This window comes from Mustela nivalis (genome assembly GCF_964662115.1).
Source record: "Mustela nivalis genome assembly, chromosome: 1".
Classification (NCBI taxonomy): Eukaryota; Metazoa; Chordata; class Mammalia; order Carnivora; family Mustelidae; genus Mustela; species Mustela nivalis.
The window spans coordinates 44,127,149-44,198,344 of NC_139020.1; the positions used below are offsets into that span (position 1 = coordinate 44,127,149).

Below are 71,196 nucleotides of genomic sequence, written 5' to 3' on the forward strand. Positions count from 1 at the left end.
CTTGTTACTTCTATAACAAATCTCTGGGTAAGGTTATTAGTTTTGGAACCTCCTCTACTGTTATTGAGTCTCTCAATTCACTGTAATTTTGTGAAACCCTGGCCATGTAATGGTCACAGTAGGCATAGCATAGCAGGGTTGATGGCAGCTTTTGAGCGATTTTTAAAATTGTAGCATCCAAGATTAGGCACACTGGGCAAGTAATCCTATTCAGAATTGAAATAATTTTAAATAATATGGATTTCTATCAGGTGACGGTTTTTAATGTCTGACCAACTCAATGTAATATAAAAAAAAAGCACATCATGTCAGGCTAGCTTTAAAGACCATGTAAACACACATACTAGCAGAGTTATTGTTCAAGGTGTGTTATATTTTTGCTCATGATAAACATGACTGTGTGTGACAGAATTGCTGTAGGAAGAATAGCTGTTCTTGTAAAAAGTGTACTGTGTGCAATGTTTACCTGGTTTTCAAATCCCTTTCTTAATTTCCCCAATCATAAACATGGAAGTTTTGAAAACAAAACCCTCTCTATAGAGAGAGAGAATAAAAGTATATCTATATTCATATATATAAAATATGTGTTATCCAATGCAGTAGCCATTGCCACACATGAATATTTAATTATATATTTATTAAAGTTAAGAAAAACTAAAAATTCATTTCCTCAGTCATAGTAGACTACATTCAAACACTGAATAATATATATATATATATATATATATATATATATATATGTAATAATCTCTAACATTGCACTAAGTTCTATTAGGCAGCCCTAATATATCATTTGTTTTGGAATAATCACATATGATCTTAATATCTTATTTGGGAATTGTACAGATGCTTAATGAGTAAGAAACTTAATTTTTATTGGATAAAAATACTCAAAAAAAAGCATGAATATGCTTCCAATTTCTTATATATCTTAAACCATAATGCAAAATAAATCAGGAAGATATAAATCAAGAATAGTCTTTGACTATATATTAGTAATAATCAAAGTCAAACTAATGTTTATATTTGCTTTTCTTCATTAATGTATAAAATTTTATTTTTACCTCTAAAAGTAGCAAAGATATTACAGTCGAATTCCAAATACTATGAACATCAGTGTACTTCTAATACTATGAACCATAAATAGAATTTAACAGTGGGATGCTAGAGAAGTCTCATCTGGGCTCTATACCTGGATTTAGTCCCTGAGTAGCACAAGTCCATTTTCAAAGCAACTCAGAATGGGCACATCAGACTTGTAGTATATATTATTCACACATAATAAGTTATAAAGTTATAACAACTTAAGTATTTAATGACCTTTAACAGAAAAATGGCAAGTAGGAACTTTTTTAAGTTGAAATATGTAAGAGTTCAATTATCTTTTATTAAAGGATTACTAAAGATGGTAAATTTAACTAAAATATAATTAGCATTTAAACAGCTATTTATTTATTTATTTATTTTTATTTTTGTAGAGATGTAAAAGAAACTTTCTCTGCTCTAAAAATTTCTCGAGGTTCTTGGGAAAGTTGCATATGTGATCAAAATTAGGCAAAACTAGGAAGAACCATACATTGTCAAATGGTATAAATGAGTTACATATAATTTTTAACCACATAATAATTAAAAGATGATACTGAAAAATTTTGTATTCCATGTAAACATTTTAACAGCCATAGTAAGAAACATGCTATGATTAAAATTACGTGGAACTCCTTACAAAATGTAAATATTAGGCATGTTAATTTTTCATTGGGTTGTTATAGGTCACTTGGAAATATAATGAGATGTCATTCAAGAATTGTTATTATATTTCTAAGTTTAATATACATCAAAAAATATAGAATTTCAAAAATGCAAACATGGTATCTACCTTCAAACTAAACTATTATAAGAAACATTTTTATAAAAAGAACTTTAGCTATAAAATCCAGTTTGAGATGTGTTAATCACTTCATCTGACACTTTTAATCTACCTCTAATTTGTAGTAATAAAACATTTTAAATTATTTGTATCAAGATAATTAAAATGATAATTATTAACATGAATAATATTAGTAAATTTAACATTTAACTATTTGACATACCCAAGAATTTTATTGCAAAACTTAGCTTTGTCATTTCCTGAAGCAGAGCATGAAGTGTCTTAATGCATGTATAATACACGACTTGATAGACTAAGTCTATTTTGATAGACTAATTCGAATACCTGCATAGAAATTAATATCAGTATTCCTGTGGTATTATCTTATTTTTAATGATGGAAAAAGGTGTATTTCCGTATATAAGAGTTTTTTAAAGGTAGTTTTACTTCTATCATTTGTTCTCCTTTTGATATTTAGAATATGCTCTTTAATGATATTTTTTATTATTCAATAGAAATGAAGTTTTTCATTCAACTGGGCATGAAAAAGATATTGAATTAAAGTGTTACTAATAAAACGGAAATAAATTAATTATATAATTTTAAAAATTATGTACATAATTTAGATAAAATTAATTTTTGTGGATACTCGATGCCACACAGTCTCTTGAGTAAACCTTATTAAAAAAGCAAGTAAGTTTAATCTGGTTGACTCATTTGACCATTCTGCATAAACGTTAGTACTGTACTTGACACTAATAAAAGTTCTTGAGTTAGCTTTCAGAGGATGAACCAATCCTTACCAAAAGTTTAAGCAAAAGTAGTAATGGTGAAGATCTATGTCTTAAAGGATGAGGGCATGATTCCTTTCCTCTTGCTTAACTATAATAATTTGAAACTCCACTATTGGATAATATAATGCATTTTTATTGGAAAAATTCGTATGTCTGTGACTTCAATATAATACAAACTTCTGATGGTTAGGAACTAAATCCAAGTAATCTTTGTACCTTCCCCATAATGCTTAGCACAGATACACATGGAAATCTCATATGGTGTATGTTACTGAATTACAAAAGTACTAGAAACAGGTTTTCATTGAATTACAAACACACTCACACACACATACATACACACAAACATATAACATATATGATGTGTACATGATGTGTATGATATATAGGATACAACATAATGTGTATGTATGTGTACATATTGTATATGATGTATATGTATAGGTGTACATATTTATACATATATTTCCTTTTATTATAAATTGTCATATAACACAAAGATAAAATGCAATATCACAGCAGAATAAACCATCATGTTTATCTAGACTCAAGTTGGTTCTTTTTTCTGTGAAAATTATAAGACTTGATACACTAACAATAAAGTAAAATACCCAACACTGTTTTGCATGTCTTCTTGCAGAAAAATATTAACTACCTCCTAATATCAAAGAAAAATTTCTGAAGCGTGTTTTCCTTCTGATTACATATTTTTGTAAAGCAAAGAGCCTCAAATTAACTATATTTGACTTTGTGGATTTTTTTTATTTTAGTGGTCTACATGGTAAAACATAAAACTTAAGCTTTTAATGAATTTATAGTTTAAAGTTGATGACATGCCAGCAATAATAGCTTGCAGCATGTCTCTAAATTTTATATTAACAAAAAAGACAGACAATTATAGCTATTCAAAGTACTAAACTAATATTTTAAGACCTGATGTTTTGACATACCTGAGAATCAACACTTTTTATTTATGTTGCTTCTACTCTGACCTTAGAAAATGCAAATTACAGATATAAATGGATTAATTTACTCTTCTACTAGAATAAAATACTTAGGACTTTCTCAAGCCTTGAAACATGCTGAGTATTAAACATTATAATCCTTTTTTTCCTCAAAGGGATTAATTGCAGGTTGAGTCTTTTCTTTCATCATTTTAAAAAGCAAATAGTATTTGTGAACACTATTATTTCTACTATAAATGGAAGCTTAAACTAGTTTCAGCGTTTTATATATATATTTAAATGAACAGTGGCTGATATACAATATCATATTAGTTTTAAGTGCACAACAAAGTGAGTCAACATTTTACATTATGAAATGCTCACCATGATGAGTGTAGTTACCATCCATCACTATACAAAGTTATTACAATATTATTGATTATATTCCCTATACTGTAGTTTTCATCCCTGTGATTTATTTATTTTAAAAGTGGAAGTTTGTACCTCTTAATCCCTTTTACCTCATATATTCCTTATTTAATGAAAATTTAATCATCTTACCCAAATCCAGACCCGGTGTATGTACCATATATCATGAAGAACAGCAGTCTGAAAGAATACAAAAGAATTCTGAATATAGTACTGAAGAATGAGACATGAATGCTTTTCTGAATATGGGTATGATTCAAACAGACAAGTGCAGATAAATCTACATGAATATTGCATCTGGTTCACTGAGTGGCTTATAATTTTGAAACTGTCACATGTCAGCAAATATATCAACACTGCTAGAAAATCAAAAAGCAAGTACATTTCTGTTAAGTGAAATTGCTTCTACCTCACATAAGATAACCATGACTATATTTTAAATAAAAAGTTAGCTTTTAAAAAATTACTTTTACTTATATTTTCAATTTGTCTCTAAGTGAAGAGAACTGAGCACATAAAAGAGCTCAACAAATATTTGAGAATGAATACCTATACACGTGTGTATGTGTATATATAAATATGTATATTTATATGTACATACAATGTATAACAGTGGTCGAATAGTTACAGTTATTCTTTTGGAATCTCAATATAGTCAAAGGTCATGATAATTATATTTTCATTCATGTTCTTTAAGATGAGTTTTTTTTTTTTTAAGATTTTATTTATTTATTTGACAGAGAGAAATCACAAGTAGTCGGAGAGGCAGGCAAGATGAGTTTTTACTTAAAAGGTCATTCTCTTCTGGAAACACAATTGACAACATCTGAATATAGAAAGCGTATTTTTATTTTAATATTGATGAAAATCTTGTAATTTTTTTTCTTAAAAACCAAAAACAGAATATGACTATCAATTACTTGACCAGGTAAGTAATATATTATGTCATGCTTCACTATGACTTATTTAAACAAACAAAAGTTGTATAAGTGACTGTAGGTCGGGGTAAATATAGAAATCCAGTTTAAAAAATTGGATTAATCCAATCCAAATCCAGTTTAAAAAATTTAAAAATCCAGTTTAAAAAATCCAGTTTAAAACTGAAATCTAACTTTAGAAAGGTCATGGAAATACATTCTTTGACAGTAAGTAAAAAATTGTTGGAAAAAATATTGATTGGTCATCAATATAATAAATCCTTAACACTTCTAAGAACATTTATTTAGATTTAACAAATTACAGTATAAAGCAGTCTTTTAATTTTACAGTTTGCAAATTATAAGCTGAGTTTGCAAATACCCATATGGTCAGTCAACATCAGAAAGGGTGGTAAAATCAGTAGTAAAATCAAATTTTACTCCTTTCAGTATGAATAGATAAACTCCATACTTGGTTGTCTTTTCATAAGCGATTTGCATATATTTAAATTGGCGTGGACACCTTTAAAGAGAGGCAGTGTTTGAATTTCTAAGGAGAGTGAAAGTACAGTCACCAATCAGAAACCTTCCTTACATTCCCCAAACCGCTTGCATTTCACATTTCTTTCCACGCCGCTGAATTAGACGAACGACCTCTTTCTCGGGGCCCTCGTCTCTCCGCTTCCAGTTGAATTGAAGCCAATAACGGAACTTCATCTACCATATACGACACAAACACGACAGCAAACACATCCAAGGGGAGGCTCCTTTCTCTTCCAGAATTCTGTAAGCGTGGAACGCTGACCGTTTGCTCCTTGATCTACCATTTCCCCGACACTTGCCACGGCCATAGCCCTCTGCCCACTTTAATGTATCATTCTACCCTTTATAATACCGCTCTTTTCTCTTCTCGGTTCAGCTTTCTCCATTGCCATAAATAGGTCTTCAAAATATCCTGAGTTTTGAGGGGGGCTTTTCAACCTCACCAGACTGTGACTGAAAGAAAATGATGACGCTAATAACTATGACAGCGAATAAACTACTACGGAACTATTACAGAACCCCTCACTACGATATGGGTTGCTCGGCGCCGCCCTAAAAAGAAACCAAAACAAACCAATACAAAACAAACCAAACCGCATTAAGTTTAGTCTGAGAGCATTCCTCCTTCCTTTTTCCTTCCTTGCGTGAGGAATCGCCTCTACCTGCGAACCGTGGAGGCATTTTTGTTGTCGACTAACCCCCTCTAGCGCCGAACTGGCAGCATCTGAGCCCCGGCTGCCAGGAGGGCCGAGCGCAAGGTTTGGCGGAGCTCGAGAGCTGGCGGTTTCGGCCCTGCCCTCTGCGTCCGCCTCGGCCGCGGGGCGAGGGCGTGAGGGCTACGGCCGCGGGACCTCTCTCTGCTAGCACTGCGTGCTGCCCCGGCCCTGCGCTGAGAGCCGCGTGATCCCAGCAAGTAGCCAGTGAGTCGGCTGCTTCCCACCAACCCGAGCGCTGGGAGGGAGTAGGTGCCGCGAGGGGGCGGCTTGCGTGGAGAGAGCCGTCCGCTCGCCGCGCACTCGGCCACGCCGCGGATGTTGCCGCGCGCCTCTCAGCCTTCGGGCTGTACGGAGCGCACGGTCCTACCCCGCCACGCCGGGGGCACCCCAGGGGCGCTCCGGGCCCCGGGAATCACGGCACCCATGACTGCGACAGTGCTCGTGACCTCCACCGCGAAGTCACCTCCACACGCGACGCGAAGACCTCAGTGAGCCGCGGCGCCTGGCACCCGCCGGTATCCAGCCTGATGTGACTCTCCTCAGCGGCTGGCTCTCTCTTTTTGGTTTACTAGGACTCGAAGCCGCGGAGGCGGCCACAAAGTTGAGGCGCTCGCCATAGTGGGCAAGTTCGGGCGATCCGAGCGGAGCAGGGGTTAGGCTGGCGGCCGCCACCAGGCTCGCTCCAGAGCAGGAGCACTGGTCCACAGCACTGACCCCCTCCAGCGGCGGAAATATGAAGTCAGGGGGAAGCGGTGTCAGGGGCTGACTAGTCCTAAAGCTGCTGCCGGGAAATGGGAAGCAAAGTGCTTGGGGGACTAAGTCCGGCCTCAGAGATGCTTAGAAAGCGGCTGCCAAGGCCGAGGCTCTTCGCGCACGCGGCGGAGTTGGAGGTGTCCGCTGTTCAAGCGCTGCCGTCGCCACCTAGGCGAGGTGCTGGGGGCGCAGCCCGTACGTAGCTCGCTTGGACTACTCGCGGCCCCGCGGAGCCACCTGGGTTGCTGGGCTCTGGCCACACCGGCCCGAGGAGTGCCCGCGATCCCCGTGCCGCTTCACAGCTGCTCTGTCTCTCCGTCTTTGGGGTCCGCAAGTGCCCACGTCAGTCCGGAGAGGCGCTCGGGCCGCCTGAACTGCTCGCCGCACCTGGCCGTCCCTCCCCTGATTTCCCCCCGTGAGGCGCCCTCCCCCGCCACCTCCCTCCCCTCCCCCAAACCACAGCCCGAGCTCGCTCCTGCGCGCGCGCTCTCCCGGGCCCAAGTGAATAGTCCTCGCGCGAGCGGGACACGGTGGTGGATGCAATTCCGCTCGCTTACAGCCGCCAGGAGCTCCCTGGCGCCGCAGGCAGCGTCCTCCTCCGAAGCAGCTGCGCCTGCACCTGGGCAGCCTGGACCTTCGTGCCCTGCCCCCGGGGCCTCGCGCGGGGGGCGCCCCGGGACACCTCCTGCGGGCCGGGTGGAGGAGGAAGAGGAAGAGGAAGAAGACGTGGACCCGGACCCCTACCCTACGCAAAACACCTGGCCTCGCTGCTGTCACTTCTCTTTAAGTGGGAGAAGAAGAGAGCTGGGGAGAGTCATGGGGGGCTGTGAAGTCCGGGAATTTCTTTTGCAATTTGGGTTCTTCTTGCCGCTGCTGACAGCTTGGCCAGGCGACTGCAGTCACGTCTCCAACAACCAAGGTAAGGGATTGGGAGAAGAAGGGGGAGGGGGCAGGAGGAGGCGGGTGCTTTGTGGACCGGTGCATTGGTAGCCTCCTGCAGGTAACTTCGTCCCCGGGTAGGCTTCTCTGGGCTCGCCACAGGAGAGGTCAAAGGTTGTCCGCTCACCAGAGCGCCGGGACCGGCGACCTCAGGAGTTGCTGTCCCTTTTGCTCCCTAATGTCTTTAAACGGATGTGTGGGCACCAGCAGCAGTTGGGTCCCACCGCGGGCGGCCGCGGGACCTCTCCCGGCAGTGCTGTCTCCCCAGGAGGTCAGGCTCTGTGGCACAGGTTTAACGGACTTACGGCCCTTCGCGGTTGCTCGCAGCACGGTAACATGTAGCTTCTCACTTGCCTTCATGAAAGCAGATAGCTCCCGCTGTACTCTAGGACCGGAGACCAGCCTTCTGCGTGTGGTAGCTATCCTGCCCTCGCCCTGCCGCAGCCCCCTTACCCCATCCAGACCGAATGTAGACTTGTTCGAAATCATTCCTGGACCAGATGCCCAGATTTCTTTTTGTGGTTTCTTCCTTGAGATGGCAGGGGTGGGGGTAGGGGTGGGGCGCGGGGAGACAAACATTAAGTGTGAATTTCCAAGTTGTGACTCTCCTATTCATAAAGTCGAGTCACGGGCAGATCTTTTAGCAAGAAGACTTTGTTTCAGTAGGTAAAGTTTAAAGTGAAACTGAATAGTCTGTGAAAAGTGGAAGTCAGGTTTGCCAAGTAGAAAACACTGGGAATTTTGAAGATTTTCTTTTCTTCTGTTCAACAGTCTTTATGAGAAATATCTCAGTGGATTTCTGCAATGAATATTTAAGGATCTATAAAAATATCACCTGCATAATCTAAATCCCTTGAAGCAAGCTGCGAACCACCATAAAAGTTTTCCAGCATGTACCTGGCTGGATGCTTTCGTTGGCATTGTGTTGACCATCAATATGTCACCTGTTATGTCACACTTTTCTAAAGATCTCAAATATAAAACTTAAGTTCTAGTTACCAATTAACATGTAAGGCCTCGAAATAACTTACAGATATAAAAATGGAGGTCAGATGACATGAAAGTGTGCACTTGCTTTGTGAGGATGGGAAGGTTGAATGAGAAGGCAAGTAAAACAACACAGCCTTTTTTGTTGTCAACATAAGACTATTTTATTTTACTTGGAAAGATAATCATGCAGGATAAGTTTCATTCTTATTTATATGGCTGGTACCTTTGACATATTTTCCTAATTCTTTCTTTCTTTCTTTCTTTCTTTCTTTCTTTCTTTCTTTCTTTCTTTCTTTCTTTTACCTGCTAGATTGCAATCACAAATGCATATGTAAATTTGGAAATCATACATAACTGTCATGCCTTTGAAGATAAAGAAAATAAGTGCCACCTATAGTGCCATACTTGTCTGTGGTGGTGTATATCTCCACACACACATTCCTCATTTGTTTCCATTGGCTTTACATATTGAAGGGGTAGTTACTTAATATATCTCTGTGAAAATAGAACATTGTAAAAAATAACATAAAATTATTTACTTGAAGTTTTTTTGTAGGGAGAGAAAAACAATTTTTAATAATCAGAAATTCAGACATTTATATTGTACTATATGCTAGTATTTAGTATGTTAATATACATCTCTTTAGTAGCCTCACTAAAAAAAGAGTCATTTACCAGAAATCTTTAACAGTTATTTCAATGCAATAATTTCCCTAAATCAGCATTTAGTTTCTCATTAAGTGTCTGTGATGTACTAGTTACCATTGTAGGCCCTGAGGAAACTAACATAAATAAAACACATATAAGAATCTCCGAACAACTAAAGTGCCATTCTACCAAAATGCATCAAGTGTTAAAGTATAACCTTTCACATTCATATTAAATTTAAGGGCATGGAGGAGTTATTTGTTATCCTTTTGCAATAATTTTTATTTGTTTATTGTCATGACTTTTCCATAGTTTTTAAAGACATCTTACCTAAAATATTTACCATGTATATAATTTATGTGTTTTCATCAATTTGCTTAAACAGTGTCTGTAAATGAATAATACTCAGTTTACCCATCCATTAAGTAGGATCATTAAAGGTAAACTACTAAAGCTCTGAATTTTCACTGTTACAATAGAAACACAGGCTATGCATAAGATTATAGTTGACTAATATTTTACCTAAAGTCTAAGCTGGGTAAAATTTAGGAATTCTTCAATACAAAATTATAGAGAAACTATGCTCAGGCATTTTTATCATACACAAATGATAGCTTATAAAATGCTTTATACAGTCTAAACTCAGTGATTAGAAATTACGCCTTATGTTATTTTGAAATAACTTTTGAATACTGAAATCATCATATAAATGTTTAAAAATGTCAAACTTTAGAACATTATTATTAACATTCTGGAAATTTTTTTAACTTGCAGTTTCATAAATAACATGAATTAAAAATATCAGTTTTTAAACATTGAAAATAGGCCATTACAGTGTGTATACAATAAAAAATAATATAAAATGTAAATTAGATTTGTTATACACATGTTAGTAAATGTTAGTAATATGATTATTTCTTAATTTTAAGGAGATAGCATTTGTTTTCCTAGTAACTTTTTCTAAGAGTTAATGGAATTTGTTTTATTTTTTAAATTTGTTAGAGGTCAAAATTTCATTTTTATATAACTTGTTTTCTTATTAAGGATATTCACAAAGTAAGTTTTTTAATGTTACTTATCTGTTTTTACCAAATTATATGAAAATCTATCATGGTTGAAATGAATAGATTCACCTTCTTCCCCTCTCCTATTTTTCCATACTTAGGCAAGGTAAAATGAAAATGACAAAAAAGTGAACTACCTAATTTTTAACATGGTGCTTAACAAGGTACTGAGAGTAAGTTAACTATAGGAGGCATCTCTTGCCCTTTAACTGGCTCTGAAGCTCTGCACTATAAAGACAAAATAAATCAATTTGACTCTCTCTTCCTATTACCTAAACCTCCTTGAATCGATCAGAAAGTAGAGTTGCTTCCTAGATCACTTCATCTGATCAAGTTAGTGAAAACATGATTTGTGTTCAAATTTCTCTTATTCCATTACTTTTCCCTCTATTTAAAACCACAGTATTTATTAGGTGTTGCCAATTTTTATTTAAAAATAACAGATTCTACTTCCTCTCTACATAAGCTTTTATTTCTGTTCTGGAAATTTAGGTAAATATAAAGCATTATCTTGTTTCATGTGTAAGTAACCAAGTTTATCAATTACAGTGGTTAATAGCCACCAGGGATCCATTTATTCAAAGATTACTCTGCTTTAGCAAATAGTACTGTATAGCCAAAAAGAGTTCAGTTATTTCTTCAGGTCATGTTTCCAAAAATAATCAGATATTGAAATAATTTGTTCAAGCAAAATATGGTTTGCATGCAAGGGTCTAGTGAACTCATTTTACTACCAGCATTGTGTGAGTTGATCTTTTGTTTTTTTTTTCCCAGGGAACTCAGGACAAATTAAGTAAACAAGCAAAACAATAGTCTGATTTGTTAGTTTCATTGAATTCATTAAATTGAATGTAAAATCTACTGATTTGTTTTTAAATACAGGTGAGCATACTTGAGCAGAAAAATATCTGCTTAATGAAATTTATAGCCTTAAATTAGTTGAACTTCCGTAAGTACAGTTCATGAACTGTAAAGCTAAATACTGTTCTTATATTTATAGAAAGGGATGAATCAAAATTTTTCAGAAAGTTTGAGTCAACTTTACTGAAAATATTGAAAATTTTGTTAAATGGGAGAAACTGGATGATTTAAAAAGTATTTTTCTAAAAGAACTTTCACCTAGATTAAATTTTTATGGATAAACTATTCATAGTTGTAAAGGTGTAGGAGATTGTAATCACATGCCTTCCTAATTAACTATACAAAAACTATAACTATACAAAAACAACCTATAATGTACATTTATCGTATATTTACAAATAGAATAAATCATTGTATCATTATTCACTATGATTAGTATTCAAAGTAGAAAGATAAAATCCTTTATATGTATTGATCATATAAGTATTGTTTGCTCTGGGTTTGGTATGAGACCATATCTAAAAACTTTTTCATGTGTAAATATTATAGTGTTCTTTAAGAATCTCTTCTTCAAACCAGAAGTACCATGAATAAAGTGGTTTTATATGGATCTTCTTAAGAGGAAAAATATATATCTAAGGTATAAGACCAAATTAGTGTTTATTTTTTAACTTTTTTATCCTTTCAAACTTTTCTATATAGATTTGCATTACTTTTCTGTTACAAAATTAAATGTTAAGAAAAATATTAGAGGGGCGCATGGGTGGCTCAGTGGGTTAAAGCCTCTGCCTTCAGCTTGGGCCATGATCCCAGGATCCCTGGATAGAGCCCTGCATTAGGCTCTCTGCTTGGCAGGGACCCTGCTTCCTCCTCTCTCTCTGCCTGCCTCTCTGCCTACTTGTGATCTCTGCCTGTCAAATAAATAAATAAAATATTTAAAAAAAATAAATATTTAAGAAAAATATTAGAGTAGAAATCCTTTTCTTTCTTCTCTCATCATTGCCAGTATAAACTAGCTCAAAAGGCATTATAGATTTCTTGTATTTCCTTCTCCCAATTTTTTTTCCCCATTGCAGGCACCGTGTTTCAGTCTTTTTCTTCACACACCTGAGTACTTTTCACTACATACTGCCTTTGTCCAAAATGGTGAGAGGATAGATAGTATTTTATACTGTACATCAGTCAGACTCCAGCAGTAATAGAAGTTTCTTCCTTGTCTTTGACTCAGCACTTTTTGGGGAGTGTAAATACCATGGAAATCAATACACATATAGTTAAGTAATCAAAATGGGTTGACTTTCCCCAAAGTACAATTATAATCAAACTAAACCTATACGGAGTAAATTTTTTCTACACCTATCATGTTCTTTTTCAAAAAATAATTTAAATTTTTTTAATAATGCATATTTAATGTGTGCAACATATTTGAGATACTGGGTCTATAGAATTTTGATCAATTTGTAATTTCATTAGAGTGGGACATGACATTTGAGCCACATTCTAGGGAGGAGAAAGCTGATTATAGAGTAGAGAGAATTGCATTCTAGGTATAGGGAACTGCCTGGGCAGTGATCTTGAAGGGAAATGAGCTTGACACATTTGAAGAAATGTGTGTTCAGTGTGACTGGAGCTTACTGAACACGGAACAGAGTAGCACAGTGTAAGGTTTGAAAGATGGTTAGGAACTAGATCCTATAGAGAAGAAAAGGAGTCATGGTAAGAAGTAGTGTTTTAATATGATTCGAGGTAAAATGGGAAACTGTTGAGAAAGTTCAACAAATTTTCACTTTAAGAGCATTATGGCTAGTGAGCAAAGAGATAATTGGCAGATGGCAAGAGTAGAATTAGGAGTTTGCCGCAGTTTGTTGAAGAGAGTGGCTATAGTGGCCTGACCTAGTGTGGTGGTAACAGAGATGGAGAAAAAAAGATGGATTTGAGGTGCATTTGGGAAGTAGAATTTATGGGACAATCTTATCTTTACAGAGAAATAAATGTAGATATTCAACATTTATATCATTTTTCCCCCATGGGATCCAAACAAATTTTTAATTACTTCCCATAAAAATTACCTTGCTATATATAAGTACTGATAATTGACATGAGATATGAGGGATGGGGTGAAATTCCCATTTTCTATTTTATTCAGCTCAAACTGTGCTTTGAAATGTAATTTAATAGTACAGTTTTGCTATTTCAAGTGGTTATACATAACGTGCATTCATATTGGATCATATGAGTGCCATTATTAAATATAAGGAAACTAAATAGTCCTAACTTAATAGGCATACATACTTAGGGTATATTTGGAAAATTCATACTCTAAAGAGACTTTATTTAAACATTTTCAAATATTCTTAAATATACATTCAAAATGATAAATCTCACATTTTACTTGAGTGCTTAGAATGTTCTGAAAAATGCTATTTTTATATTTATTTTCATTCAATAAACATTTAACTTCTTATGGGATATACAACTTCACTTGTCAATAGTAGATATTTTATTTTATTTTAATTTTTTTAATTTTTAATTTTTTATAAACATATATTTTTATCCCCAGGGGTACAGGTCTGTGAATCACCAGGTTTACACACTTCACAGCACTCACCAAAGCACACAGATATTTTAAAACCAAATGGAAACATCCACTCTTTAGACAGGTATTTATTGAAGGTCTACTATTTGCTAGGTAGTGTACTTACCATATGTAAGGGTTCAAGGAGAAATTTCCCTCCCAGAAGGTATAATTCAATGACAAGTTTCCAGTCTCTTTTCAGATCTGGCAAGAAAAATTTGTTTCCTTAAAACCAGATACAAAGTCAATTAAAAATGCTTTAAAAACACATTTTTATGTGATAATATATAGCAGTCCTGATGATAAGAACATTTAGAACATTTTTGTACCGCTTACTTCAAAGTAATATCTAATATTACATTTTATTTCAAAGTTAAGTCACTCAACAATCACATATTAAGCATCTCAGGAATTATGTTGGGTTCTGAGGCTAAAATGATGATTATCATATAGTCTCTGTTCTTTAGGAACTCAGTCTGCTCTGTTGATGTTGAATCATCTTTAGTTACTTGATAATTTTTATAAGATGAATAATTTTACAATAAGTGAGATTATTAGGAAGAAATGAAAGGGAGAAAAGAAATACTACCAAACTTTTATGCATTTTACTTATGAAAGTGATTCACAAGAATCTTCCAATGTTTTATGATGGGTATATATTTAATTATTTGAAGATAAAACAAATGTGCATCTTAAAAATATATTCTTGGTACAAAATATATTTCACATATGTAATGGCTTTCCATGGACTGACATGTGGAGTGAGCTTTTATTCAAAGGATATTAGACCGGCATATTTTGATGTGTTTATTTAAGGTGGTTTAATTATTAAAAACTGTAACTTATGTTGAAAACGAAAATGCAAGTTTCCAGTATGAAATAGCAGCAAGCATACCTTTTAATTGACCTTTGTAGTAAGAATTGAGGTTAAAGTGTGTACTTTCAGTCCATGTTATGAAAAATACATTCAGCTGCTTTTCTGGGATACTGATGAGTCCTCTAGCTTTTGGCCTGCTTGATGACCTGTACTTGGATATAAATGAGAATTCATTGCTCTTCCTTCTATTTCATTTCATAACTTCAGGTGCAAAAGTCATTCTTACTTTCTGATCAGAGGATGTATACTCCTTGACTTGATGTTCAGGAGGTGGAAATAATTAATGTTATTTTTGTTTTATAATGTTAGGTTTGTGAATATCTGGAGCTGATAAAAAGTAGGTATATATGTAATATATACATTATTCATTTATTATGCTAAATTTAAAATAACAGTAGGATAATTATGTATTCTTTCAGGTTGGTTATACTGTATTATGATACTTATATTTTGTAGTACATGAATTTACAATGAGAAACACATTATTAGATAGTACATAAAGGACAATATCTAGAATAAGGAAAACATTTGCCCACAATTTTAAAAAATCAACAAATCAAAATTTTCCTACCTATGATGTTTATTAATAGGTATGTTTAAGCAAGTTAATAAGGATAACTCTTTTGTATATTAAGAAATACCTTTATGTATTCCAGATAAGAATTATCAAAAACTAATAAATGATTGTCCTAAATTTGAGTTGAATTATATCTTAATATATTTTAATTTTTACTTTAAAAGGCAGAAATGTTTTCCTTGTGTTGCTGACAGATGATACTTTAATATAACTGAAGATAATAGAAATGAAGTGTATAGAGAATTAAAATGTGCAGAGACCAACTGATAGTTTAGATAACTGAAAATTGATAAAAAATTGATAGTTTAGGTAACTGAAATTTACTTTTAAATATGAAGCAGTAGCTAAGTGATTATACAGATACCAAAATGAAAGAAAAATAGAGATAGAAGAGAGAGCTGGATTATGGTATTACTTAAAAATTGAACCCATTTGGCAAAGGGGTCTCTCATTAGGTATCTTGGATAAAATTCTGATTTAGATTCCTTAATTTCTGCAAGTATGGAAGTGTCTGTTGATGAGAATCCTAGCTAAAACTTAAACCCCAAACTGCAATTTTTCTTCCACACTCCCTCTGGATTTAAAGAATACTTAGATAATGTTTATTTTGTGACTGCAAGTGAATATAATATGAATATAATTAATTATATTAAATGTAATAGGAAATAGCTGAGCAAACTAGTAGATAACATTTTAAAAAATTGTAAGAGTTTTGTCAGTTTCCAAAATTAAATAAAATCTATACATTGGTGTCCTTGTTTACAATTAGTATATCTCAACAAAAAACTAAGTGTAATAGGACAATTTTAGGATACTAGAACATTCACTCTTAGCTTGGCTGTTTTATATGCATAATTGAGGGAGGGAGCAGTCAGAAAGAGGTCTCAATTTTATCTGGGAAAGAAACCCCAAATTTCAGAAGTACATACTGTTTTTATAATATATTGCTTATACAAATTAAGTAAAAATTAACATGCTTCAACTTTACTGTTATATTTATGACACTATATTAGAGCAAAAGTATACTTATGGTAGGTACAATAACTTTTACTGTCTTACATTGTATAGTATAGTAACTTCACTTTATAGTTTAGAAAAATTAAATATGTAAGAATCTTTATAATATTCTCTAGTTTATGACCAGAAATCTGTGTATGCATTGTTTTTTTCAAGAGCCCTATTACCTAGTAAAGCAGAATTAAAATTTAAGAATTTATTTTAAAGGTTAGATTTTGGAAGATTTAGTATGCTATTAAAACTAAATGAAGTTATAAAAAATAAAAAGTTAAAAAAAAAAAAAACTAAATGAAGTTTTTTTTTCCTAAAAATGTAACCAAGCCTTATATTCAGTTAAAATTGTAAGCTTGTTTCTATAATAAAGTGTTCAAATACTTTTTCATTGCAGTATAGCTATAGTTACCTTTGGTCTTTTTATTCATTTTTGTTTTTATTACATAAGTATAAACACTTCATTTCTTAAACTGCATGGCTTGTTTATAAATTTTTTTTCTAACATTCTCAAACTACCCCATAGTAAGGGTACCTTCATCTAATTTTTAAATGAAATATATTGGTACTTGCTACTTTTTTTCCACTGTGCTGGGCACAGGAAATACAAAGGCAAGCCATTTTTAGGAAGCTCTGAGAGCCTAAGGACTAACTAATTAGGCTATTTCTGTGTCAGTGAATAATTAAAATGTTAATTTATATATCAAATTAATATGGATTAGTTGTGATAACTTCACATCTATGAACCGTTTTTTACAGAGATGAAAAGATAAAAGTACTGTTCTATGAATTAATATATAGATACACTGAGAATAAATATTCATTTAATATATTGGCCATTAATTTGTGTGACTGCTAGAAATGAGATAAGTAAGATCTACTCCTGACCTTTAGGGCAGTGTTGTGGAATGGAAGAGATATACCTGACAGTTAAATATCAACAATATATTATTGCAAAGATGAAATGAAGAGAAATAACATAAAACTTTACAAACAAATAAGCTTGAGTTACCCATGGGAAATGAAAATGATTCTCTCGTTTATCAGGATTCATCATCATGAATATATGGAACTAATAAGAGAATTAAAATGAATAACTCCTTCAGAGACCTCAATTTTAAAGTTACATTGAATTTTAAATTTTATTTTTATTTTATTTTTTTTTTAAAGATTTTATTTATTTATTTGAGAGAGAATGAGTGAGAGAGAGCATGAGAGAGGAGAAGGTGAGAGGGAGAAGCAGACTCCCCAGGGAGCTGGGAGCCTGATGCGGGACTCGATCCTGGAAGTCCGGGATCATGACCTGAGCCGAAGGCAGTCGTCCAACCAACTGAGCCACCCAGGCGCCCCGAATTTTAAATTTTAAAGTTACATTCCTCTGCACTTAAAGATTAAAATTTATTCTGCATGTAAATGCAAAGTAAATATCCAAGTAAGTAATGTCTTACATTGAACAAAAAACTTTCAAGTAAGTGGTACAACTTGGCTTTTTCTTTCAAAGTTTTATCAGGTTCTTTAAGAAATATATTTAATGATTGTAGCTGCTTTTACCAAAAAACCCCACAAAATCTTTTAGAGGATTATATGTGTTTTTTTCTACTGAATATTTTACCTTTAGATGAAGGTACAATTGGCAATACCCATATTGTTTATATTATATTTAATTTAAAGATTAAAATCCTTCTATAGGTTCTTGCTATCTCCTACTATGTTAATTTCTTGTTTTATTTTAATTCTCTTTCCTAAGTCCTTTAAATATTTTTAGCAGTGTTTCAAAACTTGGAAATTGCTGGTATTCCCTAATATCTATCTTGCGAAATTAAGAAAACTGCGGTCTGATCAATCCTGCATTTTATATTTGAAAAATGTACCTATAAGACATAGAGATAGAAATTGCTGCCAGAACTTGGTGTTTTTAAACAAGGAAAAATCAATAGCGGATTATCTGTGATTAGCTGTTGACATTTAGATTTGTACATTTAGAATGTCAAAAGCTCTTAAAACTATCAATTTGGTTCCTAAATTACAATAATATTCATATTTTCAAATCTAACATTTTATGGTTCTTCTCCTCCCTCCAATATAAAGGTGTACTCTCAAGAAAAAAGAAATTAATTAAAATAATTAAGGATCTCTTTACAAATTGGATTTTAGATGACTAGTTAAAAAATTAGAAATCTGAGAGGAGAAAGGAGTTGAGGGAAATTGGAGGGGGGATGAACCATGAGAGACTATGGACTCTGAAAAACAAACTGAGGGTTTTGAAAGGGAGGGGGGTGAGAGGTTGGGGGAGCTTGGTGGTGGGTATTATGAAGGGCATGTATTGTATGGAGCACTGGCTGTGGTGCATAAACAATGAAATCTGTTACAAAAAATAGAAAAAAAATTAGGAATCTGCCCATAAACATAGTGGATTACTTATATCTTTGTATGCGTCTATCTTTATTGTTGTTATATTATGATATGCTGGTGCAGGCATTATTTCTATCCTGTAAAAGTAAATATCATTATAAGGGATATTATAGTTGGTTTAATATATTTCTTCTCTTTTAATCATTATGTGAACCTGGAATATGGTTACTGCTATGTCATAAAAATTATTTTAATTTTATGCCAGAAATATTTTCTCCCACAGGAGATGATTAACCTAGACTGTTGGAATCTGACTTTTTGCCAGACTCTTGTTAGATTGATAATATTTTTTGAGGCTTAATATCTTAATAGTAAAAGATTATAACTTTATATATACCACACTGTACACACATAATGCTTGTAACATGAATCCCATTCTCCAAATGCACCACTAGCTTAGTGGAAAGTTCTATTCCTGACGTGACACCAGAATTTACAAAGCTTATATGGTGCCCATAAAACTAAGGGAAAAACCCACAAATTTCCTCTTTATTGTATTTGTCACTGATATATTAATTCCCTAAGTCCAAGATTATTCTGTTCAATGCAGTTGCTCTCAACTTCCAATTTAAAACTTTTACTTAATTCTATTTCAGTGTAAAAGGAGGGACTGTTCCATGTGAATTGGCTATTTTTAATTTATCTCTAAAATAGCCAAAGCTATTAAATTGGAACGATTATGATTTTTTATTACGTCTAAGTTCTTTACATGCTGTTTACATATGTCATGTTAATTCCCAAGTATTTCTCTCAAGTTGTCTTTAAATAAGTTTATTACTGGGGCACCTGGATGACTCAGTGGGTTAAGCCGCTGCCTTCGGCTCAGGTCATGATCCCAGGGTCCTGGGATAGAGTCCCGAAACAGGCTCTCTGCTCAGCAGGGAGCCTGCTTCCCTCTTTCTCTCTCTCTGCCTGCCTCTCTGTCTACTGTGATGTCTCTCTGTCAAATAAATAAATAAAATCTTTTAAAAAAATAAAAAAAAATAAGTTTATTACTGTTTGGATACCAAGATTGAGTTCAGCCTCCCAAATTTCCCCACTCACCATTCCTTTCCCTCCAAGATTTGCCTCTGAGGATTCATGCACACATTGATCAATGTTACATGCATGCACGAGAATGGCTGATACTACTTATAGATGGAAAAGAGGGCAAGAAAAAGGCTCAAGTGAAGGAATATTTATTGCACAGAGCAAGGCTGACAAAAAGCAGGTTCATGTGGCTTTATTGCAAGTGTCACTTTATCTCGAATCCACACATTCATGTACAATCTTCTAATATTGTCTAGCTCTGAAAAACTTCTCAGGTGGAAAAGGCTAGAAAACAGTTAAAACGGGTCTAAGAATCTGAACAAGATCTGAGGCTAAATGTTTAACTAAAAGCAAAGAAGTTTCCTTCCCCAGCTCTCATTTCTCAACGGTTAATATTTTTTTTAAAGATTTTATTTATTTATTTGACAGAGAGAGATCACAAGCAGGCAGAGAGGCAGGCAGAGAGAGAGAGAAGGAAGCAGGCTCCCTGCCGAGCAGAGAGCCCGATGTGGGACTTGATCCCAGGACCCCGAGATCATGACCTGAGCCGAAGGCAGCAGCTTAACCCACTGAGCCACCCAGACACCCCTCAACGGTTAATATTTTTGAAGAACTTTATAGTTTTATGGTACTATGTCTATCGATCTTTTTCTCAGTTAATTTTTTTTTAATGTGTGGAGAATCTTTGCACATCCTATTTAACTGTATTTTCTAGATATGTTATAGCTTTAGGTTGGTATATCATGCCTCCCAGGATGCTATGATATCAAACATTTCTTTTGAAGATATAAACTGTTCTAGAAAGCAATTAAGTAGAATATTGAAACCTATTCATACACTTGGATCCATTAATTCTATTTTCATGAATTTAAATTCTTGGAAAATGCATAAAGACAGGCTAACATTTATATATGAGGATTTTTTTCTCAGTCTTATTTATAAAACTGAAAAATTGGAATGAGTAAATGTCCCCAAATAGGACAATCTTCATAGAGTCATAACTTCTTTTATTTGGAAAAACTTCTTGAATGAGTGCATGTGAATCAATAGGAGTAATAAATTCCTGTTTGGGGAAGAGTGGAAAAGCTATTAAAGAGAACATGGGAGAGATGGTAGAACCAGAAAAGAAACCTTGTAAGAGAAACAGCCTGACGGAAATTCTAGAGTCAGTTTAGAGTAATCAAGAGGACAGTTTAAAATTGATAGTAACAGCTCTTCTATCTGAAGCTGTTTGCATGACTGAGATGTTAATGGATCCCTCCATCTTCACCTGCACAAATTTATAAAAAATCTGTTACGTTCCAGAAAATGAGAATAGAAAATAGAAGTAAAACTTCTCCGAGGAGAGAAGAACAGTTAGGTCACTACCACCCCCCAAAATAAATTCCTGAAGATAGAAGGTTTAGCTATTCAGCTAAATGAGGTTCCTCAGGAACTTGGCCCTATCCTAGTATGTGGTTAAGAACAGCGGCTGGGTCAGGAATTTTTTTCTCACCTAGTCCTAAAATGAGTCTCTAATCCCTTCAGAGGAGGCAGCATGGATCCATCTAACATGATAGCATTCCCACAGAAAATCTATAGAGGACAGAGAATTTTAAAAAGAAAAGAAACAACACTTCCTGTGTTTGCTATGTGTGCCATTTCTCTTCTCAGGAAATACAGATCAAATATATAAGAAGTGGATTTTAGAGAAATAAAAGGGAAAGTGGTGCTTTAACAATATGGAATCTTGTTTCGTGTGCTTTGACCACACTAGCTTCACTTTCACTTTTATGAATGCATACAATAGATTGGGCACCTGTTCTTTGCTCATGAAAATTATCCCTGAAGTCAGGGATTTGGCTATAGTTTCCAGCCAAAGTGAAAATGGGGGAATAGCTTAGCAAAAATGAAGAAACAGGGCTCTGTTTGCCTTCATCCCCTTTTTCCTGGATGATAAACGCTATATCATTTCCTAACACCCCTATAGCTCCATCATGCTTAGTTTTCAAACACATTTTGCAGTGGCAGCTACCAATCCTGTTCTCTCCTTGCTGCCTGATATCCAGCCAGGAGCTGACTTTACATCCTCTCGATTTTTAGCAACCCGAGGATTAATTTGATCACATGCTACACTGACAAATGCCTCTCTAGCAAGGGTATATTTTGAATGACAACATTTCCAGATTTGGAGAAAATGTTAAAATAATAGTGATTCATACAAACTGGTTGGGATAACCAGGGTCATCTCATAGACGAAGCTTCAGATTAAGATTTTATTTTTGGCTATGTTTTGGAGGTTGCAAGCTATCATAGCCCAGTTTTATAATGGTTGTAAAAGGGAGCACACTGTGGCATGCAGACCACTTTCTCTTAGGATAGTAAGTGTCCTGTGTTTATCAAGAATAGTATTGGTTATAAATATCCCATCAGATATCTGATGACGGGGGCATCATTGCTTTCAGTTTGGGCAGAGAGAGTCCACATGGTACAAAAAGAATGGAATACAATTAATTACAGTTATTCCTTTTTACACCAAGCTGTTTAATTTCTGTCAGTAATCTGCGTTCTTAAACTCTGTGATGCTTCTTTTCCAATAAAAACAATGAATCATGGAACACTACATCAAAAACTAATGATGTAGTCTATGGTGACTAACATAACAATTAAAAAAAAAAAACCTACTAGAAATAACTGCATTGGGGTCTGTGTTCTTCAGAAATACTCAAAAGAAGAGAGGTGTGGCCGTTTGCTTTTTCTCTTGTTCTTGGAAAACTACAGATAATTTTTAAGGATTTTTGCAATTAATGTGTATTTCTTCTTAAAACTAAGTATATGACAATCCATAACAGGGTGACAGCTATCCTTCTAATCTTGTGGGGAAATAGAGACCAAGTCTGCTTCCTATCACCTTATTCTTTTTGACATGGTGATTTGATGTTTGAAATCCTGTATTAAGGGGTGCCTGGGTGGCTCAGTGGGTTAAGCCTCTGCCTTCAGCTCAGCTCATGATCTCAGGGTCCTGGGATCAAGCCCCACATCGGGCTCTCTGCTCAGCGGAGAGCCTGCTTCCCCCATTCTCTCTCTGCCTGCGTCTCTGCCTACTTGTGATTTCTCTCTGTCAAATAAATAAATAAAATCTTAAAAAAAAAAAAAAGAAAGAAAGATATCCTGTATTAAGCGGTGCCTGAGTGGCTCAGCTGGTTGAGCATCCAACTCTTGGTTTCAACTTCTCATGGGTCATGAGATCAAGCCTCACCTGGAGCTCTTCACTCAGCAGGGAGTCTGTGTGAAGATTCTCTCCCTCTGCTCCTACCCACACTTTCTCTCTCAAAAATAAATAAATCTTAAAAAAAAAAAGAAAGAAATCTGTATTAAGTGCTTATGAGTATCATACATAGGAAATGGAATATATTTGAAATAAATACATGTTAAGCTTGAGTTAGTATGTTTTATGTAAAAGCTTAAAGATCGCTTACTTAGCTATTACTGTAGCTCTTAAAACCTGTCAGCAGTTATTTCCACTCTGTCTACACACACACACACACACACACACACACACACACACAGCCTGAAACCCTATGCTACTTGCTCTATAAACTTTTTTTCACTTGCGTGCAATGGTTCACATAATTCCAAGTATCTCATTTTAGTGCTATAATGAAAAGAACTATAAATTTAAAGTGCATGTACATTTTTATCTTTTTTACTATATTTCAGGTCATATTAAGTTAGGTATTCCAAATATAACCTGTTTGAGCCTGTAGTTATTAGGAAAATCTGTTCTAATTTAAGTTTAAAATAAATGGATAACATCTTTGCACTTAAAGAGGATATTTCTCTGAAAAACTTAAACATGTTTTATATTCTGCAGTCTCTCCCATTAATGCACGTATAAAAATGTATTTCCTGTTGATGGAGGATTTGTCATACTAGGAAAAATAAAGAAAAAGACCAAATGCTTTTCAATATTAACTTAATTCTACCACTTTATCTTTTTTATTCCACCTTTCTAAGGTGAATAAGCAGCATAAATTACTGCACTTATTTTACTAATGGAATTTATGTGGACGTTAAGCTACTTGGCAAAGCTGATAGACCAAATTAGTAACCACAAAGGAGAAAGAAAGCAGATCTTAAACCTGTTAGATCACTGTACTTTCTAAATGGGAAGGAGAATTTCAAGCAATATCTAGAGTATTAAAAATGCAAAGATACTAAATTTAAATATTGTTTCTTAATACTAATGTCTTGAAAATGTTTATAATCACCGAACTTGTATCACTTATAAGATAATGATACTCTGTTTTAAAAGAATAGAAGAATTATTTGGAAAAAAAATCTTTATAAAGAATCCCTGGATGGGTTGCCTGGCTGGCTCATGTGACTCTTAATTTCAGGATCCTGAATTTAAGCCCTATGTTGGACATGAAGCCTACTTAAAAAAAAAAAAAAAAAAACTCCCGGATTATACAGTCTTTTCTTTGTTTATTACAATAGTATGACTTTAAAAATAAGTAAAAGACATCCAAATTGACAAAGAAGTCAGACTCTCACGCTTCATTAATGACATGATACTTTATTTAGAAAAACCCAAAGATTCCACCCCCAAATTTTTAGAACTTATACAGGAATTCAGCAAAGTGGCGTAATATAAAATCAATGCACAGAAATCATTTGCATTTCTATACACTAACATTTAGAAGAGAGAGAAATTCTCCCCATTCCATTTTCCTTCCCTTTCCCAGTGGTCTGCTCTATTCCTTATATTCCACATATGAGTGGAACATCAAACTATATGATAATTGTGTTTCTCTGCTTGACTTATTTCACTTAGCATAATCCCCTTATTCCATCCACATCGATGCAAATGGTATGTATTCATCCTTTCTGAAGGTTGAGTAATACTCCATTGTATATGTGTACCACATCTTCTTTATCCATTCATCTGTTGAAGGGCATCTTGGCTCCTTCCACAGTTTGGCTATTGTGGACATTGTTTCTATGAAGATTGTGGTGCATGTGCCCCCTCCCCATTTTCTTTTCACTCTATCTGTATCTTTAGAGCAAATATCTAGTAGTGCAATTGCTGGGTCATAGGGTAGCTCTATTTTTAATATCTTGAGGAAACTCTATACTGTTTTCCATAGTGGCTGTACCAGCTTGCATTCCCATCAAGAGTGTAAGAGGGTTCCCTTTTCTCTATATCCCCGCCAACACTTGCTATTTCCTGTCTTGTTAGTTTGGGCCATTCTAACTGGTGTAAGGTGGTATCTCATTGTGCTTATATTTCCCTAATGACTAGTGATGTTGAAAAAAATTTTTATGGGTCTATTAGCTGTTTGTATGTCTTCTTTAGAAAAGTGTCTGTTCATGTCTTCTGTCCATTTTTTGACCGGATTATTTGTTTGGGGGATGTTGAGTTTGGTAAATTGTTTATAGATCTTGGATACCAGCCCTTTATCCCAAATGTCATTTGCAAATATATTCTTCCATTCCATGGATTGCCTCTTTCGTTGACTGTTTCCTTTGCTGTGCAGAAGCTTTTTATCTTGATGGAGTCCCAAAAGTTCATTTTTGCTTTTGTTTTCCTTGCCTTTGGAATCATGTCTTGAAAGAAGTTGCTGTGGCTGATGCCAAGGAGGTTACTGCCTACATTCTTTAGGATTTTGATGGATTCCTATCTCACATTGAGGTCTTTCATCCATTTTGTTTATCTTTGTGTATGGTACAAGAGAATGGTGTAGTTTCATTCTTTTGCATGTGGTTGTTTAGTTTTCCCATCACCATTTATTGAAGAGACTGTCTTTTCCATTGGACTTTTGAAGTCCAAAAGAAGCTTTTTTGAAGATTACTTGACTGTAGGGAGGGTGGTGGGGGCATGGGGTAACTTGGTGAGGGGTATTAAGGGGGGTACCTGTTGTGATGAGCACTGGGTGTTATATGCAACTAATGAAACATTGAACATTACCCAAAAACTTAAAATGTAGTATATGCTGGCTAACTGACATAATAAAAATAATTAAAAAATAAGCCTTTTTACTAAAACTTAATTCTGAAGTAAATAGTAAGTACAAGTTTGTATAATTAGAGCCTTTAGAGTTTCCAGGTTTGGACCAGGAGAATTAGGCATCATTTTTTTTTACTACCCTCAATAGAGTAATATTAATTAAGGGGATATATTTTAATAGACTTAGCAAGCTAGTCTTTCAAAGGATAGTATATATTTGCTTTTATCTAAGTACAATATGAAATATCCCATGATATGAAAGCTTTCATTCTGCAGTATAGAAAACAAGGAAATGTATAGGTGGCCTGAACCAACCCTTACTTTGGGATAAATATGATTTTTGGTGAATGGCTTAGTGCTATGTCCAAACGTTCCTTGTATTAAAATATTATACAATATTTTGGTCATTGCAATTTGCCTGATTAACATGAGAATATTTGTAACACAAAGTATTGTGCCCGATATGGATCCAACCTCCATATATGACTATTGTACTTTAAAAAGTAAACTGATTTCTAAACTATAGAACAAAATTGATATGTTTCTATGATTTGTATTTTTAAAATATCCCATAACAGGCCTTTAAGGAACTTGGATTTTAAAATTTTCAGTGTTTGGTTTTAAAATAATCACTTTTCTATGGACCATTTTCTCAGAAATAGCTGCTCAGTGGTATACACTGAGTTTTTGAGTGCTCACTCCTTGCTGGGAACCATACTAAGTACTTTGATATATTCAATTATGTAATCCTTACAACAATCCATAAAATAAACATTATCATTATCATCCCCATTTTATAGGTGAGAAAATCAGGACAAAGAATAGGTTAAGTAACTTGCCACAGTGTTAGTGGGTACTAGTTACAGAGTGCTAAGGCTTCATTTGTGTTCCCCCCAAATTCATATGTTTAAGTCTTAACCACTAGTGCCTTGGAATATGACCTTTTTTTTTTTTTTTAAATAAGATTCTTTCAGACATAATCATTTAAGATGAGGTTAGACTGGTGTAGGGTGGGCCCCTAATCCACTGTAACTGTGTTCTAATAAAAAGAGGAAATTTGGACGTAGACATGTACATAGGGAGAAGATATGTAAAAATGAAGGCAGATATTAGAATTATGCATCTACAAGGCAAAGAACAGCACAGATTACCAGCAAATTACCAGAAGCTAGGAAAGGGCCATGAAACATACTCTCTGTCAGCTTGCCCAAGGAACCAACCTTGCTGTCATCTCCATCTCAGAATTCTAGCCCCTGAAGTAACACAATACATTTATGTTATTCTAAGTTTGTGGTACTTTTTTATGGCAGCCCCAGGAAACTAACAGAGTAAAGAATTTAAATTTGGACATCATGGCTCCAAAGTTTATCTTCTTCACCAACAAACTATATTGTCTTCTTAAGGGTATGAGAATTGAATAAATACATCATCTCTTAGCATGCCAAACAGATCTAGACTAGGAAAGCTAATCTAGACTAAGAGACCTGGTAGTATTTCTTCAGAGTTTAAAATGCCTCTTTGCAAGGGCATTGGATGAGAAAAGAGCCTAAAATGATATTTTCCTTCAAAATTGATAACAAAAAAGAAACACAGTAACTAACTAGATAAGGTTGGGAAAAAACATGATCTGTTAATATAATTATAAATTATAAATTTATGTAAATAAAATTTACTTAAATATATAAAAATCCTTAATGTCTAGGAAAAGATGGAAAATCTTCAGGAAGATCTCCGTTGTTGCAGTTTGACTGATAATTATTTAATATCTGAGGTTTCATAGAGTATGACTTTTGCATAAACCCAGGCCTTGATTACTAGTGAATTAAACAGAGAAAAATGTAGAAGAAAAATATGATTTTTATTCTACAAACCATAATGGAGAATATACATGGCCTTCTACTCATAACTTTTTTTAATTAAAACTGACAGCTGTGGAATAAAGGAAAAGTCATGCATAACCTATGTTTCTTCTGTTCAGAAATAAATGCAATGAAAGACAAAATGAGAGAAGTAGGAAGTACTTAGAAGGTGTAATGATACCTTAACTCTGAAATAGTAGAAGCAGTAATGAAAAGCTTGAGATGTCAGAATGCTCTGATCTGCCAAAAAAAGAAAGGTAAAGGTCTAGAAAACCTGATTTTTTTTTCCCTTCCAACTCTAACAGATTAAAGACGAGTTAGGGGAATTTTCTGTTGTATCCAATGGAGGAAATGTTAATTTATAGAGTAGAGTAGCTTATTATTAAAATTTGGTCAGTAAGGTGCTTGATTTGTATCTCCTTATATTTCTTTATTTTTTACTTTGTTTAGAGCTATATAATTAAGTAAGCCTGAGACTGAATCCCCATCCTCTGTTTAATTAAGAATAATTTCTTGGGGGGTACCTGGGTGGCTGTCAGATAAGTGTCTTATTTGTGATTCAGCTCAGGTCATGATCTCAGGGTTGTGAGACTGAGCCCTGCATTGGGTATGGAACCTGCTTAAGATTCTCTCCCTCTCCTTTTGCACGCCATCCCCCCAAAAAAACCTCTTCAAAAAATAAGTTTTTTGGAAACTGGCTCAAACATTTGGCCTTGCTTTAACCATTTATCAAATAGCAAAAAGAACACCTACCTAATCAGGATTTATAGATGTGCCTAACTACACAATGACAATTATATAATAGCTAATATTAATCAAATTATTGGTAGGTTTTAAGAACTTCAGTGCATTATTTTGTACCATCATCTCATCTGAATTAGAAAGTAGGCCATTTTCACATTCAGCATCTGAAGAAACTAAGTCAGAGTTTGCGGAATTTGCTCAAGGTCACAAGCAAGTAAATTATCCAAAGATTTTGGAATCAAACCTAGATCATTACCTTTGAACTAACACACACAGTGTTTATTAAATCTATTACTAGTGCCTCTGTATCAAGAATATTATGAGTAAACTTCATTCTTTGTATATTTACTCATAGGAAGAGACAGTCGAATGGATGGAGATAACTTGCCATAGATATTGTGGTGTAAATACGTGTAGGTTACAGTCGCTTCAAAGGAATAGATGGTCACATCTACCTTCAGATATTTTTTTTTTATCTTATTATTTTTTTTTAATTTTTTATTTTTTATAAACATATATTTTTATCCCCAGGGGTACAGGTCTGTGAATCACCAGGTTTACACACTTCACAGCACTCACCAAAGCACATACCCTCCCCAGTGTCCATAATCCCACCCCCTTCTCCCAAACCCCCTCCCCCCAGCAACCCTCAGTTTGTTTTGTGAGATTAAGAGTCACTTATGGTTTGTCTCCCTCCCAATCCCATCTTGTTTCATTTATTCTTCTCCTACCCGCTTAAGCCTCCATGTTGCATAACCACTTCCTCATATCAGGGAGATCATATGATAGTTGTCTTTCTCTGCTTGACTTATTTCGCTAAGCATGATACGCTCTAGTTCCATCCATGTTGTCACAAATGGCAAGATTTCATTTCTTTTGATGGCTGCATAGTATTCCATTGTGTATATATACCACATCTTCTTGATCCATTCATCTGTTGATGGACATCTAGGTTCTTTCCATAGTTTGGCTATTGTGGACATTGCCTTCAGACATTTTGAAGGACTTTATACAAGCAGTGAAGCTGGAGCGAGTGTTGAAATACCAGTTTCTATTCATCAAGTGATTAGTGACTACAAATCATTCCAGGCAGAGGAATTTACAAGTACAAGGGCATGGAGAACACATATAATAGTATTTTGTGGGGAACCAGTAAACAGTTAGGAATAGATAGAGACAAGAAGAGTGAGGAAGGAAACTGAGGAAGAAAAAGAGATAGGAGACTAGACATGAAGGGCCTTGAATGCTGTGCTAAGTGTTTGTACTTTATCATGAGAACCCAGAAGTTCTTAACTTTGGCTGTGCATTAAAATTACACTGGAGACTTTTGGAAAAAAAAAATATCTCAAATGTAATGAATTTTTAACGTATTTCTTCCTACTGTTTTTAAGACTCATTAAGCCTGTAGTGGGCTCTTAATAAATATTGGTTGATTGATCTTAGTAGTTAGCTTTTATTAGCTATTATAACCACTTAAATATTTTTAGTTATTTCAGTGAGTGATGTGGAGAGAATTTTTCATTATTAAAAAATTGCCTTTTTATAGGTATGTTCAAGGAAAAATATAAGATATTAAGCTAATTATGACCCAGTATTATCATGTGATATGTTGATATATTTATTGATGATTTGCTGATAAATAGCCAAAGGGAACATTATTTTGTGAGCAGCACCTTCACGTATTCTTACATTACTTATACTGTGTTAGCATGATATAAGGCACACTGACTGCTTTTTTCCCTATGATCTTAAACCTGACAATCTAGTTATTTCCCTGTTTTAACTTCTGATGTAGAATGAGTGTATTAGCTATGGGTTGTTGTGGTGGTGGTGGTTGTTTTAATAATGCTATGTGAAGATTTATTTCATCATTAGTGCTCCAAACAGAAAAAAAAAAAAAAATGAAACTAATCTACTAAAAGTTATCTGGGATTAAAAAGAAAAACCATCCAGTTTCACATAAAGGAGTTTATAATAAGGCACTAAGTCCTAACAATAAATATAAAAAGCTGAACAGACTAAAAAATAAATTCCTCTTGCTTCTGTAAGAAAAGAGTGAGATACAGAGCAAGTTGTTGCCCCTAAGACTGGAGGAATAGGATTCTCAGAGCACAGACTCAAAAACAGAAACAACCACAGGAACCAATGTTAGGTACATCATGTTTGGCTGTTGAGGAAAAAAAAAAAAATTATAAGGTATACTAAAAGGCAAAAAACACAATCTGAAGAGACATAGCAAACATCAGAAGCAGACATGGTTGGAATGATCAAATCAGGACTTTTTTTCTTTCGTGTTTTTATTTAAAATCTAGTTATTTAGCATATAGCATAATATTAGTTTCAGGAGTAGAATTTAGTGATTCATCACTGACATACATATAACACCCATTGCTCATCACAAGTGCCCTCCTTAATAACCATTACCCATTTAACCCATTCCCCTACTCTCCTCCCCAACCAGCAACCCTCAGTTTGTTGTCTGTAGTTAAGACTCTGTTTTATGGTTTGCTCTTCTCTTTTTCTTCCCTATGTTCATCGTTTTTTTTTTTAATTCAAATGAAGAATTTAAAAAAACAATTATTAATATGCTAAAGGTTCTAATGGATTAATTATACAGCATGCAAGAACAGATGGGCAATGTAAGCGGAGATGGAAATCCAAGAATGAGGGAAAAAAAAAAGAATAACAATAAAAAAAATAAAAAACACAGAAATAAAGAATCTCTTTAAAGAGCTTATTGTTAGACTGGACACAGAAGAAATCTCTGAATGAGAGGATCTATCAATAGGATTCTGTAAAAAAAAAAAAAAAAAAAAAAACAAAAACAGAATATTTAAGTACTATGGAAAAACTATAAAAGGTACAACATATACATAATGGGAATGCCAAAAAAGAAAAGAGAGAAAGGAACAGATGGAATATTTGAAAGAATAATGTTTAAGAATTTCTTCCAAATTAATGTCAGATACCAAACCAAAGATCCAGGAAGCTCAAAGAATATCACGTAGGATAAATGTCAAAACGATGATGATAATGATGATAATAATAATAACAACAACAACACTAAGATATATTATTTTCAAACTGCAGAAATTCAAAGAGAACGAAAATATCTGAAAGAAGGCAAAGGCAAAAAATAACTCATCCATAATGGAACAAAGATTAGAATTAGATCTGTCTTCTTCTTCTTAGAACAAGTAAGAGAACAGGATGAAGTATTTAAAGTATTAAAGGAAAATACCACCAACCGATAATCTTGTACTTTCTGAAATTATCCTTTCTTTTTTATTAAATTATTCTTTAAAAGGGAAAGAGACATTCTCAGACAAAAATTGAGAGAATTTGTTGCCAGTAAACCTGCCTTGCAATAAATTTTAAAATTCCTTAAAGAGAAGGAAAATGCTATACATCAGAAACTTGGATTTACATAAAATAAGGTATAGCACTAAAGAAGGAATAAATGAAGGTAAAATAAAAGCTTTTATTTTTCTTATACTTGATCTAACAGAAAACAGTTGTTCAAAACAATTATGAAAATAATGTGTTCTATTATATTTATGCACACATATAATGCATATATTTATGCATTATATACTACTATTATGTAATTGTATATTCATGTTTGCATATATAAGTGAAATAAATAACAGCAGTACATGGAACAGGGAGGAAGTAGGATTACTTTGTTATTATAAGGTACTCTACCTACAAAGAGGTATAGTTTAATTTGAAAGTGAGCTTGTATTAGTTTTAAGTGTATATTTCACATGAAGGGTAACCATTAAAAAATGTAAGAAAAAGTTAGCTGATATGCTAATAAAGGAGAGAAAATGGAATGATAAAAAAGCTTAAATAGAATCACAAAAGACAGAAAAATAGTAAAATCAAAAATAGAAACAAAGAATAAGAGCAACAAATAGAAGACAGTAATGAGCATTTGATATTAATCTGATTATATCAATTATCACATTGAACATCACATTGAATATTGATCTGAATGGAGCTGCTAAGAGATTGCTGCAGTGGATCAAAAAGTAAGACACAAATATTTTCCTTTTTAAGAAAACCACTTTAAATATAAAGAAACAATGGATTAAAAGTAAACGGATGAAGAAAAATATATCATTCTAACTTTAATAGATATATGAAGGGGGTGCCTGGGTGGCTCAGTCAGTTAAGCGTCTGTCTTCGGCTCAGGTCAGGATCCCAGGGTCCTAGGATTGAATACTGCATGGGGCTCCCTGCTCAGCAGGGAGCCTGCTTCTCCCTCTCCCTCTGCCTGCTGCTCTCCCTGCTTCTGGTCTCTCTCTCTGTCAAATAAGTAAATAAAATCGTTTAAAAAATATGAATAGCTCTACAAATTTCAAACAGAACAGACTTCACAGCAAGGGAAGTTAGGAATAAAGAAGAACATTACATAATGGTAAAGGAATCAGTTCTCCAAAAAACTCTCTCCAACAAATCCTGAATATGTATGTGCCTAACAGAGCATCAAACTTTGTAAGACAAAAATCAATGGAACTGCTGGGAGAAATAGATGAGTATGCTACCATAGCTGAGAATAGATGAGTACACTGCCATAGCTGGAGTCTTCAGTATCCCTCTATCAGAAACAAACAGGTCGAGCAGTCATAAAATCAGTAAGGACATAGTTGAACTCAAAAAAACTATCAATTAACTAGGTATAAGTGACATCATCAGACTACTTCACCCAATAATAATGGAGTACGTATTCTTCTCAGGCTCACACTGAGCATTCAGCAAGATAGATCCAATTCTGGGCCATAGCACATTTTAACAAATTTAAAAGAATAGAAGTCATACAATCTCTGTTTAGACAATGGAATCAAACTAGAGATTAATAAAAGAAATATAACTGGAAAATCCCAAAATTCATGCTATAAACACACTAACAAAGAGTGAATCATAAATAGAAAATCTGAACAGAGCAGTTGATATTAAAGAAATTGAATCAGTAATCAATCTCCCAACAACAACAACAAAAAATGTCCAGGACCAGATGGCCTCATTGATGGATTCTACCAAATATTTAAAGAATAATAATACCAATCCTCAAATTCCTCTGAAAAATAGGGGGGGACACTTCCAAACTCAATTTATGAGGCCAGTATTACTCTGATGCCAAAATGAGACAAAGACATTACAAGGAAGGAAAATTACAAACCAGTATTTCAGGTGAACATAGATGCAAAAATTCTTAACAGAATTTTCAGCAGTACATTAAAAGGGTCATACACTATGATCAAGTGGGATTTATTTCAGGGATATAGAGATGGTTCAACATTTAGAAATCAATGAATACAATACACTGCATTAACAAAATGAAGGATAAAATCATATTGATCATCTCAATAGATGCAAAAAAAGTACCTGACAAAAAGTCAACATCCATCCATGATAAAAACTCTCAACAAATTGGGTATAGAGGGAGATACCTCAACATAGTAAATACTGTATATGATAAGCCCACAACTAATTATACTCAGTGGTGAAAAGCTGAAAGCTATTCTTTAAGATCAGAAGCAAGAGAAGGATGCCAACTCACCATTGTATTCAACATAGTAGTGAAAATCCTAGTCAGAGCAATTAGTTGAGAAAAAAAATAGACACCGAAATTTTAAAGGAAGACATAAAGTTATCTTTATTTGCAGATGACATATTACTATATATAGAAAACTCTAAAGACCCCACCAAAAACTATTAGGACTGCTAAACAAATACAGTAAAATTGCAAAATAAAAAAACAAATATACAAAAATCAGGTGCATTTTTATACATTGACAACAAATTGTCAGAGAAACTAAGAAAATAATCCCATTTACAATTGTATCAGAAGAGTAAAATACCTAGGAACAAATTTAACCAAGGAGGTAAAAGATCTATATACTGAACACTGTAAGTATTGGAGAAGGAATTTAAGAAGACACAAATAAATGGAAGGACATTCTGTGGTCAAGGATTGGAAGAATTAATATTCTTAAAATATCCATATCACCCAGGTTTAGTGTAATCCCTATCAAAATATCAATATCATTTTCATTGAAATAGAGAAACAGTCCCATAAAACAAAAGACTGAATAGCGAAAGTAATCTTGAGAAAGAAGATCTAATATGGAGGCTTCACCTTTCCCGATTTCAGACTATATTACAAAGCCTTAGTAATCCAAACAGAATAGTTTTGGCATAAAAACAGACACACAGATCAATGATACAGAATCAAGAGCCCAGAAATTAATCTATGCATATGTGGTCAATTTATGACATAGGAGCCAAGAATATACAGTGAGGAAAGAATAGTTTTTTTTTTTTTTTTCTTTTCCAAACTGGGAATGCTGGGAAAAATTGACAATCACATGCAAGAGAATTTAAGTGGACCCTGTCTTATACACAAAAATCAACTCAAGATGGATTTAAGACTTAAATATAAAACCTGGAAGGTAAAGCTCCTAGAAGAAAACGTATGGGAAAACCTCCTTGACATCAATCTCAGCAATGAATTTTTGGATTTGACCCTGAAAGCGAAGACAATAAAAGCAAAACAACAAGTGGGACTATATTAAACTAAAAGGCTTATGCACAGCAAAGGAGACCATCAAACTGAAAAGGCAACATATGAAATGGGAGAAAATATTTGCAAATAATACATTTGATAAAGGGCTCATATCCAAAATACATAAGGAGCTCATATAATGAACAAAACCACAAACAATCCTATTAAAAATGGGTAGAAGAACTGAATAGACTTTAGCCCAAAGAGGAAGTATAAATGGCCAACAAGTATATGAAAAGATGGTCTAAATCACTAATCATCATGGTAATGCAAATCAAAACCACAGTGAGCTATCACCTCACACTGGTTATGACTGTCATCAAAAAGAAAAGAAATAACAAGTGTTCACAAGGATAAGGAGAAAGGGAAACCTTGTTCACTGTTTGTGGAAATATGCATTGGTGTAGCCACATGAAAAAAGTATATAACTTCCTCAGAAAATTGAAAATAGAATTACCACATGGTCCAGCAATCCCACTTCTGGGAATTTGTCCAGAGGAAATGATAACAGAATATAAAAGAGGCATTTGCACTCCTTGTCCATTACAGCATTATTCACAATAGTCAAGACATAAAAAAAACAACCTAAGTGTCTGTCAACAGATGAATAGATAACAAAGGTAAGGTATATACAATGTAGTATTATTCAACCCTGAGAAATAATAGGAGAATGAGAAAGAAGAAAATCTAGCCATTTGAGACAGCATGGATGAAACTAGAGGTCATTATGCTAAGTGAAATAAGCCAGATAGAGAAAGAAAAATACTGCATGGTATGGCTTATATGTGGCATCTTAATTAAAAACAACAAACAAACAAAAAACTTAAAGAAACAGAATGAAGAAAAGTGGTTGCCAAAGGTGGAAAGGTGGCAGAGTTGGGGAGAGGTTGGTAAAAGTGTACAAACTGTTAGCTATAAGATGAATTAGGCTTGAGGATCTAATGTATAACATGGTGGCTATAGTGGATAACAGTGAATTTTATAATTGAACTTTCTAAGAGAGTAGAACTTTGATATTCTCATAAAAATATATGAGGAGATGGATGTATTAACTAGTTAGGAGTAATCCTTTCACAATGCATATAAGATCAGATTATCACAATGTATCACATTATATGTTTTAAAATATCTTACAATTTTGTCAATTGAACCTCAAGCTGAGGGAAAAAAGAAAACAAAACAAGAAAGATAAACAAAGTAGTAACTGACTTATAGAAAAATTATGTGTTGACCTTAAACATAGATCTAATGACAAACTGTTTTCTTTCAAGTATTATGTTTTCCTCTCTATTCTCAAATATATCGTATATCTATATATTATTTATGAAATGTGTTATTCTCTATAATGTAAAAATATTAACTAGCAAAAATGTGTATTTTTATTACAAAAATTTTCTCTCTGAGTCAAAGTATTTTTATTTGAAAAATTCTTAATATAAAATAATTCTTAATATAATAAAATTTCAACTTATTTCCAAATGATGCTTTTAAAAATGGGCTTTTGATACTTTAATTATAGAAATATAACTATAACTCATATTTTGATTTCTTAATGTAATGCTGTGCTTTTTTGTATTATTTATATTTGTGTTGATTTATTTGGACAATTGAGTATATAAAACTGGAATTTTATTTTAGGTAGATGGAAAGCCAGAAATCACTAGCAAAACTCTGTAATTCTGATTTGAGTGAAATGAGACTGAAAAATATTAACTGTCTTGTCCATGGTCATTTAGCAGTTATTGGCAAAATGAATACAAGAACCTCTACAACACTGAAACTTCCATATAAGATATAAAATGGATTTACATTGATTTGCCTCTCAAGTGTGATGGGATAGACCCTGTCATTTCTAATTGGAGACATACAACTTTGGAGATGAAAATTATACAAAAAAATGTTGTCAAGAATTTCACAGTATTATGGGGAAATAAGTGTTGCTGATTATTTCTTGCATGGCTTGTATAAAATTTATCTCATTCTATGTTATGGAGGTGAATTCTATAGGAAGAAAATCTAGAGACTGTGTAATTAAAAATACTGTGTGAGCTGTGCAGCCATTGACAAACAGCTTTGAAATAGCTTTGAAAAAGATTTCCATAAACAGAGTAGTCATATATTCCCTCTCTTATTCCCTAAAGTTACACAATCACTTTTCTTAGTTATGGTGGTGCATGAACAACGATCAGGAAAAACCAGTTAGGCAATTAATATTTAACCCAGATTTTGCTAATTTATTGAAATCATGGGAAAACCTGTGGAAGTAAAAACCCTTTTCTCAGGCACCACACAGACTAATTAGGTTGGGCAGCTGATGTTGGCCTTTTTGTGGCCATAGGCAACTATTTCCATCTCTTTGAGCCACAGTTTTCTCCTTGGTAAAGTGCTGATAATCCTTGAAGTTTCATTTTACCATGTTGTTGTAATAGAATACTGTTTTTCAAAGTGTTTTTAAAATTATGAAGTGCTACACAATTGTATTATTACTGTTTATCAGCAGTGTTGAACACCTTTAAGCAGTGTTGATCAAGTCATTTAATCATTCATTCCACATTTACTGAACAAACACTTATTGAATTCCAGAAACCCGTGATTCATGTTAGCATTAGATAGATGAGCCATCTTGCCTCCGTTTCAAGTCAAGAAGAGGAATGATGGGTGAGGGAAGGGCAGGTGAGCCAGCTGAGTACAGATATTATCACTGAGTACAGGTGACTTCAGCCTAGCTGCAGCACATGACAGTGTGCATTGGTCTGTGTTGCCAAGATAATTGGCTGGTCCTAGATTATCAAATTGATATATTGCAAAAAGGGGAAAGGAAGTCTAAGCTTCTGCATAGATTATACACACTTAATGTCCTTTCAATCCTGGAAGATAGGTACTATTACTGTGTCCTTTTTTATAAATGAGGAAACTGAGGTACAGAGAGGATAAAAACCATCATTCTGCTATCTTTCTTTTTATTAATTTCCCCTTTTGCCCTATGCCCCAGTCTTTGGCAACCACTGTTTTACTTTACTGTTATTGTGTGTTCAGCTCCCCTCCCCCGCATATAAATGGGATTACACATTTATTTGCCTTTCTCTGACTGACTTATTTCACTTAGCATAATCTCCTCCAAATTCATACATGTCATTGAACTGGCGGATCTCCTATTTTAAAGCTGAATAATATTCCGCATTTTTTTTTTAGAGGATCATAGGGGAAGGGAGGAAAAAATGAGACTATATATAACCAACATCTTCTTTATCCACTCACCCATTGATGGCCCATTTAAGCTCTTTCCATATCTTGACCATTGTAAATGATGTTGTAATGAACAAGGGACTGCCAATATCACTTCAAGATAGTGATTTTATTTTCTTGGGATATACACCCAGGAGAGTAATTGCTGGATCATATAGTAATTCTGTTTTTAATTTTTTAAGGAAACTTTATGCCACTTTCCATAATGGCTGTACCAGTTTATAATCCCACCAACAATGTACAGAGGTTCCCTCTTCTCCACATCTTTTCCAACACATCTTTTTACTTTTTGATTATAGCCATCTTAATAGATACAAGGTGATCTTATTGCAGTTTTGATTTGCATTTCGTAGTGACTAGTGATGTTGAGCATCTTTTCAAATACCTGCTGCCGTTTGTATGTCTTCTTTAGAAAAATTCTTTCCAACTCCTTTGCCTGTTTTTTCATTGCATAATTTGGTTTTTCTTCGTTATTGAGTTCTAGGACTTCCTTATATATTTTGGATATTAAATTCTCATATGCGGTTTGCAGATTTTTTCTCCCATTCCATAGGTTGCCTTTCATTTTGTTGGTGGTTTCCTTTGCTGTACAGAAACTTTTGTTTGATGTAGTTCCCACTTGTTTATTTTTGTTTTTGTTGCTTCTGCTCTAGGTGTTTTATTCAAAAAAGCATTGCCATGATTTTTTTCAAGGAGCTTTTCTTCTGTTTTGTTTTAGTTTTCAGTTTCAGGTATTGTGTTTAAGACTTCAATCTTTGAGTTGATTTTTATGTATGGTTAAGATAGGGGTCCAAGTTTAGTCTTTTGCATGTGGATATCCAGTTTTCCCACACCATTTACTGAAGAGACCATCCTTTCTCTTGTGTATTCTTGGCACCTTTTTTGAAAATCAGTTGACTATATATGTGTAGGTTTTTTGTATACTCTTCTACTCTTCCATTTATTTATGTGTCTGTTTTTATGTGCAGTCTTGAATTACATTGTTTATGATGAGTGAGAGCAGAAAAGGGCTTTTCCAAAAGGTTGAAGAGACCATTCCAAGACAGAGAGAGCTAAAGAGCTTGGCATTTCTGTGATAAAGCAACTAATTTGCTGTAGTTGACTTTGGGAGGGGGGCAAAAGGATTAGAAATAGGGGACAAATTGAAAAATGAGATGAGCCTGAAGTTTTTTTTAGGACAGTATGCTTCAATAATATTCTAGTTTTGTACCTTTTTCATTATGTTATGGTATATTTAATACCTTTAAATAATAGTCCATTTAACAATGTTTTATATAATATGACAACTTCAGATAAAGACTTTTTTTTAAAGATTTTATTTATTTATTTGACAGACAGAGATCACAGTAGGCAGAGAGGCAGACAGAGAGAGAGGAAGGGAAGCAGGCTTCCTGCTGAGCAGAGAGCCCAATGTGGGGCTCTATCCCAGGACCCTGGGATCATGACCTGAGCCAAAGGCAGAGGCTTTAACCCACTGAGTCACCCAGGTGCCTCAAGACATTTAATTTTTATTTTAAAATTATGGGAAAATTAACTTATAATTAAATAAAATACAAAGAAGAATTTCACTTTAAAAAAAAAAAGTTGTGTATTTGACATATAATCTGTTAGTTCCAAGTTTATGACAATGATTTGACAGTTCTCTACTTTATGCTGTGCTCATCACAATAAGTATAGTTACCATCTGTCACATATAACATTATTACAATATTGTTAACTATATTTCATCTTTTTGCTTGATAGTTAATATATACTTTAAAATTGATTAAGGAATAATTATATAATTCAAAAGTGTATTTTAATATGTCAGTTAAAAATGAATTTACTTGATATGGTATAAAAATCTCAATATTTTGATATTTAAAATTAATCAAATTTTTGCTAAAATTCTCAGTGGTTCATTTTTATGGTGTTCACATTCTAGTTCTATATGATGAAATGAATAAGTGGTGAAATTGTATTTGTACGTACTTATCTACAAATAGCACATTTTGTGTGTTAAAAGCCTCCCTCAAATAAATAGTTAGTCATATACAGTCTTTACCACATTTTATCATTTTTTAAAAGATTTTATTTATTTGAGAGAGTGTGTGAGATAGAGAACAGGAGCATGGTGGCATATTGCGAGGGGCAGAGGGAGAGTCAGAAGCAGACTCCCCTCTGAGCAGGCAGCCTGATGCGGAGCTTGATCCCAAGATCCTGGGTTCATGACCTGAGCCAAAGATAGATGCCTAACCGACTGAGCCACCCAAGCCCTCCCACATTTTATCTTTTTAATGTCATTATATCAGTACTCTTCATAGTTCCTACTTTAGCTGGTCATCCCCTATGGGGTATTTAATATTTGATATGTGTGATATTTAATAGGTGTTACTGAAAATTACCAATTTCATATAGCTAGTGAAGTCTAAGGGAAGGTTGATTGAGCGTTTGCTTTATCTCTACAAACTGCCACTATCTCTATAAACTGCTACAATCCCTGTGGCTTTAATTTTAAAGGGAAAATTTTGAATAATTTTATGTATTAACTTTTTTTTAAATTAATTTTTTATTTTTTATAAACATATATTTTTATCCCCAAGGGTACAGGTCTGTGAATCACCAGATTTATACACTTCACAGCACTCACCAAAGCACATACCCTCCCCAATGTCCATAATCCCACCCTCTTCTCCCAAAACCCCTCCCCCCAGCAACCCTCATGGAACTAGAGCATATCATGCTTAGCGAAATAAGTCAAGCAGAGAAAGACAACTATCATATGATCTCCCTGATATGAGGAAGTGGTGATGCAACATGGGGGCTTAAGTGGGTAGGAAAAGAATAAATGAAACAAGATGGGATTGGGAGGGAGACAAACCATAAGTGTATTAACTTTTTTTAAAAAAGCAACTGAAAAGGCAAAATTAAAAGTTTCGTTTATACATTTAATACTTAGTATCAGAGACCCAGGGGTTTTAGTTAGAAAACATTGTAATTGATTAGAAACCATTACTAGATTTCAAGACATAAGGAGTCTGTAAAGTAATTAATATTTTAGAATGCTCTTTCTGGAAGTGATTTAAATGTTGTGAAGACTAGAGCCAGTGATGTCAGTTAAAAAATAGTTGTGATAGAATAGGTTTCTAAGAACCTTGTAATCTTAAGATTTGATATCTTGGTCCTAATGGTTGGATTGGATTGGGTTGTTGATCTTGTAGGCATTTGCTAAGCAGTGTTTGGCCCAGCAGTGAAATGTATGGCAGATGTTAGGGAAGATAAGGGTGAAATAATCCAGCTTCTTTAAAAAAATAATAATAATTATTCTGGTCCCTGGATGAAAAGTGTTTGGAGGGGCCAAGTATTGATAATGGGGACACTAGTTAGGACACTACTGTTGTTATTCAGGGAAAAATGATGATGATTTGAAATGGTGAGTGTTGAGAGTGGATATGGATGTGAGATGATCTTACACCAGCCAGTGAATCATCCAGTTTGGAAGTAATATGTGACTTAGCTCACAAACGATTGGGCAGAGCTAATCACATTGTCGGGGCCCAACCATAAAGGGGTAAGAAACACAAACTGTACCATGTGTCTGGAAGTAGAGATCAATATCTATTTTGTGAGCAGCGATGATTTCCTTCATTTGTTCTTCTGGTCACTGAATACCTGATTCATTCTGCCTCTTGTCAACAAAATATACACTCACCTTGTAGTGTTCGGGAAATCTATTATTTTTCCACTTCTAATCTGTTCACAATTATTCCTTTCTCTTGACCTATACTGTCAAGGAGGAGTCCCCAAAGGTACTATTATTTTCATCTTTATTAATGTGTGTCAGTGGTCCAAACTACTCTTGCAGAAATTTTAAGGTGCCTTTGTTATTCTAGACATTGGATCCATTGTTGTGAGCAATAGTGATAGCAACATTGTTTTACAGATCTGAGTGAAAAGTGAAGATCATAGAATTGGAGGTAGAGGGGTGAGTAGGGGCATGAATTGCCTCTGGGCTAACTGCTGCCTTAGTATAGGATGGTGCTAATGATTTCTCACCCTAACTCAGCTTTGACCCATTCTTATGGATGAAGGTAGAATATTGAGGAAGGCAGGAAAAGTAACAGTTCAAAAGAAAGGAGAATGGAACCCTGATTACTAGACAGTATTTTGAGGTGGGATAAACAAGAATTTTTTTTCAAGTTGAGTCATTAGAATGACTGTTTAGAGGAGAAAGAAGGAAATGCACTTCTTTTGGCCTCCTGTGGCAGTCAGTCAACAATACTGAATTAAGAAAAAAAAAATCAACTTTTATCTCCAGGTTTCAGAGAAAACTATAAAAGTAAAAAAAAAATTATGGTAGTAATTAATGTCATTTATAAACTCTTTCTGGGCCTTTGTTTTTCAGGAATGCAGTAGGATTGCATTTCCTAGCCACCTCTAGGTTGGGCGAGGCCAGGCGGCTAGTTCTGTCTAATGAGTTTAGATCAGAAGTGATATGTGTGTTACCTTAAGTGCCAATGTAGCACTCTCTAGAGGCTCATTTTCCCTCTTCCACGTCAATGATCACATTGGTGGCTTCTCATTCATCCTTGGATTCCAACTACCATAAGCAGAGCCTCCCTCCAAGATAGCTATGGAGCTTATTGAACTTCTGGAGTTTTTTTTCCCTACAATATAGTCTCTTTTAGCCTATTTTAAATATACCTAACAATAGTATATATTGGCATACTTTTTGATTATTCTAATGTGTAAAACTTAGCACCACAGTTTTATTTGTATTTATGAGGATTATTTAACATCAGATGCTGGCAGCTGTGCCATTAGAACACTGAACCTGCTGCTTTTGCCACCACTACTAAAATTAATTCTGCCTATGCTTCCTGCTGTCACTCACACCAGGTTAAAGTCTTGGGCTGGAACATTCCACTGAGTGTTCTTATGTCACAGTGCCTTTGATACCACTGCCAAGAAGCCATATATCTGCCCTCCTTCAGAGTCTTTGGTGAGGGGCAGTCTCCCATCTAGCCTGAGATTTGTCCCCAAAAGGAGGATAAGGTTTGGGCAAAGGCACTACTCCACAGTTCTGAAAGCATAGGCATGAAAATGTCAGCTCAGGAAATCTGAAAGCATGAAGGAACCAGAAGTGCTATCAGTGTCACACAGGAAAATGGGGAACCTTATCCCAGGCCTCAGCATGAATTAATGTTCACACCAGCGAGAAGTAAGATTATGTCTACTAAACCAAGAATAAGTGTTAGCTGACCTTTCCTGGTTGTGTTTTATTCGTGTAATCTATGTGGAAAGACAGAGATAGAGAAAAAATAAATAAAAGGTGATATAGCTACTCTCCAGATGATTATATCTGGGAGGTTACACTTTCTGCAAAGTGTTGCTCCCTGCCCTAACCTCTAATTGTTTCTTTGGCACTACATTGTGACTGTAATCTTATAAACAGACTTAGATTATTTTATTATCTTATTCCTTTGAAATAAATTGTAGATTTCTACTTTATGCTAACATTCTCTCAGTAATTAATCCATTATATGATGGTAGTATTCAGACCTTTAAGGGTTTATTGTACCTTAATTGGTTTTACTTTCCCTTTTGGAAAATCTTTCATTTTATTCAAGTTGTACTTTCCTAATGCCTTACTGTTTTTCAATATAATTGGAAGGAATTCCCCCAAAAATAAAATCAGCAACATAACTTTGTTCAGGTTGGAATGTTATAGCCCCCACATTTTTATTTATTTAGCATTTGGAGTTGAGGGTGGTTTGGTTTGCATGGTATAGCTGTTTACTCTTTTTGTTTTTTTTTAAAGATTTTACTTATTTATTTGACAGGGAGAGAAATCACAAGTAGGCAAAGAGGAGGCAGACAGAGGGGTGGGGGAAGCAGGCTCCCTGCTGAGCAGAGAGTCTGATGCAGAGCTCAATTCCAGAACCCTGAGATCATGACCTGAGCCAAAGGCAGAGGTTTAACCCACTGAGCCACCCAGAAGCCCCAGCTGTTTACTCTTGATATACATTTTTAAATATTTATGTCAGCCAGCTCTCAACTCAGTTGTCTTTAAAATTTGGTGTAATCATAAAATGTAAAGTGTTGTTCTCTCTTAAAGCCCTAAGTAAAAAAAAAATAGATAAAAGTGCTTTCATCATAGTAGAATTCATACTTAGCTTCTACTAAGCATCTCTGTGCATGTGTAGTATTTCCTTTCAATACACATTCTCTGTCATTTTCAACTTATCAAGGAAGAGCTGTCAGAACCTAGGATTGTTACTAATCTTGTATTTTGATTAATGAGAATATAATGTGGAGAGGTTGAATTGAACAAAATATTTTTGACCAAGCTCTTACCATTACCTATTAATCTGAGGTGTTTTTGTTTGTTTAATCTTGTAAGGATGATGATTCAATAGTTACCTTTTCAGCTACAAATTAACACTTGGGCCATCTGGATGGCTCAGTTGGTTAAGCGATTGCCTTTGTCTCAGGTCATGATTCCAGGGTCCTAGAATTGAACCCTGCATCAAGCTCCCTGATCAGTGAGGAGACTGCTTCTCCCACTCTTCTCCCTCTGCAGCTCCCGCTGCTTGTGCTCTCTTTCTCTGTCAAATAAATGAATAAAATCTTAAACACACACACACACACACACACACACACACACACACACTAATGAAAATATTTAGGGATAGGAGAGCTGAGAGCATATGCAAAGATGTATGAATGTCTATATGATGTATGTTGTTTGAAACACATGTTCATTTAAATAATACTCTTAAATTATAGGTTGGGGATATTTATAGAACTCTTGCTTTAATAAAGTCAGATTTAGTTATGGTTAGGAAGAGAAGGATGTTTGTCAATTTTATGAGGCAGTTCTATCAGTGAGGTGGCAGTGAGCAAGTAGAAAGTGTAGTAATGAAGTTGGGTTTTAACCTTTAGAAATCATGAACTTTTTCTAGCAAGAGGAATTCAGCTGTGAGTGTTCAGAATAAAGGGATTATATCGGGGTGAGGAACAAGGGATGTGTACGAGTACAATTATCACTTGGATTAATAGTTAGCCAAAATAGGCCCTCTTGAGGCATATGAATTACTACTTTGAACCTTGCCTGGCTGTTACATTTGTTTCTATGACACCTTGATAAAAATGTGTACTTTAATTATAACAATACTTAAAAATAATGAGAAATTTTGCTTTATTGCCCACTTCTCTAAATTGAACTTTTCATTGCTTTTTAAAGAAGAAACCAGTGTTGCTCAATAGATGTGTTATCAAGTGAACATATTTATATTTACATAAAATGCACAATGTGTATTGGAATCATATTCTTACCCACTAGGTCCTTCTTTACTTGAACCTGGACCCATTTGAGTCCCACGTGTCACTGTACTTCCCAGGTGGAGGGTAGGAGTAGTCTTGACTAATAGTAAGTTTCAGAAATCTTTAACAGTGCAGCAAAGATTACTGTATTAGGTTAATCTTGTATATCCATACTAATCTCTAGGATTCTCTGTTTTACCCTAAGGTCAGATTTTGGACTAGTGATGATTTTGATTTTGCTCTGTGCTTGACTCCTTACGTCTATCTATAAGCTTGACCTTCAACTAGTGTTTGTGGTCTGTGGTGACTACCTATAGTTAAACTTACCATGACTGACCCTGTGACTAGACACAAAAATGTATGTCATACATTATTCTTCTGACCTTCTCCTTTAATTCATATTTAAATTGAGACTAGCCATATTTAAATTGAGACAGCATATATTATGCTGTGTAATTATGCTTTGACATTCACTGTTTTTACTTCCTAAAGATATAGGTCTTGCTTTATCTGGTTTAGCATACAGAGACCTCAAATATGATGAAGCCTATAGTAGAAGTTACAAAATCTAGTTATATAGGTAAAATCTTCTAAAATATAGAAGATTGGGATAATTGGAAAATAATTTTTACTTAAAGGATTCAATTTTAAAAAATCTGATTCTGAGTGATTCTAAAGTATCTTTATATATGAGGCCAGATTTATTACTACCCCAAAAGCCATTTTGCTATTATTGGTTTGTTTACTTTTTAACAACATTTATTTATTTTAGAGGGAGAGAAAGAGAGAACACTAGTGGGGAGAGGATCTGAGGGAAAAGGAGAGTAATCCTCAAGCAGATTGCCTACTGAGCAGGGAGCCCCTGGACTCAGAGAGCATGACCTGAGCTGAAATCAAGAGTCAGACACTTAGGGTTATTTGTTCAAGCATTTTTATCCTTTCTTTTTTTTTTCTAAGATTTTATTTATTTATTTGATATATATATATAGAGAGAGAGAGAGGGAGAGAGAGATTTAGAACGAGTCGGGGAGCAGCAGGCAGAGGAAGAAGGAGAAGCAGACTCCCTGCTGGGCAGGGAGCGCCATGCAGGATTCGATCCCAGGATCCCAGGATCATGACCTGTGCCAAAGGCAGACACTTAACTGACTGAGCCACCCAGGTACCCCTCCAGCATTTTTAAAAAATGCCATTGGGTGAATAACCAGTAGTGCAATTGCTGAATCATAGGGTAGTTCCATTTTTAATTTTTTGAGGAAACGCCACACTGTTTTCCAAAATGGCTACACCAACTTGCATCTCCACAAACAGTGTAAGAGGCTTCCCCTTTCTCTGCAACTTCTCCAACATTTGTTGTTTCTTGCCTTGTCGATTTTTGCCATTCTAACTGGTGTAAGGTTGGCATCTTGGCTCTTCCCACAGTTTGGCTATTGTAGACATCATTGCTATGGACATTATGCTAAGTGAAATAAGTCAAACAGTGAAAGTCAATTATAATATGATTTCACTTATTTGTGGAACATAAGGAATAGTATGGAGGACATTAGGAGAGGGAAGGGAAAAATGAAGGGGAAGAAATTGTGATGGGAGACGAACCATGAGAGACTATGGACTCCGGGAAACAAACTGAGGGTTTTAGAAGAGGGGAACACGGGTGAGCCTGGTGATGGGTATTAAGGCGGGCATGGATTGTATGGAGTTCTGGGTGTTACACAAAAACAATAAATCGTGGAACAGTACATCAAAAACTAATGATGTGGTTTATGGTGACTAACAGAACATAGTAATAATTTTAAAAAATGAGTCAGGGTGCCTGGGTGGCTCAGTTGGTTAAGCAACTACCTGCAGCTCAGGTCATGATCCCTGAGTCCCAGGATCAAGTCCCGCGTCCAGCTCCCGGCTCCATGCGGAGTCTGCTTCTCCCTCTCACCTTCTTCTCGCTCATGCTCTCTCTCACTGTCTCTCTCTCAAATAAGTAAATAAAATCTTTAAAAAAAAAAAAAAAGAGAGAGACACTTAACCCCCTAACCAACTGAGCAACCCAGGTGCCCCAGTTTGTTTACTTTTTTAGGGGAAAGTTTATTGACTATTGGGGTTATGATTAGCCAGTTCAGAGTTGTGGCACAATTTTTATAAAAAAATAATCAAATTGTGATGAAATGTGCTTCTGATCAACTCATGAGGAATAGTTGAGTTGAAATACAGTTGAGTAATTTCTGTAAGCAACTGTGGGATACATTTGATGATAATTCCAACAGAACTTGACCTGTGAAAAAGTGAGAGGCAAATATTAAATAGAACATAGCGGGAAAAGGTATAGAGCATGAAAGAGATCGAGACAAGTAGTAAGAAAGGAGGAACACCAGTTGACAAGCTTATCTTCAGTTCATCCAGTCTATGTGAGTGAGAATAAATAATTAGAGATATAAATCATAGGGTAATTAAAAGAAGTGAAATATGTTGTACATGCAGTGAAAGTGCATTTATTTGTTATATTCTCTACTGTCTCCCTAGCACTTAACACAGAAACTATTACAAAGATGAGGCAAATATTTTTGAATTAATGAGTGAAATTTTTTAAATGAGGAAAGCCTGACTTTAAGAAAGTAGCTTTTATGATAAAAAAAAAAGATTTATTTCCACTTCTTAATGGATTTCTCCTCATTAGATAGTATGATTAAATGGCAGCATATAAAAATGTTATATTTATCCAAATATAATCAATCTGTAAGAATTCAAGGTGGGTGTGTAAAAGAGATTTATTCATTTGGTAAGCATTTGTGTTAGGATTAGTCGCATGCTGTGCCCAATTAACTTTTAGCAGTGTAGTTCATGTGCTATAACACACAAGCCTTAGTATCTGGCTGAAAAGGAAAATAAACTCATGTCTGTAATGTTAATGATGACTCTGCCGATGTTGGTTCAGATGTTTCGGTAAGTGCTGTCAGTGTATTACTAAGATATCTTTTGTCTTATTTCCCTATTTGTTTTGCCTGCCCTAACTTCTGACCACCTAAATAAGACATGAAGTTTAGCTTCCCAGCAGGCTTTAATTCAGAAATTGCTGACCAAATACTAATAGACTACTGTCATAAGATTTGTTCAGTACCTCGGTCTAGTTGCTTAGACTAGTTGTGAAGTATTATAAAAATCAAAGGTAAATTCCTTAAAAATTGCCAGTTGAAGTATTTTATTGTTCAATAGAAATGTGAATAACTCTGGCTGAGTATTCATTCCACACTATGAGAGATTGAGCAGTAAAGGACTCCTTATAAAATCAATTAAATTTAAAATCAAGTTTCATGATATTTATTTCTAAAAGTTTAAATAAATGTAAAGATAATTATTTTGTTGGTTTTTTGCCAAGAAAGACACATATAAAATAATGTAAACTTTTACATTTTGCTGGGTTAATTTTTTATAGCTGCTTATTAGAGTCCTTAAATCAGAAAACCAAGAGTGCAGGATCCCTCTAAAATCTCATTCTTAAATCCATCAGGGTTCTTCCTTTCACTCTTCTTGCAACAACCTCCTCTGTTCCCCTTTCTCTTAAACTTCTATTCTCTTGTCCTTGATAAGATCTCACAGGTCTTAGGTAGTGATTGGGTCCTTGAGCTTTAAAGTAAGACCAACTGGCATTAAATTGAAATGCTTTTGCCTCTTACTGGCTTTGCTTCCTGGAGTACATTTGTTTCTTTACCTCTTTAGAACTTTGCTTTCTTAACTAGTAAGGTGGAGGTAGTCATAGGAACATGAAAAAAAGAAGTTTGAAATAAATAGCAAATAGGGTAATGTATGTAGAACATGATTATCCAAGTGTTTGACTCATAGGAATCTTTAAACAAATGTTAGCTAAAATTATTATATTACAAGATTTTAAAATGAGACTCATAAACTCATCTGAAATTCCAAAGCCAAGAACAATATGTAAGTACCAATACCTACATACACGAAAATGAAATATTAGACTATCCCCTTTGTACTTCATGGCTAAAATAACTTAAGAAACTATTTTTCCAGCAATAGAGTTGACCACTTTCAAGTACTATAAGTGATTAAGTTTGAGAAAGATTGGAAGGAATTGCATTTGGGGGTTATAGAGGGGATCCTTTAGGATGTAGGGGACTTTAAAGGGACAATCTAAAGGTTAGTATATGTTCCATATCATCTGGAGGGGCGTTTTAAGATGATAGAAGAGACCATGACTAGGTGGCCTGAGACAGGAGAGCAGAAGCAGCAACAGAGAGGACTGCACCAGGAGAGAACAACATAAACTAGTGGATAGGGGTCAAATCTATGGACAATTAAGCAAAGAACTGTTCTGCACCCTTTTAGAAAGGCTTTTGTCTGGTGCGTAGGCTGATGATAAAAGCTAGGAGGAACTTGAAAATAATTAACTGGAAGAGGCAATGTTTTCTTCAGAATTGGAATTTCCTAGCAGGAGAATTTCCATAAAATGGTTGTCTAAGGTAAAGTCACTTTTGACTATCTTTTAGTCCCAGAGAGCACCAAAGCCAGATCAAGACTGAACTGAATGAGTCATGAAAAACTACATCCTTTTTACTTAATCACTTGGCTTGATCTGGGTGAGTCCAAAATAGCAGCCCTTGAGTGGCAGATTATGAAAGGAATCTAAACACATATTCTTTCTATATTGCAAGGTTCCAGACCTTATGCAAAATCAAATTGTTGGAGAAATGCAAAGTTGTCTGGATTTTGAATTTGACTATTTTCTTGAACTACATATTTAACATTTTTGAAATACAACATATTATGACTAAAAAGGCATGGCAAAGAAATGTTACCTGGCTGAGATTTAACTGGAGCATGGGATAAAATTAGAAAATTAGAATCAAAGTATGCATAAAATAAATATAATGAGTAAATACATAAACTAAAATAAAAAATATAAATAAAATTCTATTCTTTCAATGAAATCATCTCTAAATATAAGTAAGTATGCCCATAACTACATGTAGTTACATGAGATACATATCTTGCTGCTCTCTGGAAGAACAAATGCTAGTTTTGGGAATGTAATTTTATGGTGTAGTAGGAAAAACAGTATATGCAGTGAGAGATACAGATTTTCTTATTGATGTAAAGTTGGCATACAATATTATATTAGTTTCAGTTGTACAGCATAATGGCCAGCATTTATTATACATTGCAAAATGATTCCACCACTAAGTGTAGCTACCATCTGTCACCATACAAAGTTATTAAAATATTATTGAGTATATTCCCTAGGCTGTACTTTACATTCCTGTGACCTATTTATTTTATAACTGGAAGTTTGTGCTTCTTAATCTACCTCACTTACTTCACCCATTCTCCGCACAACCCACCCCTTTGGCAACCTCCAGTCCTCTGCATTTATGAGTCTGTATCTATTTTGTTTTGTTTATTTTGTTTTTTTAGATTCCACATGTAAGTGAAATCATAAAATGTCTTTCTCTGTTTGACTTATTTCACTTAGCTTACTACCCTTTCAAGGTCCATCCTAGTTTACACAAATGACTAGATTTCAGTCTTATGGATGTGTTGTACTGTGTGGTATATATATATAAATATATATATCATGGTTTCTCTATCCGTTCATTTATTGATAGACACCTAGGTTGCTTTCATATATTGGCTATTGTAAATAATGCTACAGTGAACATAAGCGTGCATATATCTTTTCAAATTAGTATTTTTTTTCCTTTCAGTAAATACCTTGGATTTGCTGGATTTATGACAGGTTTTTAAAATTTTTTTGATGAATCTCTGTACTATTTTCCACAGTGGCTCCATAAATTAACATTCCCAGTATAAGTGCATAATGGTTTCCTTTTCTCTGTATTCTCACCAACACTTGTTATTGCTTGTCTTTTTGATATTAGCTATTAGGACAAGTGGGAAGTGATATATCATTGGGTTATTTATATTATATATATATATATGTTATGTGATATTTCATTTCATCATGATTAGTGATGTAGAGCATCTTTTCATGTGTTTGTTTTATTGTTATAATACATATACACCTATATGTATTATTTGGGAAAATGTGTACTCAGCCTATTTTTTAATTGACTTGTTTTGGTGTTGAGTTGTAAGAGTTCTTATATATTTTGGGTATTAATCTCTTATCAGGGGATATTAACCCCTTACATCATTTGCAAATATCTTCTCCCACTTAGTAGCTTCCTTTTCATTTTGTTGATGATTTTCTGCACCATGCAAAAGGTTTTAGTTTGATATATAATTTGTTGTTTATTTTTGCTTTTGTTTCCTTTGCCTGAGGAGAGAGATATTAAAAAAAAAATCTCAAGGGGGTGCCTGGGTGGCTCAGTCGAATAAGCATCTGCCTTCAGCACAGGTCATGATCCCAGGGTCCTGGGATTGAACCCTGCATCTAGCTCCCTAATCATTGAGGAGTCTGGTTTACCCTCTCACTCTGCCCCTCTCCTCATTCATACTTACTCGCTCTCTGTCTCAAATAAATAAATGAAATCTTTAAAAAAAATAAAAAAGATAAAAATTTAAAAATTTGGTAAGTCTCATATCTAAGAGTTTCTTGGCTTTTTTTTTTTGGCATTGCAGAAGTATTTATTAATCAATTAATATATTGTATAGTCATTATTTATAACATTATATAACATATACTGCTATTTATTGCAATAATATGCCCTCTAATGGTATTCTATCATATTTTATTAAATATAAAACATGCAGTAAGCAAACAAGTGAATAATAACAAGAGTAACAATAGTCCTGTCTTTTTTTAAAAGGAGGGTTATAGCTTCAGGTCTTCCATTTAGGTTTTTAAATAATTTTGAGTTTATTTTTGTGCATGGTGTAAGAAAGTGGTCCAGTTTCATTGTTTTGCATATAGGCGTTCAGTTTTCTCAGTACCATTTATTGAGGAGACTGTCTTTTCCTCATTGTGTATATAGCCTTTGCCATAGATTAATTGACATATACGTGTGAGAGTTTTTCTGGGCTCTCTATTCTGTTCCTTTTATCTATGTGCCTGCTTTGTGCCAGTACCATACCATTTTGATTACTACAGGTTGGTAGTATAGTTCAAAATCAGGGAGCGTGATACTTCCAGCTTTGCTCTTCTTTCTTAAGATTGCTTTGGCTCTTTGGGGTCTTTTGTGGTTCCACACAAGATTTAGAATTCTTCTAGCTTTGTGAAAAATGCCATTGGTGTTTTGATAGAAATTGCATTCAGTCTACAGATTGTTGGGGTTAGTATGGACATTTTAACAATATTAATTATTCCAACTCATGAACATGGTATATCTTTTCATTTATTTATTTCTTCCTCAATTCATTCAGTGCTTTATAGTTTTCAGAATATGAGTCTTTTACCTCCTTGGTTATATTTATTTCAAGGTATTTTATTCTTTTTGATGCAATTGTGATTGGGATTATTTTCTTAATTTCTCTATTTTTTTAACGATTTTATTAACTTGAGAAAGAGACTGGGAGAGAGAGCAACACACACTATGGGGGGAGGGGCAGAGGGAGAGGGAAAAGCAGACTCCCTGCTGAGCAGGGAGCCTGATGCAGGGCTCCATCCCAGGACCCTGGGATCATGACCTGAGCCAAAGGCAGACACTTAACTGACTGAGCCAAGCCACTCAGGCACCCCTTAATTTCCCTTTTAGATAGCTCATTTTTACTGTGGAAATGCAGCTGATTTCTGTGTATTAATTTTGTGTTCTGCAATATTACTGAATCATTTTATTAGTTTGAATGGTTTTTATTAGTGTCTCTATGGTTATTAAAAAAAAAAAAAGTATTATGTCATCTGCAAATAGTGACAGTTTTAATTCTTCCTTACTAATGCGGATGCACTTCCTTCCTTGCTTCCCTTCCATCCTTTCTGTCCCTTCCTTCCTTTCCATTCTTTTGGTTCTTTCCTTTCCTCCTCCTCCTTTTTATTTTTATTTTTTTTATTTTTTTGTTTTGTTTTGGTCTGATTGCTGATTCCACCTGTTGAATAAATGTGGTAAGAATGAGCATCGTTGTTCTGTTTCTAATCTTAGAGGCCAAGCTTTCAGCTTTTTATTAGTGACGTGATTTTGGTTGTGGGTGTGTCACATATGGCCTTTGTTATGTTGAGGTATGTTCCCTTCTGTAGCCAGAAATCTCTCTGTTGAGAAATTTTTATCATAAATGGATGTTGAATTTTGTCAAATACTTTTTCTACATCTCTTGTACATCATATAATTTTATCCTTAATCTTGTCAATATGGTGCATTATATTGATTGATTTGTAGATATTGAACCATCCTTGCATCTTGGAATAAATCCCACATGATCATGGTGTATGATTCTTTTAATGTATTGTTGAACTCGGTGTGCTAATATTTTGTTGAGAATTTTTTCGTTTATGTTCATCAGGAATCCTGGCCTATAATTTGCTTTTTTTGTGATGTCCTTGTTTGGTTTTGGTATGAGAGTAATGTTGGTTGGCCTCATAGAACATATTTGGAAGCATTCCTTTGTCTTCAACTTTTTGGAATAGTTTGAAAAGGATAGGTATTAACTCTTTTTTAAATTTTGGTAGAATTTACCTGTGACAGTATTTGGTTTGTGGGGAGTTTTTTGATTACTGATTTAACTACCTTATTAGTAGTTAGTCTGTTTAGGTTTTCTATTTGTTCCTGGCTTATCTTGGAAGATTGTATGTTTATAGGAATTTATCTACTTATTCTAGAGCGTCCAATTTTTTGGCTTATAATTGTTCATAGTAGTCTCACAATATATTTGTATTTATGTGGTATCAGAAATACTTTCTGATTTTACTTATTTGGGTTCTTTCTCTCTCTTTTTTTTTTTTTCCCCTTGAAGAGTCTGGCTCAAGGTTTATTAATATTCTTTATCTTTGTAAAGAATCAGCTCTTCGTTTCACTGATTATTTCTATGTTCTCATTCTCTATTTATTTCCACTGTGATCTTTATTATTTCCTTCCTTCTACTAACCTTGGGCTTTTTTGTTGTTGTTATTCTTCTGTTTTTAATTCTTTTTGGTATAAGATTGGGTTGTTTATTTGAGATTTAAAGTGGGCCCGTATCACTATAAACTTTCTCTCTCAGAACTACATTTGCTGCATCCCATCAATTTTAGGACACTGTATTTCTGTTTTCATTTGCCTCAAGGTATTTTTGATTTTCTCTTATTTCTTTGTTGACCCGTTGGCTGTTTAGTAGCATGTTGTTTAGACTTCATATCTTTGTGTATTTCCTTTTTTAAAATTGATTTCTAGCTTCATATTGTTGGAGTCAGAAAATGGTCTTGTGATTTCAATCTTTTTAAATGTATTGTTTTGAGTTGTTTTGTGGTCTAACATGTGATCTATCCTAGAGAATGTTCCCTGTGTGTTTGAAAAGACTATGTATTCTTCTGGTTTTGTATGGAATATTCTGTATATATCTATTAAGTCCAAGTAGTGTAATGTGTTATTTAGGCCACTGTTTCCATAATGATTTTCTGTCCAGTTGATCTATGATGTAAGTGGAATGTTATCGTCTTCTACTGTTATTACATTACTGTCAGTTTCTCCTTTTAAATCTGTTAATATTTGCTTGACATATTTAGGTGTATGAATGTTGGATACATATTTACAAAGATATAACTATCTTCTTGCTGTGTTGACTCCATTATGTTATGGGATCATCTCTTTTACAGTCTTTGTTTTAAAGTCTATTTCTTCTGATATAAATATTGCTACAGCAGCTTTTTTTTTTGGTTTTTATTTGATGGGATATCTTTTTCTATCTCATTTTCAGTCTGTAAATGTCTTTAGATTTGAAGTGGGACTCTTGTTGGCTGCATGGGTCTAGGTTTTATTATCTTTTAAATTTTTTATCCATTCAGCCAGCCAGCCTGTGTCTTTTAATTGTAGTACTTAGTCAATTTACATTCAAAGTAATTACTCACAGGTAGACACTTAACTGCATTTTATTCTTTTCTAGCTATTTTGTAGTTCTTCTCTGTTCCTATCTTCTTTTTATCTCTTGTGATTTGATGACTTCTTTGGTGTTATATTTGGCTTCCTTTCATTATTTTTAGTGTATATGCTATAGGTTTTTGCTTTGTGGTCACCATGAGTTTATGTATAACACCGTATCTATATATGTATACATTTTAAGTTGAAGGTAACTTATATTTAAACACCCTCTAAAAGCACAACATTTTTACCTTTACACCACATACTATGTTTTTGATGTCATTTTTGACATCATTTTTTATGTATTCCTTATGTAGTTATTATAGATATACTTACCTGACTGAGCCACTGAGATGCCCCTGTAGATATGCTTGACTTTATTAGTTTTGTACTTCAACTTTCATACTAACTTTGTAAATGGTTGATCCACTACTTTTACTGTATGTTTGCTTTTACCAGCAAGATTTATTTTCTTTCTTAATTTTCTTTATTTTTGTTACGGCCATTTATTTATGTATTTAATTAAAGTATGAATAATATACTGTGTCATATTATTTTTAGGTGTACGGTGATTCAACATACAGTGATTCAACAATTCTGTACATTGCCAAGTGCTCATCAAGATGTGTACTCTGGATCCCTTTTATTTCATATATGTACACACACATATATATCTTCTTTATCTATCATTTATTATGGACACTTGGGTTGCTTCCATATTTTGGCTATTGTAAATAATCCTGCAATAAACATAAGAGTGGATATATCTTTACAAATGATTGGGTTCATTTTTTGGGAAGTAGTTACCTAGTAATAGAATTACTAGGTCATATGGTAATTCTATTTTTATTTTTGAAACCTCCATTTTATTTTCCCCAGTTAAAACCTCCATTTAATTTGAGAAGCCTACATTCTGTTTTCCCCAGTGGCTGCACCAATTTGCATTCCTACCAATAGAGCAAGGCGGTTCCTTTTTATCCACATCCTTGCCAATGCTTATTATTTCTTGTGATTTTAATTTTCACCATTCTTACAGATGTGGGGTGGTATTTTATTGTAGTTTTAATTTGCATTTCCCTGATGATGAGTGATGTGGAAAGTCTTTTCATGTGTCTGTTGGCCATTGTATGTCTTTGGAAAAATGTCTGTTCAGGTCCTCTGCCAATTTTTTTAAACATTTATTTGATAAAAAGAGAGCAAGAGTGTGTGTGAGTATGGGGAAAGGCAGAGGGAGAGAAGCTCCAAGCAGACTCCAGACTGAGCACAGAGCTTGAGAGCCCGATTCCAGGACTCTGATATCCTCACCTGATGTGAAATCAAGAGTTGGCCACTTAACCAACTGAGCCACCCAGGGGCCCCTCCTCTGCCCCCCCCCCTTTTTTTTTAATCATTTTGGTGTTTTTTGTTTGTTTTTGGTGTTGAGTTGTATAAATTGTTTGTTTTGCACAGTAAATCCTTGTTGGATATATCATTTACAAATATCTTCTCCCATTCAGTAGGTTGCCTTTTCATTTTGTTTATGATTTCCTTTGCTGTGCAAACTTTTTATTTTGGTTTAGTCCCAGTAGTTTATTTTTGTTTTATTTCTTTTGCCTGAGGAGACATATGTAGAAAAATGTTTTTACAGCTGTTGTCAAAGGGATTACTGCTTATGTTTTCTTCAATTAATTTTATGGTTTCAGGTCTCACATTCAGGTCCTTAGTCTATTTGGGGTTTATTTTTATATATGGTAAAAGAAAGTGGTTCTGTTTCATTCTTTTGCATGTAGCTATCCAGTTTTTCTAGCACCATTTGTTGAAGAGACTGTCTTTTCTCCCACTGTATATTCTTGCCTCTTTTGTCATAGATTAATTGATCATATACACATGGATTTATTTCTGGGCTCTCTATTGTGTTCCATTGATATATGTATCTATTTTTGGGTCAATATCATACTGTTTGCTTACTACAGCTTTGCAGTATATTTTGAAATATGAAATTGTGATAACTCTGGCTTTGGTATTCTTTCTAAAGATTGCTTTGGCTTTTGTGGTTCTTCACAAATTTTAGTATTATTTGTTTTTCTTCTGTGAAAAATGTTGTTTTGATAGGAATTGTATTAGATCTGTAGATTGCTTTGGGCAGTATGGATATTTTACCAGTATTGATTTTTCCAATCTATAAGCATGGAATATCTTTCCTTTTGTGTCATGTTCAATTTTTTCCATCAGTGTTTATGGGTTTTTACCTTCTTGTTTAAATTTATTCCTAAATATTTTATTATTGTTAACCCTTTAATTTTGGTTTAAAGAAAACACTTCAACATTTCTTGTAAGACTGGTTTAGTGGTGATGAATTACTTTAACTTTTGTTTGTCTTGCTAAATGAAGTATTCTTGGTTTTAGGGGTTCTTATTTATTTATTTTTCTATCAGAACTTTGAAGGTATTGTGCCATTCCTTTCTGGCCTGCAAAATTTCTGCTAAAAAATCAGCCAGATATTCTTATGTGGATTTTCTTTTTTTTTTTTTTTAAAGATTTTATTTATTTATTTGACAGACAGAGATCACAAGTAGGCAGAGAGGCAGTCAGAGAGAGAGGAAGGGAAGCAGGCTCCCCACTGAGCAGAGAGCCCGATGCGGGGCTCGATCCCAGGACCCTGGGATCATGACCTGAGCCGAAGGCAGAGGCTTAACTCTCTGAGCCACCCAGGTGCCCCTTATGTGGATTTTCTTATAAATAACTAATTTTTTTTTTTTTTTTTTTTTGCTTTTAAGAGTCTCTTTAATCTTCAACATTTTAATTGCTTTATGTGGACTTCTTTGGGTTCATCTTGTTTGGGACTCTGTTTCATTTCCACAGGTTAGGGAAGTTTTCAGCTATTTTTTTTTTTTTTTTCAAACAGGTTTTCTGCTCCATTTCTCTCCCTTTTTTCTTCTGGAACCCTTGTAATGTGAATGTTTGCTTGATGTTACTCTAGATTTCCCTTAAACTCTTCTCATTTATTTTTTTTTCTTTTTGTTAGTCTTTTTCTTTTTCTTTTTGGCTGAGTTTTACTACCCTATCTTTCAGATCAGTGATCATTGTTCTTCATCCTCTAATATGTGGTTGATTTCCTCTAGTGTACTTTTGTTTCAATTACTATATTCTTTAGCTCTTATTGTTTCTTTTTTGTATTTTCTATCTCTTTGTTGACATACTGACTGTGTTCATCTATTCTTCTTCCAAGTTTGATGAGCATCTTTATGACCAATGCTCTGAACTCTTTATCAGGTAAATTGCTTATCTGTATTTTGTTTAGTATTTTTCTGAGGTTTTGTCTCATTCATTGTTTTGGAACGTATTTTTCTAATGCCTCGTTTTGCCAGAATATCTGTTTCTGTATGTGAAGTGTATCAGTTTCATCTCCTGATCCGAAAGGAGTAGCTTTCTGGAGAAGGTGTCCTTTGGAACCCAGAAGCACAATTCCCCCTTCCAGTCACCAGAGCCATGTGCTCCAGGTGTATCCCCTAGGTTGGTACTGTAAGCCCTCTTGTTGTGGTTAGGCTGTAGCTGTTCCATGTGCACTGGTAAGTGGGGCTGGTCCTCCTCATGTAGAGTATCTTTGGGGAGGTGTTAGTCCAAACTGAGTTGCCTACTGTGTACATCAGGGTAGAATTTGCTTTGGTGGGGCATGCTCGTTCCAATTGTGGCCATGCTCTGGGGGTTTGGCAGGATGGGAGGCACTTGGGGTAGCACCAGATCTAGATAAAACTGCCCACCAGGTGGTTGATGGTTGAGGAGCAAGTTGTATGGGGAAGGTGCTAGATCTAGATGAGGCTGCCTACTGAGTGTGGTGGGAAGGGCCAGGGGAAGGGTTATAGTTCTTGCTGAGGTCATCCACTGATTATGGTAAGATTGGAGATATTTTGAAGAGGCCTCTGTTGGGTGGGTGTGTTAGGAGGGGCAGGTCTGTAGGAGAACAATAGGGAAAAAATGAGTGGAGCTGGCAAGATAGATGGAGAGTGTTAGAAATGACACTTACCAGTGCTGGGCCGGTTAAGGAGAAGGAGAGTAAGAAAAATAGAGCATGCCAGCACTTCCATTTCTGGAGGAATTTCCTACAGATCCTTGCTTCTCTGATACATGCCCTAAAATTTGTCAAGAAATCTCCTTTATACATGGCCTAGGACCTTTTCAAACTGCTGCCTCTGTGCTGTGTCTTGGAGTGAGTGAGTTTGTATGTAGGCCATTTAAGAGAGGAACTTCAATTTACTGTAGCCCTCTGCCTTGCCTGCAGTTAAGCCCTGCTAATTTTCAGAGCCAGGTGTGATAGGGTCTTGTCTTCCCAGTGCAGATCCCCAGGATTGAGTTGCCCAATGTAAGACTTAAACCTCTTGCTTCCCAAGGGGGACCTCCAATTTGATATGTCTCTCATTTTTGGATTGCTAGGCTAGGATTGTGGGTCCTAACTAGATCATATCTCTGCCCTTTCTACTCATCTCAATGTGGCTTTTCCTTTATATCTTTAGTTGTGAAAAAGCTCTTCTAGTCTTCAGGTTCATCTGAGTTTTTCTATATGCAATTGTTGTTTTGGTGTATCTTTGGAAAGAGCTCAGGATCTTCCTACTTTGACATCTTGATCTTCAGCTCAGATACCGATTTTAATCTGGTGGTAACACTAACTACCTGAGTGACCTTTAGTAAGTCTTATCATATTTCTGGCTCCTATATTTCTCATCCATGATATGAAGCTATATGTAAATAATATAAACTGACATGGTCAGTTTCAAATGAGAAGCAAAAATTAACTGGGCATACTAAGTATACTTAGAAGGATTAGAGTTCACCGTGGCATTGATCAGTTGTGAGAATTTTTAATGCTAAGGCTATCATTATTTCTCATTTGGACTCTTAATGATAGCCTTCTGATAGGTCATTCTACTAGGTTCTAAAAAAGGTTGCTGATAAAGGTGACTCTGGTCTCTAAACTTATGAAACTTTTTCTCTTCTGGGAAATAAATGATTGAATACTTACAGTAAATAGTTACATGGTTTTCAACTATAAAATATGCATTAGTCTGAGGAGGCCCATTAAACATGACATTTCTCCATCATTAGGTAAAAAGAGATCAGGAGAGTCTCCAACAAGAACTGCCATTTAAACTGAGACCACGGGTGAGTAGGTTGTCACCAAGGTGAGATGATATTAGTTTGTGAGAAGGCACAAAGAATTTGAGGTTTTTGAAAACATGATATAAATTCAGTAAGGCCTGGAACACTGGATTTGAGAGATCAGTTGCTAAGAAAAAAGATGAATGTCAAGATCCTGTAGGACATGTTCGTAACTTGAGATTTGCTCAGAATTTTTGTTGAATTTAGGGAATATTGGAGGAAATATCATCTTAAAGAGGAAGATAAGAAAGAAAGTGGAAGAGAAGTGAAGAAATACATACTTGCAAATTGTTTTTTTGTTCTTTAAATTATCCAAATGTTTTATCTTAATCCCATTATTTATGATGGTATGGTGAGAACATTTCCTTGTAATGTGTGACATTTTGGAGTAGGTCTGGAGTAACTAGAGTATTAATCTTCTAGAAAAACTAGAAATTCCAGTTCTTATTAACATGGGTCCAATACTATGTCAAGAGAATGTTCATCAAAGTTTAAACTTTTGGATAGGATTAATTCAAAATAATTTCTTTGTCACTAAGTTTCATGAGTTTGGGTCAGTTTACAAAATGTTCTCAGGGACTCTATTTTTTTTTTAATTTTTTATTTTTTATAAACATGTATTTTTATCCCCAGGGGTACAGGTCTGTGAATCAGCACTCACCAAAGCACATACCCTCCCCAATGTCCATAACCCCACCCCCCCTTCTCCCAATCCCCCTCCCCCCAGCAACCCTCAGTTTGTTTTATAAGATTAAGAGTCGCTTATGGTTTGTCTCCCTCCCAATCCCATCTCGTTTCATTGATTCTTCTCCTACCCACTTAAGCCCCCATGTTGCATCACCACTTCCTCATATCAGGGAGATCATATGATAGTTGTCTTTCTCTCTATTTTTTAAGAATTTTATGTGGTACAGTATATTACTTAGTTTTTGAAGAATTTTCTTCATTTCACAAAACATCTCCTAATGCAAAATGGTTTATGTTCCTCTGACCTATTCAGCTCCATTTCATATATATGTGAGTCCCTTGCATAATTCTTGGGTTTATTAAGTACTCAATAGATGGTTGATAAAAGAGATGATGAGGAGGTGAATGACTATGTCTAGTGTTTCTCACATCAGTAACTTACTTATCTGGGATTGGGACCTTAAGCAAACTATTCATTTGATAGGTTTCTCTTATAGTTGTTTTATGGAATTTCTTTGAGTACATCATCTATTTCTCCAAAAACAAGATGACTAGTGTATTATGGCTCTTATAATACAGGGTATAGGAGATAAATGCCACTGACCCCAGAATCAGAATAACCTACTCCCTCCTTATTATTGTCCATTTGGCTCCCCTGTTTAAAAAAGAAAGGACCCTGGGGCACCTGGGTGGCTCAGTGGGTTAAAGCCTCTGCCTTCAGCTCAGGTCATGATCTCAGGGTCCTGGGATCAAGCCCCGCATCGGGCTCTCTGCTCCACAGGGAGCCTGCTTCCTCCTCTCTCTCTCTCTGCCTGCCTCTCTGTCTACTGGTGATCTCTGTATGTCAAATAAATAAATAAAATAAAATATTAAAAAAAAAAAAAAAGAAAGGACCCTTTCCCCAGTAATAATGTGAAATCTTATAGGGGTCTCCATACTTCCTTATCTCCATAGTTTGCTCCTTTAAAACAAAAAGGCATGTCATCACAATTTATAACTATATCTTAGAGCATATTAGGGATAGAGATTTATTAATAGTCCATTATTTTCTGAAGTTTCAATATATCTATACTCTAATAAAAATAACTGGAAATTTGAAAACCCAGTCAAAACCCAACCAAATAGGGGACTCTATAAAATTGTGTCATCATTCTGGCAACTTCAATATGAAAGTGTCAAATCAGTAGGATTCTTATATATAATTTCAAATATGTTTTTGGAACTTCTGTGGCTTTTAAAATGCTTTTTGTGTCATCTGATGTTCCTTTCCTTAGCATTCTTTAATTCCAGTGGCCATAATACATCAACTTTTATCAGGAGCACCAACTGATTTATTTTATTTTGGGTAGATAATTATTCTTATTCATAACTGTTTTCCCCTTACATTTAAGTGTGTTTATTCAGATTACTTAAATACATATCACTAATTATAAATATAACTGATCTAAAAAGAGTATGCTTAGTTTGAATTGGTCACAATCTGCTTGCCTGATAAGGGTTGGAGCCAAGATTAAAATAAAATTTGCTAAGACTTAAAATAAATAAATAAATAAAAGAGTATGCTTGACTACTTCAAGTATACTTTATTATTTTATATTTAAAATCTGTACTACTTGGTTTCCATTCATTTTTTGTTTGTTTGTTTGTTTGTTTTGCTTAAATTCTTTAGGCTCTTGAATCATTATGATTTCATTTCAGTAGTAATTTTCATTCTTTCCCATAAGATCAGGATTTCAGGATTATTGTTGTGACTTTGCTAGTGCTTTAGCTCTGCACTAGTAGTTTCATTTGTAACAATCTGATAGAAAAGCACACTTTTTTTTTAATTATTTATTCCTCTCCAATGTATTCTAATATACTTTGTAGGTACTGTTTTTTGTTTCTGTACTCTGAGTTGTCCATTTTTATCGACATTCGGAGCCATTTACTAACTGTGGAATAATAATATTACTAACTATTCTCAAATTCGTATTTATTCTCATTTTGCTAATCCATTTAATTAACTATTTTTAAGATAATCAAAATTCAGGAAGATTGTGGATGTTAAAATATATGGTTTTGGTCTTCAAGGATTTTAGATTATATGGAAGTACCGTTACACAAAGAAAATCTTGCACTGAAGTAAAATAAAGTAAGATAATTACTGTTTGTGAAGTACGAGCAGATTTCAATGCCACATGACAATAAGAGCATCTACATCTTTTGGTGATGAGTTTAGAAAGCTTCTATAAGAAATCACATTTAAGCTAAGCTATAAGTGATGACTGAGTCTTTTTCTAGAACCAAAAATGTGAAAAAAATTCAGTAAGAAAGGAATAGAATGAAATGTAGAGAGGTGAGAGGATGAAGTGAGTTTGAGCATTACCAGTGTATCAGAGTAATGTAGGGGAGGGATGGGATACTGCAGAAGAAGGACAGACAGATGAGATCAAAATAAGAAGTGTCTTGCATGCAGTGAAAAGGATATCTTGAAAGGCAGCAGTTACTTTACTGTGTTTTCTTGAACATTTTACCGTAGAATGTTAGAGCATATTCAGTGACAAAGAGGTTCTAGCACTAAAAAAGTGAAAGAAATACTGAGTAAAAAATAATTCAGCAACACCTTATTTCATGTCTTCTTCAATTCATTGTTACAAACTTCACATCATGAATCTAAATGGAATACAGAAAATAGTTCCACTCTATAATTATGGCTCTTTCTAGAGGCTTTCTGTGAGCCTAAAATCTAAATTCAATTCATAGCACTTCTCATAACATAGTTATATATTTATTCTATATTTTATTTATTTTTCTGTTTTTTTTGTTTTGTTTTTGCATTATATTATAATAACCCTGAAGACATGGGCAATGTTTATTTTGATTCACCTTAATGCTCAGAACTGATATAATGTTAATAGATATATTATAAAGAAATAAGTGCCCACTTATAGCAAGTATTTTGGGAGAATTTTCTTTTTTTTTTAAGATTTTATTTACTTATTTGACACAGAGAGAGAGAGATCACAAATCTCTCCTTGCCCCCTCATATACAGGGGACAGTTTGTGTTGTGTCTAAAGCATAAAAGTGATTTTTGCTAAGAGATACTGTTTTGAAGATTGATAACATTGAAATAATAGTTCAAATCCCCAAACTGTTAATTTTTTTCCTGAAAATCTTGAAGACAGAAAATAAGAAGTAACAGATTGCCAAAGAATGTAAAATTGTGCATTACTCAGAATGTGGTGATTTTAGATTATATGATCAAATAATATTGAGAAGTAAACTAATAAGTTTCTCAGAAACCGTATTGACAAATCAATGGATTTAAGTTTTTAAAACTCTTCACATTCTTGATTGATAAAAATAAGGACTGCGGTAAAGACCTGTCGTAGACCTGGGGGCCTGGGTGGCTCAGTTTGTTAAGCCACTGCCTTCGGCACAGGTCATGATCTCGGGATCCTGGAATCGAGCCCGATATCGGGCTCTGCTCCGTAGGAAGCCTGCTTCCGCTCTCTCTCTGCAAGAACTGTCTTAGACCAAATCAATCTGTCCAACCAATTGTGGACTCTACGCCTGAAAGTTTAGATTCTTTCCAAAATTGTGCAGATGGCCACAGATGTTATTCTATGTCCTTATTTGAAGCCATATAAAATTAAGTAACTGGGATTTGTTTTATTCACATAGAAGGATCTTCCTTGGGGGGGAAAAAAAACAACACATACTACTTTGTAATTGATGGGAATCTATGCATAGAACCAGTTTTCTTTCCAAAAAATAAAAATTAGTCCTTCCAAAGTTTAGCCAATAATAAGATAACTATGGAGACTCTAATATGACTTGTAAATAGTGTTTGAAATAGTGGCTTAAAAAATATTCTTTTCATTTTATAAGTTAGAAATGGGACATGGATCTCTTTAGGCTAATGAAATGCCAAAGTTACAGTAAGTTGACAATATATGTATTTGAAAAACACTTTTTAGAAGTAGAAAACTTCTTTTTTCTCTTTGGCACTATTCAAAGTTAGGAGCTTTAAAGTAAATTGTTAATTCCTTACATCGAAATAGACGTAGAGGGTTGAAAAGTGAAACAGGGTTAATCCTTTCCAGTAATTTAGAACTTTCCTAGAAATCTTTGATCCATTATTTAGTCGCTTGAATGTGTTTACCTGCAAGGAAAGAGATTCCTTGAGGGGACAAATCATCAGTGAATAAATTATTCTTATTTATAAATTAGACTCATGTATGTCTGATTAGCAGGAATCAATCTCCTAAAATATGATCATTGCTCCTTGGAAGGATAAGAATTTAGGTTCCCAGTCATGGTAGCTTAGGATGGAGTTTGGATCCTGATGACCTTACCAAAAGAATTTCTCAACATTTTATATTTCTTACCATAATCCGTGTCTTGAGTAATCAACTTAAAATTAATCAATGTATTATTTTTTTCTAAAGATTTTATTTTATTTATTTGACAGAGAGAAAGAGATACCACAAGTAGGCAGAGAGGCAAGCGAGAGGGGGTGGGGAACCAGGCTTCCCGCTGAGCAGAGAGCCCAATGTGGAGCTCCATCCCAGGACCCTGAGATCATGACCTGAGCTGAAGGCAGAGGCTTAACCAACTGAGGTACCCAGGTGCCCCTGAAATGAATCAATGTCTTATAAAAGCCTGTATCTGCTTTCTTATGTTTAATTATGCTTGGTAAACCTGTGTTAGATAAAATGGTCTCCATTTGCCTAAATGTTAAAATGCCATTATCATCTTTATTGCATTTATTTTATTGCACAAGATCCTGATGATGAACACTTTCACAATAGTACTTAATGACTTGCCTTCCCTTCAGAATAATGATGATAATGCCTATTTTTTGTTGTTGTTTTGTTTTGTTTCTTTTATTTTTTCTACCAACAATAAAGCGTCCATCTGTCATTCTTTTCTATATACTGAAGTTGTGCTGATCTTGGCATGGATCACATTTGTAAATTTTTCATTTATGAACCATTCCTTCTCCTGACTCATTTGCAGTGCAGAAATATGCCACAAAAGATCAGTTCATGTGCCTCTAAATCTGGCATCACATTTGCCCTGTCATTTCCTCAGTAGTTTCAGTAGGAAGTTGTCCTACATAATCCTCATAACTTTATTTATCAAATAATTATGCTAAAAGCTGTTTTATGTGTAAATAATATGACAACTAGTTTTCTTTATATTTTGTTGTCATATTTTTCCTCCCCATTTCTCTCATTACAGAGAGAATTCTCTTCCATAGGCAGTATTACTTACTAAAATCCTCAGTATAATTCGATTTAGTGATTCAGGAGACAACATACATTTCTTAGACAGCCAAGGATGGTGAAATTATGGTAAAAGGGTTAAAAATTACATTTTATTTAAATTATTCTTCTGCAGTATCTCTCCTGAAATATAATTATTGTATGAACAGATTATCAAGTTTTATGATATGACAATCATGTTTTGTAAGCAGCTGACTGTTAAATCTAAGTGTTTGTGGACAGTTTAGTTAGCTGCTGTAGGAAAGCATCTTCAATTGGAAATTTGGCTCTATCTTTTTTGGACACTAAGCTAGAGTATGGATTATATTTCTGGAAATAGCTGGAGAGAGTGGATGGGGAAATGTAAGGGAAAAAAACACTGTTCTCAGCTTTCTCTTAGAAGACTCTCGTTTTTTGTTTTGTTTTGTTGACTCTTGGAATAGATCAATTAACACGAGAGATTCAAAGGACAAAGAAGAGACAATTTTACCCATGACACATACAAACTTATTTTTTACTCTTGTTTTTACATACTAAGTCATGCATGTTATCCTGGAAGAGTGACTAAGAAGATCAGAGTCTGTGGAGAGCCAGGTTGGGATAGATAATAAAACTTAAGAGAATTACTGGGTTAATGACAGAGCAATTCCCAACAGTTGGTCGAACAAGAATTACGAATTGGCTAAGTTTACACAGGCAGACAATATAATCTAAACAGAGGGTAGTATCTTTGGATATGATAAAAATTGTGGTGTTAGGAGTTCTTTTTCTTTTTTTTTTTTTAAGATTTTATTTATTTATTTGACAGACAGAGATGACAAGTAGGCAGAGAGGCAGGCAGAGAGAGAGGAGGAAGCAGATTCCCTGCTGAGCAGAGAGCCTGATGTCATGACCTGAGCTGAAGGCAGAGGCTTTAACCCACTGAGCCACCCAGGTGCCCCAGGAGTTCTTGTTCAATACAGTTCTATGAAGAATTGCTTATGTGGTACGGTTTTCTCTATGCCATTAAAGAGTCTCAAGTTCACTTTCACCCAGAGAGTGCTGTAATCAATTTAAATTTAAGTTGGATAACTAAAGTAGGAAGAATAAGGGAAATGAGTATTCATAAGCACATTTGTGTGCTGTTTTAGTGAAAATGTTTTCTTGATATGGTGAGTGTTCAGTGGGGCAGCAGGTAAGAAGGGATCATTTGAACACTATGCACTGTGAGAGACCAGGGCTATAGATGCACAGAGTTTGGACTGAGAGCAAGGAGTCTAAGGGCACTCTTTGATGAAAGCGTTGGGGCAGATGGAGCAGAGAAAAGAACCTCAAAAGTTGCAAAAGGTGTTTGTCTTCTAACAGTCCATTCTGTGCTCGAAACAAATCCCTACTTTAATTTTTCCAAAGACCACTTTGTCCCTTAACCACCTCTTAGAGAGGTCATCTCTGAGTAGCCTTTGACCTTCTCCCTTAAAAAGTAAGCACAATGGCCACTTAAATTTTGTCCAGTGCCTGCCTTCCCACTAATCCTGCATTGCTTTTTCACTAGTTGGTTAAGAATATTTTTTCTCAAGACATGAGATTTTGCCTAGGCTCCCTTCCATTTATCTGTTCATTCATTCATTCATTCATTCATTCATTTTATTCAATAAATATACACACACAGCCCCTTTCCTTGAGGAGCTCGTACTATATTAGCAGAAGTAATTTTTAAATTACATATTGATAATTATATATTTTTAAAAATATTTTAATTATTAATTTAAAGAGAGAAAGCATGTGATTGGGGGGGAGGGGACAGTGGAGAGGGAGAGAGAATCTCCAGCAGTCTCCTCACTGAGCACAGAGCCTGATGTGGGGCTCAGTTCCAGGATCCTGAGATCATGACCTGAGCTGAAACCAAGAGTCAGAGACTCAACTGACTGAGCCACCCAGGTGCCCTGATAGTTAAATCTTGATTTGGCCACAATTTCAATGGACAAAAGGAGAATATTGCCCTATCAGAGTTGTTTTATATATATGTTTTCCAAAATTTTAACAATACAAGTATGCCATTTTTACCTGATAATTTTTTATAGCTGATGACTAAAGCTTGAATTAATGTTTGCTTCTAGTAATGTGCACTTCAGTTTTTTAATTTCTTACTTTAAGTAATACACGATCTTTTCTTACAGATTGGCAGATATTTCTTGTGTTGGGAATTATATTGAAAAGTATTTTTCAGGTATAAAATTATTATTTTACTTACTGTTGACTACTGAGATACATTTCTAAAATCTGTTCATTTTTGACATTACTATAGGTCCAATTACTGACAGTTTTATGGAGATGTTGATATGCTATTGGCTGTTTGCCCTTTTGAAATAGCAGTTTAATTCTATACATTGTGCAAAATAGCTGTAGCCTTTTCTCTTCAGTACCTTCTGAATAGGGCATTTTAAGCTTCTTTGCTATATACATGTTTGAATAAACTATGGCATGTTTATGTTGGCACAAAAATCCTTAAAGTGGGAGTGAAAAAATAACATCAAGTTCTCCTTCAGGCTACACATAGTATCTTATAAACTTTCTATACCCTGCAATAGCTAATAATAGCATCTTAAATATAACAGATTTAATAAATGTTGAAATAACATCAAAATGTCTTAAAGTAAAATCAAGTAATGCTTTTGTGACTACATATATATTAATGAAGGGAGTTAAAAATGATTTTCATTATGGACATAACCATGTAAGTGTAATGGAGAAAAAAAAAAACACATTTCAAAGGGGAAAAAAAAACCCAACAAACAAAAATTCACTTCCATATTCCAAGGGTAAAAATGAAATCTTTCCTTTACTCATATACTTTTTTCTTAGATTTTAGTAAAACTCATTATTTCTTTCTCAGTACAAAGTAATTATTGCTTCTTTTTAGAGTAACGGTTTCAATAATTTTTTTAGACTGTTCTTCCAGTATGTAGAAATGGTTTTATATTGAGATGGCCATTATGTTTAAACAAGACTAGATAAGACTTTCAAATAAGTAGTCATAATCTGTTTTTACCAGAACTATAAAAAATATTTAAATGCATTTCAAACCTTGAGCTTCATAATATTTAAAAAAAAAATAGTGTCCAAAGCCATGGAAGAGAAGTGAGAAATATAAGAAAAGAAAGCACTAGAAAGGCAAGCAGCATTTCTGATACTGTGTAAGTGATGGGGAGAAGGGGACAATGGTTTGGGCATATTGGGGAATATGTAGAAGTGTTGTGAGTTTCTGTGACAGATGGAAAAAATCACATTTATTAAATGTATGACTAGTAAATCTAAAACCAAAGACAAATAGTCTTTCTTACCTATTTAATCTCCGTGTAACTGAAGCAAATGGAAATAATACAGGTCATACACAAAACTACTTAGTTTTTTTTATAGATCAAAGTGCTGAAGATGCTAAAATGAAAGACTTGTATTTGCTATTAATTAGGAACATGCCAAATTTCCTTTTTTAAAAAAATCTATAGATATAACTGAACAGTTTGATGGGGAAAGCATGACTTGTGAGCTAACTCATTTGTAAGTCTTACTGATATTTCTCAGGAGCCTGGGGTGCACCTGTCATTTGGTGACTTTACCATGGATCAGATCCACATCTGGGTTCTCCTTGGGTCTATCGGGTAAGCTTACCTGTCTTAATGGCAGGCTTAAAAAATGATTTAGGACTGAATCAAATAAAGCTGTGTCAAGCAGGATAACAATATGGAGGTTCTTTTGGACAAAATAAGGTATGGAAGTGAGATGAACAATACTAGTTATATTTTTAATCAACTGGTTTTCGGTAGCAGTTTTTAACTCTAAGTATAATTTGCCTTACAAATAACAAACTAGCTTGATTTTTTTTTCTATTTAAGGTGATAATGAAGGAAAACAATTTCTGATTATTATATCTTATTTTTTCCATCATAACTAAAAAAAGAGTGATCTGTTTTCCAGAAAGGTCAGAGGCAGAGAGGTTTGAACATGCTTTCTGAAAAAGATACCATTTTCTAATAGAGTAGAAAGCTGAACGGTATGAGTTCAAAAGTTCTAGCCTTGATTTTATTATCTAAATTTGAGAAAGCTGTTTAATGTCACTGTGTTCATGTTACTTTACCTTTCAAATAGGATTTTCAAACTTTGACATGGGGTAAGAAAATTAATCATGAACACCACCTATATTAAAATTAGGCAAGCAACCACAGAATTAAGAAAGGCATGAAAAAACAAAATGTTGTAAATTCACCTAATGAGCAAATATTGATCTCAGTTTCTAGATAAAAGTATTTTCACTTTTTTTTAAGAAGAAATTATTCTTTTTGGAAAATGTTGGCTTAAAATAATACCAGTACACATAGGGGCATACCAGGGGTAAACATAATAATCCTATGTTTATTTAAAGCAATCTGTGTTTGATTTTTTAGGAATTAAATATTGATTCTGTCTTTGTGTAAGGGTAGATACCTATAGTTATACAGATCTGGAAATTGCAGCTGTGATTTTTGTCAATCAAAAATATGCGATT

General features: G+C 34.5%; 1 protein-coding gene across 2 annotated transcripts; it reads left to right on the forward strand.

The window, feature by feature from the left end:
* The first annotated feature begins 7,042 nt into the window (after positions 1-7,042).
* On the forward strand, positions 7,043-60,741 carry LOC309844757 (uncharacterized protein). 2 transcript variants are annotated; one of them, XM_082691966.1, is made up of 2 exons: positions 7,043-7,882; positions 8,674-8,788. In XM_082691966.1, exons 1-2 carry the CDS (start codon positions 7,501-7,503, stop codon positions 8,748-8,750), a joined length of 459 nt encoding a protein of 152 aa, XP_082548092.1. In that variant the 5' UTR covers positions 7,043-7,500; the 3' UTR covers positions 8,751-8,788. The 2 variants fall into 2 exon arrangements, with proteins under 2 accessions (XP_082548092.1, XP_082548091.1); XM_082691965.1 differs by lacking the exon at positions 8,674-8,788 and adding an exon at positions 60,684-60,741 and having other exon boundaries at positions 7,432-7,882.
* Positions 60,742-71,196: the final 10,455 nt, after the last annotated feature.

What these genes read in the sequence shown, in the direction of transcription:
- LOC309844757 (XM_082691966.1), top strand. Translation starts at nt 7,501, where the DNA reads ATGCAATTCCGCTCGCTTACAGCCGCCAGGAGCTCCCTGGCGCCGCAG. An exon ending in TCACGTCTCCAACAACCAAG is followed by an intron (nt 7,883 to 8,673) that starts GTAAGGGATTGG and finishes TCTGTTCAACAG; the next exon opens with TCTTTATGAGAAATATCTCA.